Source organism: Ranitomeya imitator, chromosome 1, assembly GCF_032444005.1.
Source record: "Ranitomeya imitator isolate aRanImi1 chromosome 1, aRanImi1.pri, whole genome shotgun sequence".
Classification (NCBI taxonomy): Eukaryota; Metazoa; Chordata; class Amphibia; order Anura; family Dendrobatidae; genus Ranitomeya; species Ranitomeya imitator.
In genome coordinates this window covers 1,014,180,741-1,014,251,614 of record NC_091282.1, presented here as the reverse complement: position 1 = coordinate 1,014,251,614, position 70,874 = coordinate 1,014,180,741, and the positions used below count along the sequence as shown (strand labels likewise).

The following is a 70,874-nucleotide window of genomic DNA, read 5'->3' as shown; positions in this document are numbered from 1 at the left end:
CTGCCGTGTTTTACCCCCACATATGAGGTATCGGCGTACTCGGGAGAAATTGCCCAACAAATTTTAGGATCCATTTTATCCTATTGCCCATGTGAAAATGAAAAAATTGAGGCGAAAAGAATTTTTTTGTGAAAAAAAAGTACTTTTTCATTTTTACAGATCAATTTGTGAAGCACCTGAGGGTTTAAAGTGCTCACTAGGCATCTAGATACGTTCCTTGGGGGGTCTAGTTTCCAAAATGGGGTCACTTGTGGGGGAGCGCCAAAGTTTAGGCACACAGGGGCTCTCCAAACGCGACATGGTGTCCGCTAACGATGGAGATAATTTTTCATTCAAAAAGTCAAATGGCGCTCCTTCCCTTCCAAGCCCTGCCGTGCGCCCAAACAGTGGTTTACCCCCACATATGAGGTATCAGCGTACTCAGGACAAATTAGACAACAACTTTCGTGGTTCAGTTTCTCCTTTTACCATTGGGAAAATAAAAAAATTGTTGCTAAAAGATAATTTTTGTGACTAAAAAGTTAAATGTTCATTTTTTCCTTCCATGTTGCTTCTGCTGCTGTGAAGTACCTGAAGGGTTAATAAACTTCTTGAATGTGGTTTTGAGTACCTTGAGGGGTGCATTTTTTAGAATGGTGTCACTTTTGGGTATTTTCAGCCATATAGACCCCTCAAACTGACTTCAAATGTGAGGTGGTCCCTAAAAAAAATGGTTTTGTAAATTTCGTTGTAAAAATGAGAAATCGCTGGTCAAATTTTAACCCTTATAACTTCCTAGCAAAAAAAAAATTTGTTTCCAAAATTGTGCTGATGTAAAGTATACATGTGGGAATATCGTAGTTACTTACCGATAACGGTATTTCTCTGATCCCATGACGGCACTAACGAGAGAGGGATCCGCCCTCAGGGACAGGAAACCCACAGGTTAAAAAGGCGGGACCTCTCCTCCACCTCAGTTGGTTTACAGAGCCTTGCAGGGAATTTCTGCTGTAACTTAATTGGTTATTTTTACACAACAAATCATAACTATATAACTTATATAAGCTCCTCTATATATATATATATATATATATATATATATATATATATATATATATACATACATACATATATATATATACATATATATATATTTTTTTTTTTTATGCACACCTCGTGACTGAATTTATTAGTAGTGTGGACACCCATACGTGAAGGGAGGGAATATGCAGGTGCCGTCATGGGATCAGAGAAATACCGTTATCGGTAAGTAACTACGATATTCTCTTACCCCATGACGGCACTAACGAGAGAATTTCAAAGAATGAAAGTTTTAGGGTGGGACTACTGCCTCAAGAACTCTCCTACCAAAAGTTAAGTCTGAGGGAGAAGATAGATTAAGCTGATAGTGCTTGAAGAATGTAGAGGGGGAAGACCAAGTGGCTGCTCTACATATTTGATCTATTGATGCTCCACCACGTTCAGCCCAAGAGGTTGCCACCGACCTGGTTGAATGGGCTTTGTGTCCGGAGCTTGTTCTCCGGAAGAGGTATATGACATCTTGATGGCATCTCTTACCCACCTTGCCAACGTGGCTTTCGATGCCTTGTGACCCTTATTTGGTCCCTGAAAGCAGACAAACAGAGCCCTCCCTTTCCTACACTCCCTTGTGGCTGATAGATAGTGTGTTAGACATCTCTTTACATCTAGTGTGTGTAGAGCCTCCTCTTTTTTGTTTTTTGGATTGGGGCAAAAAGATGGTAACGCTATCTCTTGAGATCTGTGGAATTTTGACGCCACTTTGGGAAGGTAAGAAGGGTCAGTTTTAAGGATTACTCTGTCATCTAATATTTGGGTTAGAGGTGGGTAAGCTGATAAGGCCTGCAGATCACTAATCCTGCGAGCTGAGGTTAGGGCCACCAATAAACAGGTTTTCCAAGATATTATTTTCAGTGAAGCCTGAGATAAAGGTTCGAACGGTGCCTTAGTTAGTGCTGAAAGGACTAAAGGCCCCTTCACATTAAGCGACGCTGCAGCGATACCGACAACGATCCGGATCGCTGCAGCGTCGCTGTTTGGTCGCTGGAGAGCTGTCACACAGACAGCTCTCCAGCGACCTACGATGCCGGTAACCGGGGTAAACATCGGGTAACTAAGCGCAGGGCAGCGCTTAGTAACCCGATGTTTACCCTGGTTACCATCCTAAAAGTAAAAAAAAACAAACAGTACATACTTACCTACAGCCGTCTGTCCTCCAGCGCTGTGCTCTGCACTCCTCCTGTACTGTCTGTGAGCACAGCGGCCGGAAAGCAGAGCGGTGACGTCACCGCTCTGCTTTCCGGCTGACCGGCGCTCACAGCCAGTACAGGAGGAGTGCAGAGCACAGCGCTGGAGGACAGACGGCTGTAGGTAAGTATGTACTGTTTGTTTTTTTTTACTTTTAGGATGGTAACCAGGGTAAACATCGGGTTACTAAGCACGGCCCTGCGCTTAGTTACCCGATGTTTACCCTGGTTACCAGTGAAGACATCGCTGGATCGGTGTCACACACGCCGATCCAGCGATGTCAGCAGGAGTCCAGCGACGAAATAAAGTTCTGGACTTTATTCAGCGACCAACGATCTCCCAGCAGGGGCCTGATCGTTGGTCGCTGTCACACATAACGATTTCATTAACGATATCGTTGCTACGTCACAAAAAGCAACGATATCGTTAACAATATCGTTATGTGTGAAGATACCTTTAGTTCAGATCCCAGGGAGGAGCGGTGAGATGTATAACTGGTCTGGACCTAGTAGATGCTCTAATAAATCTTTTTACCCAGTGATTCCCCGCCAAATCCTGGTTGTAAAGGGCACCCAATGCTGCAATCTGAACTTTCAGAGTGTTTGTTGCTAGGCCTTTCTCTAATCCTTTTTGAAGAAATTCTAGAATTTCCTGGATTGGCATCTGATCTGATAGGGTAACTGCTGACATGGAGAGGAACTTTTTCCAGACTTTGCCGTATGCTCTGGTAGTTATAGGTTTTCTACTGGCCAGCAGGGTAGAAATTAGATTTGAAGAAAACCCCCTTTTTGTTAACAGTTCCCTTTCAAAAGCCAGGCCGTCATATGCAAACTTTTTATTTGTGGGTGATTCACTGGCCCCTGATGCAGAAGGTCTGGGATATCTGGGAGTACCCATGGATCCGCTATGGACATTAGGCGTAGCCATGGGAACCATACTCTTTTCGGCCAGAACGGAGCTATCAATATCACTTTGGCTCTGTCCTCCCTGATTTTCTTCAAGACTAAGGGAATTAGAGCTATCGGAGGAAACACATAAGCTAGATGGAATTTCCATGGAATTAACAACGCGTCTATAGCCACTGGACTCCCCCGAGGATCTATCGAGCAGAAGGCCTCCGTTTTCCGATTTTGATTGTTTGCAAATAGATCTATATCCGGGGCCCCCCAAAGATCCACTATGCATTTGAATATTTTTGTATTTAACTCCCATTCCCCTTGTTTTAATTGGGTTCTGCTTAGAAAATCTGCAGTTTGATTTTCTGACCCTTTTATGTGAAGGGCTGTCAGGGAGGACAAGTTGGCTTCTGCTTGTGACATGATGAGATTTGTTACTTTCATTAGGGATGGAGACCTCATCCCTCCCTGATGATTTAAATATGCTACTACCACCCTGTTGTCCGTTAGTACTCTCACGTGGTGGGAACAGAGGGATGTTAAAAAATGATTGATGGCGTACTGAACTGCTAAAAGCTCTTTCATGTTTGAAGTAAGGTCTTTTTCTTCCCCTGACCAAGGACCTTGGGCAATTTGCCTGTTTAGGTGGGCCCCCCACCCCCAAGGACTTGCGTCTGTGGTCAGGATTATCGAGACCGGCCACACCCATGGAACCCCCCTCCTGAGATTGGACGGGTCTGTCCACCAAGCTAAGGAAGTTTTTGTCCGAGAGGATATTTTCAATTGCTTTTCTAAATTTCCTCCTGCGTGGGATACCGCCTCTAGTATTTCCCACTGGAGATCTCTCGAATGGCTCTGAGCCCACTGGACCGCTGGGATACAGGATGTCATTGACCCCAGTATGGACATGGCTCTCCTTAGAGTGATCAGAGGAGAGACACTCAACTGCTTCACTAGATGTATCATGTTGGATACTTTTTCTTCCGGCAGACGACACTCTTGCTTTGTTGAGTCTATTACTATCCCCAAGTACAACTGTACTTGAGACGGGATAAGCCTGGATTTTTCCAGGTTCAAAAACCATCCTAGATTCGATAGGGCTACCATCACTCTGTTTAATTACTGGCTGCAATGTAGAGAGGAACTGCCCATCACTAGGAGGTCGTCCAGATAAGGCACAATCAATATGTTTTGTTCCCTTATATAGGCCATTACTTCCGCCATTAATTTTGTAAATACCCTCGGGGCAATGGCTAGACCAAACGGAAGAGCCCTGTATTGGTAATGTTTCAGTTTCCCTTGTATCATTACTGCAACCCTGAGATATTTCCGGAACTCCGGATGGATTGGCACATGATAGTATGCGTCCTTTAAGTCTATAACAGTCATGAAACAAAACGGGATAAGGGATCTGACACATGATTTTATTGTTTCCATTTTGAATTTTTCTATTACCAGGTATCTGTTTAGTTGTTTCAAATTTATAATTACTCTGAAAGTTCCGTCCGGCTTTGTTCGAAGAAAGAGTGGAGAATAAAACCCCCTCGTCTCTTCCTGTTGCGGAACTTCCTGTATGACTTTCTTTTCCAGAAGACTGAGAACTTCCCTCTGGATACTCAGCTGCTCGATCTCCGACTTTCTTTGTGGTGTGACCACAAACTGATTGTGTTGCATTGTGTGAAAAATTAGTCTTAGGCCCGTCTTTATGATGTTTAGAGTCCAGGCACTTCCAGAAATTTTTTCCCAGGTTGGAAGAAAGTGAGTCAGTCTCCCTCCTACCTGGGGCACACCCTCATTGTGGCTGTTTTTTATTATCCGGTTTGTTGAACATGAAACCTCCTCTTTTGAATTTTCTGTCTTCCCACCCCTCCTTTTGGTTTTTTGGGGGGCGTCTTTGTGTGAACCTCCTCCCTCGAAAGGGCCTCCTATAAGACTGATTTAGGAATCCTGGAAAGGCTTTCTTTTTATCCACCGCTTTTTCACAAATATTCACCTTCACACGGTATGGAACACAACTTGGCTTTGGTTTGCAGGTCCCCCGGCCAGCACTTCAGCCATAGTGCTCTCCTAGCCGCATTTGAGAAAGAAGCTGATCTTGCCGTCAGCCTAACTGAGTCTATTGAGGCATCTGCTAAATACGCAGCGGCACCTCTCATCGCTGACACGGAGTCCAGTATAGACTCTCTCGGGGTTTTATTTTTTAATTGAGTCTCTAAATGATCCAGCCAGACCATTAGCGCTCTAGCTGTACACGTAGCAGCTATACCGGGTTTTAGCCCCCCGCTGGCGGCCTCCCAGGACCCCTTTAGGAAGACATCGGCCTTTTTAGCCATAGGATCCTTGAGGGTCCCCATATCCTCAAAAGGCAGGGCGAACTTTTTAGAGGCTTTCGCGATGGCGACGTCTAATTTTGGCGCCTTTCCCCATGAGGCGCAGGCTGGGTCATCAAATGGATATTTTCTTTTGGGTGTTAACAGTACTTTTTTGCCTGGTCTTTTCCACTCCTTTTTTATTAGGGCTTGTATTTTTTCGTTTAATGGGAATACTCTGTACTTCTTTTGTTCCAGGCCACTAAACATTAGATCTTGTACGGATTTTTTGGAACAAGTGTCCGCCAGACCCATTGTCGCCCTAACCATTTTTACCAGCGCATCCGTTTCATCTATTGGGAAACAGTTGCGACCGCTTTCTGAAGATGCGGAGGAGGATGCTGAAGCTGTAGAGCTATCTGAATCCTCACTCGTGCTATCTCCCTCGCTGGAGCTGTAATCTGGAGATTTTTCTTTACGTTTTCTTTTACGGTTTTTTACGCTTTTTAGTGCGTCTGCTACTTGGATTTTAATTAAATCTTTTAATTCAGATGTGAAACTTGGCGTCTCCTCATCAATGGTGTTCTTAATACATGGCGCACAGAGTTTTTTAACCCATGAATCCGGCAAATCTGCTGAACAAAGCGGGCACTCTCTATGTTTACTTTTCCCCTGGCATTTCTTTCCCTAGGAAACAATAAACCCCTATTAGAATTTACACTTTCACGGAGGTCACTTACCCTCCTAATGTGAGGAAGATACCGGTTGTGGCCTTGAGGATGCCTCCTCCACTTGAACCACCGTCTCCCTCCTGGATCCACCAGAGCCTCTGCTGCGCTGGGATCCTGAGCTGCTGCGCTGCGTGGGTTTTCTTGAAGAATGGCGCTCCTTCGGGTTCTTTGTCACAGGGGCCTGTGAAATTTCTTCCACCGACTGCTCTATTCCACTCATGGTGGTAATCTCTGAGCAGCGGTATGCCCCTTTCCTTCCGGATATATACCGACAGAGCGGCGCCAGGCAACTTCCGGTTTACCCAGAGGTACCCTGCGCCGCCCCGGAAGTGACCCCCGCGCCTGCGCAGTAAGTCGCCGAACCTCGCGCGCGCGCTCACTGGTTACCGGCTCACAGGAGGGACGGAGCTTCCGCAGCCGCCGCTGCTCCCAGCGTTCTGCCGCTTGTCGGTGACCGGCGTCACCACCCCCTGTGCGCCTCATGGACCGGCGGAGAAACCTCCAGGTAGCCGCCGCTACCTATTACCGATCGTCCTCCTTTGAAAGGGAAGAGGCAGGCTCTCTTCTTGTCTCTTCACTGCCTCCCCTCTGCGCACATCTACGAGGCGCGCCGACACCAGATCGCGCCCTCAGGGAGGAATCCACCTGAGACCGTGGCAGGGCCCCCCACTGCCTGAACTCGGCCAGATGGTCCCTGGACTCCTGGATGGTGAGCTGTGGGATCCCCGTCGGGGACAGGAAACCGAACTGAGGTGGAGGAGAGGTCCCACCTTTTTAACCTGTGGGTTTCCTGTCCCTGAGGGCGGATCCCTCTCTCGTTAGTGCCGTCATGGGGTAAGAGAAATGTTATTTATTAACTATTTTGTGTCACATAACTCTCTGGTTTAACAGAATAAAAATTAAAAATGTGAAAATTGCGAAATTTTCAAAATTTTCACCAAATTTCTGTTTTTATCACAAATAAACGCAGAATTTATTGACCTAAATTTACCACTAACATGAAGCCCAATATGTCACAAAAAAAACAATCTCAGAACCGCTAGGATCCGTTGAAGCGTTCCTGAGTTATTACCTCATAAAGGGACACTGGTCAGAATTGCAAAAAAACGGCAAGGTCTTTAAGGTCAAAATAGGCTGGGTCATGAAGGGGTTAATATTATTATACTGCCTGGTGAATGCACTTCGCCTAATGCTGCGGGGAGAAAATGCACTTTATTCCCCCGGCAGCGTACCAGTTTCAGTCACTGGGATGGCACTGATGCTGGTGTATTCATGACCCTGACTGATAGCCGGCCCTAATGCTAGGGGTGTGGTTACACTCTTAATTTTGAGAGTGATGACTTAACCAGTGCTGGCACCGCGCCCTATCCCTGGCTCTGTGCATTGGGGCCGCCTGTCAGTCAGGGCCAGGGGCATGGTTTTAGTTATGGGGACAGCGCCGGGCACTGGTTAAGTCACTGCTCTGTATATATAGAGCAGCAGCTGTAACTGTGCCCCCGACCCTGACTGACAGCTGGCCCCAAAACAGAGTTGGTCAGGGATGTGGTTACAGCAGCCGTTCTGTATTCTCAGAGTGATGACTGTAACCTGAATTCTCCCGGGAGGAATAAAGTGCATTTTCTACCCGCAGCGCTCTCCTATATGCAGGAGCCGGCCAGCATACCAACACTATTAACCTGCAGATTAACCCCATTATCTGCAGATTTTTCTGGTGACAGGTTCCCCTTTTATTTAACCTGAAAGTCTACACTTCAATTGCATCTCAGTTATTTCATTGTAACCCCAATATACTGGCATGCAGAGCCCAAATCATGAAGATTCAGCCACTATCCAAATATTTCTGGACCCAATTATAAATATATTGAAATGAAATATTTTATTATGCCTCCAGTCATATGTCCGCTTATGTGTCATGCATTTTCCTGGTATACAATATATTGAACAAGAAATATTGTACATTTTCTATGATTTATTGTGCTTTCTGAAGTAAGGCTCACTGTCATGATTCCAATGGCAGGGAATCACAAAAGGACAAGCACCAACGAGCTCTAGGGTGATGGAACCTGAGCTGACCGCGACCCTAAACCTGAACACACAAATAACAATAGCCGGGGAACGTGCCTGCGTTGATCCTAGACGTCTCGTACCAGCCGAAGATCTAACTTCCCCTATTAGAAGAAACACAGACCTCTCTTGCCTCCAGAGAAATACCCCACAGAAATAGCAGCCCCCCACATATAATGACGGTGAAATGAGAGGAAGGCACATACAGAGTATGAAATCAGATTCAGCAAAATGAGGCCCGCTAAAACTAGATAGCAGAGGATACAAAAGTAAACTGCGCGGTCAGCAAAAAACCCTTCAAAAAACCATCCTGTAATTACTTGAACTCATGTTCCAACTCATGGAACATGAGGAGCAATTACAGCCCGCTAGAGCAACCAGCAGCAAAGAAACAATTATATGCAAGCTGGACAAGACAAAAATAAATCAAAACGTGGAACAAGAAAATCAAAAACTTAGCTTGTCCTGAAGATTACTGAAGCCAGAAGCTGAGGTAACAAAACACTCTGATAACCTTGATAGCCGGCGGGGAAATGACAAGAAAGCCCGGTTAAATAGGAAACTCCCAAATCCTAATAGAACACACAAGGTGGACACCAGAGACAGCAGAACACAAATCACCCAGTACCATCAGTAACCACCAGAGGGAGCCCAAAAACAGAACTCACAACAGCTCACATTGAGAGCTGGGTAATTCATTTGCCATTTCAATGGCACAAAATGTTGATTTTCAACACAAATGAGATTCAGAATGACAAGAGGTATTGGCGGTGTTACAAGGCCAGTCATTGGAAGATCAGTCGAGAGTTTGATCACGATGGAGTCGATAAGCTCTGTAATGTGCACCTGATGCTTGGGCAGAGATACTGATTATGGTACTTTCACACAGTGTTCAGGTACCCGCTCGGTGGCTCCGTTGGGGCTTCCATCCGAACCCCCCACAAAACAGGATTTTGCACCGTACGGGGCCATAGACTATAATGATGCCAGTAGAGCGAGCGTGCGGTCTGCCGTGCATCATTTTCGAGTATATATGACCACTGGAGATGGACACTCGGAGGCAGTGTACTATATCTGGGTGTCAAATTCCAGTGGGCGTACAAAAATGAAAATGATGCACATCAGCATCTATGGCCTGTCGGCGCATACACTTGAATCCCAGCTTGTTCGGACGTAAACCCCAACGGAGCCCCTGAACACAGTGTGAAAGCACCCTAAGCCAACCTACCCCAATCTGAAATTGTTACTACTACAGTGCAAATATAGATTAGACGCACCCTCCATGCTTCCAGAAAGATTCCTGCACCCATGCAGGCTGGAAGGCCATTATAGAGCCAAGACTAGGGTCTCTGCCGCGGCTGGTACTCTGTGCTAAACCTCAGGGCTAAAATACATAAACATATTAGTGCTTAGTTCTACAAGTAATCTGCAGCACTCCAGCTGTTGTAGCACTACAACTCCTAGCATGCATATGGTAGGAATTATATTCCCATAACTGCAGTCCACTGAGAGAAATGTGTTTTGGGGAGAGAAAGCATGATGTATAAAGCGTTGCAGCAAGTCATGCCGTATGCCAACATCCTAAGATTTGCACAGTTGGACGCTTTGGAGCTGATGAAGATGGTTTTTTTATATCCGTTTTGAAGAAAAGAACCGAATTCCTTAGGAGGCGCAAGTGGTAATGAATTTGGCAGATCTGGAGGCTCCTGATGTGCCATTATCAGAATTTCTGCTATAATTGTTGTAGGGAACGTCCCCCCCCCCCCCCCCAGTGTCCTCATCACTATTCACTTTGCTAATACAGAAGAAACGATTACATTTTATGGTGCCTGCAAGAAAACATGGCAATGAGAAAATCTGCACACACCATTTCCAATAAATAAACCTTTATAGACACCGGGTTTACACGCGTTTTGTACTGCTTTTATCCAATGTTATGCCGGTTGAGACAGATTACAGTAATAGAAATTATGAGTGTTTGTTTCTAGAAATTCACACTACAGTGAAATATTCAGGTATCCAGCGTTGAACTTCTCATAGTTTGGGTGAAAAGGCAAATCTAACATTAACAAAACTTGAAAATATTCCATTATTAGACATTTCGAGGTCTCTGCTCGTAACAAAGAAATACATTCATCATGAACCTTTTCTAGGGTTAGATATTCCTGCATTGATTTCTTGTATGGAGTCGTACAACCTACGGCTGGAGACTTTGGTTGCTCCATAAAAACAGTTATACAGATTACTGTAAGAAGAATTATATTCGGTCCTCAGACTGGTAAATCCCTTCATATTGCACTTTAGAATAATTGCACTGAACAAAACGTTTGCCAGTCGTTAGCTCTCATCTAAATAAAGAATAAATATATTTTTCCGCTGTTTGCTTCAAGTAGAAAAATAAATACTTTGGAAAAAGTGACATTCCCACAAACATTTGCCATAAATTAAATACAAGTGCATGTCGCATTACAAAAAGGCATTTGACTGATGCTACAATTCAATTTGGAGGGAAAAAAATGAACACTCATACAAAAATTAGCATACATGTCTAAAACATTAGCGGCAGAGTACCATGTGATGGTAGCCGTGGTGGTGGTGTACCAGCTCTGGTACGGAAATGGTCTCAGATAACTTAATACAGGTTAATGCAGTCCTCGTACAGATTTCCACATCACAGCCTGGCAACCTTTATAACAATCTATCAGAGTCAATGTTAAAGCTGAAGTCACAGACCAGAGAGAGGTGATCTGAAGGGTAATTCAATGACGGAAGTCTGTTAGGCCCAATTTGATCTTCAGTAAGCAAACGCAAGGCCGAGTTCACTTTCAGGGCATGCTGGGAGTACCATATATAATCCAGAGTGTGGCAGGACTCCCCGGTAGGACGGATCTTCCAGGTGGTGTAGGGAGGTTCAGTTTCCCCGTCGTCGCTAAGCACCTTATAGGCACTGTTGAGATTCAGACTAGAGGAGGCAAATCTCTTGTATACTTCTTCAGTAGGCTCTGCATTAAAGTCCCCACAAACAACCAGAGGAATCTTGGCTCCTTGTGTGACAGACTCGAGATTCCTCAGGAGATCTGAGCCCTGAGCAAGTCTGAACCTTTCCCATCCACTGCGGGCCTTCAGGTGAGTGACGGCAAAGCACAACAACCGGCCAGTTTCCTTACACTGGAGTACCTCAGCAATGGCCACTTGGTTGGTTTTTAAAGTCCGAGCAGAGAGCCTGAACTTGGCACTGCTGACAAGTTCAAAGCGGTCCTGAAGGAAAAAAAAGGCACAGCCATCTGGCCCATTGTTTTGTTCCACATCTAGGCAGGGAGACCATGGCTTTGCCAAAAAAGTGCATTGATAGCCCAACCTGCTAAGAAGTGGTTGGAAGGTATCAAAATAGTGATCTACTTCTTGCAGGCACAAGACATCAGGGCGATACATGAGGATCTCTTCCAGGATCAAATACTTCCTTTCTTCCCAATTCAGCGCCTCCATCGGACATTTAATAAAGTTGTCCTTTCCTTCCCCGAGAGCTGGAGACAAAGACAAAACCATGATACACAATGTAATTTCAATTCTAAGCCTTTAATTGTTTTAACGCGGCTAAGAGGCAACTGCCGAATCAGTCTCCATGGCCCAACAATAATATTTATATAGATAATTTTTTTCCAAGTTCTAGGGATGCCTTCACACAACACTGAAAAACAAAAACATATCGGGGGCCATTTTATAGCAAAAAAATGCATATTTTTCTGGGAGTCGACTGGTAAATATTAAACATCCACTATATTTATTGTGTGTGGTTTTGATTCATTTTAGTTGTATTTGTGATTGTGGATATTGATTTTCCAAAATCCCAGCAAACAGGTATGGTGTGTGAGTGTTTTTGTTTTAATTTTTTTCTATTTTTTTTTTGTTAAAATTTCCCACAATGTGCCCTTAACATAAGAAAAAGAGCTTTAGGGGGCATTTCACTTTTTACATACTATTCTTTTTAATTTCCGATCTTCCCTGTAATTGGGGCTGGCATATTAGACAACTACGAGGCAAATCCAGCCCGGGGGATGACCAGAAGAGAGGACTGGGGACTGGCGAGACCCAACAGCTCCCTCGAGTTAGTGCTTCCTAAACTGCATGCACAACTGGGTCAGCAATGAATGCAGAGATGGAAATAAACCATCTCTGCTTTCCCTAAGTGGCGCCGAGCAGTCTGACAGCCACACCGCACTCACAGCAGCATGATCTCGGAATCTTAAGAAAATACCATAAAAAATTGCTTGCTGCTTTACATCTGATTTAGGCAAAAAAATAAGTAAAAGAAAGTGTGTGACCTAAATTTATGTTTTTATTCCATAAGTGTTGTGCTAAGTTGTCATTTTCTGGTATTTTTTTTTTTCTATATTTTTAAATAATTTTTGCACTTTGCACATAACTTAATTTGGCCAGAGTCCAACATTTTTAAATTCCATTTTAGGAATAAACCTGAAGCAGTCTTCAGGGAATGGAAGTAGTAATGCTAAGAAGTACTGAGCATAACAAAACACAATTCAAGTGTCAGTAGTAGGAATCATTATACCCTGAGCCAAGATATTCCACTGCATCACTCGAAAGGTGTGTGGGCCCCTGAAGTCATCTGTCCGACTAACAAAGTCCCTGTGGAGCCTGGCGGGCCGTTCCCGCAGAGCCACTTGGCATTCCTCCAGAAGATCTTTGGGGTCCAATGGATCCAGCTGTTCATGCTCAGATTGGTCAAGGTAATCCTGGTGTTGAGAAATGGCAGCTGTGCTGCTGAGCGTCTTGGCAAGAGCACTGTACAGGCGGCTGGTGCTGTTTCCCATGGAACACACTATGGGGAATAAGAACACAGGGTAAACATATGTTGAGCATTGCCAAACCAAAAAAAAAAAAAAAAAAGAATAAAAGCAGTGATTCCGGAAACACCAAGTTCTACCTAAGGCAGGTACATGTGACAATAAACATGGCACTTCTGAAGAAAGGTAACGATGTAGAATCCAAAGCCGTCAGTTGTGATGCTAAAAGACTTGGCACTCATTGATGTATTGTAGAAAATTCCAGACCCCAAAAAAAAAAAAAAAACATTTCGGTCAAAGCTAGACCTTCATCAGTTATCTGGAAGTAGCAAAATCGTACAGGGCAGAGTCAGGAGAGGGTCTGTGGTATACACCGCTCAGGAGAAAAGTGCTCTTCGCCTGCAGACTCTCTCCTGACGCTGCTCTATACGATTTTGCCACTTCCAGACAACTGATGAAGGTCAAAATTTGACCGAAACGTTTGTAATTTTCTACAATATAATAATACTATTTTCGTATTAGCCAGTGCCAGGCAGCAGCTGCCAAGGCAAACAGGATCATGGGGTGCATTAAAAGAGGTCTGGATACACATGATGAGAGCATTATACTGCCTCTGTACAAATCCCTAGTTAGACCGCACATGGAGTACTGTGTCCAGTTTTGGGCACCGGTGCTCAGGAAGGATATAATGGAACTAGAGAGAGTACAAAGGAGGGCAACAAAATTAATAAAGGGGATGGGAGAACTACAATACCCAGATAGATTAGCGAAATTAGGATTATTTAGTCTAGAAAAAAGACGACTGAGGGGCGATCTAATAACCATGTATAAGTATATAAGGGGACAATACAAATATCTCGCTGAGGATCTGTTTATACCAAGGAAGGTGACGGGCACAAGGGGGCATTCTTTGCGTCTGGAGGAGAGAAGGTTTTTCCACCAACATAGAAGAGGATTCTTTACTGTTAGGGCAGTGAGAATCTGGAATAGCTTGCCTGAGGAGGTGGTGATGGCGAACTCAGTCGAGGGGTTCAAGAGAGGCCTGGATGTCTTCCTGGAGCAGAACAATATTGTATCATACAATTATTAGGTTCTGTAGAAGGACGTAGATCTGGGTATTTATTATGATGGAATATAGGCTGAACTGGATGGACAAATGTCTTTTTTCGGCCTTACTAACTATGTTACTATGTTACTATGTTGCATACATCAATATGAGTGCCAAGTCTTTTAGCATCACACCTAACACAGTGACTTTTCATTTTGGACATCCACCACTGAGACCTGCCCCTTTTGTGAGAACTGGGTCCCTTACATGTGGAGTTTAAGGCTACTTTCACACTAGTGTCGGAATCTCCCCGTCGCAATGTGTCGGGCAGAGATTCCGACGCTAGCGTTTAACGCACTGCACAATGGAGGCAGCGGATGCATTTCTCCGGCGCATCTGCTGCCCCATTGTGAGGTGCGGGGAGGTGGGGTCGGAGTTCCGGCCGCGCATGCGCGGTCGGAAAAAGCGGTCCGTCAGGAGCAAAAACGTTACATGTAGCGTTTTTTGCTCCTGACGGTCCGCCAAAGCACGACGCATCCGTCGCACGACGGATGCGACGTGTGGCAATCCATCGCAATGCGTCGTCAATACAAGTCTATGGGGAAAAAACGCATCCTGCAAGCACTTTTGCAGGATGCGTTTTTTTCTGCAAAACGATGCATTGTGACGGATTGCAGTTAACGCTAGTGTGAAAGTAGCCTAAGTTGCAGATCATTTACAGAGCTGGAACATTGGCAGAGCTGGATCCGAGGTCTATACGTCACATAAGCTCTTACAGGAACATTGAACACAGACCTTTACCACGCAGGTAAAATAGAGTAAGACATCTATGAGTACGCTGCACTACCAGCCTGGGGTACATGTGTCCTACCTTGCACAGACAGACCATGGCATCCTTGTTTGACTGGCAAAGTAAGTGAAAAGCGTAGATCCATCCTCCCTGTAATGGTCTACTCAACTGCACTAGACCAGAGCTGTGTGACTACTGCTTATATCACATAGCTTACCAAATCCCTCTATAAACCCATCAGAAGATAATGGATGTTAATCAGACCATAAGCCAAGTCACTGACATTCAAGGGCAGCCACAGCACAGACTGCAGAGAAGGCTCCAGACTTCCGCTCACTGAGGAGGGGGCACAGGCTTGGAGAAGACCTTAGCAATGGTGACTACTGACGGGACAGATCTGGCTTACTGCAGTATGTGCCATACTCATCGGCAGGGTGGGGGGCTGAAACATCACTTAGAAAAAAAGAAAGAAAAGTGCTATAATTGTATGTATAAAAGATAAAAAGGGAACAGGGATGTCCTAAATATAATGTTCTGCTTCACAAGTGTGTACACCAATTAACCCACCTCTTTATATAAATGGATGGGCACATCAACAACTCATCCACAAGTCCAGGAGACCACTTCAGTCTCAAGACAGTATTTCTAATCAGATGTAACCCAAGTGTCCTTGGGATGATCAGCCGATACAGCTGTGTCACACACTGGGCTATTACATGGCAGACATTCGGATGAATGTTCCTCCATGTAATTAAAGGCCAACTCAAATCCACCACATTAGGAGCAAGTGACACAGATAATGTCTATTCTTGTGACCCCATCTCTGGAGGTTCATGTCAGACAACCCCTTAATCATGGCCAGTGTAGGGGTTGTCCACTACTAGGATAACCCCTTATTGATCTAAACCTTATACTCCCCTCCCATGCTGTTCCAGCGGTGGTGGCACTCCCGTGTGGTTGTTGTGACACGCGAGCCCGGTGCCCAATCAGCGCTGGCGTCATTGTCTCCACCTTCTTACGGACTGAACATGAAGAGGAAGTCCGGGCTGCAGCTGATCCCTCACTTCCTCTTCATGTTCAATTCGCTCGAAGGTGGGGACAGAGACCACGTGTCATGGAAGAGCACGAGAGCCACGGGACCGCGAGTGCCGGCACTGCTGGAACAGGAGGGGTGTAGAGGCTTTATTATTTAATTGGGGCCAAACATTTCGATCAAGAAGGGGTTCTTCTAGTAAAGGACAACCCCTTTAAACTGTTAAGGAAAATATCATGTATCCAGAGGATCAGTGAGGGTCCTCCACTGGGACCCCGATAACCATTCCAGAGGAGCATGAATGGAGGAGTGGTCAGGTATACGTTTTCACTATACAGATATCCAGGTATATTCAGTAGTAGAAGGTTAGACAACAAATTATACAGAAATTGTACACTACTTCGCCCCTTGTAAGATGTAGCTGTGAGAACCTCCGGAGCATTTACCCATCCTTATACATGAAGGCTGCTGGCATCGCACATAAGGTTCCCGGTCCTCTAACATCTGACGTTCAGTTGTTGCAGTAACCCCTTCTACACAAGGTGCGATTCTGGGGAAGATCTTGATTCCAGTCAGTGGCACTGCACGTTCTGGGGCATTACACAACATACAAGGTTCAGAAGACCTTGGCATTCAGACTGATCCGAAGCCAATGTCAATGACAAACTGCAATCTCCTTCCAAGGTCAGACGACCAATTCATATCTTCCCTAGTAAACAACATTCCTTTACTTTTAACCAGTTCAGTACCAGACAATTTACCTTCCTTTATTATTTTGGAATTTTTTAGTTTTTGTGTTGCTGAAAACACATAAAGGGGTCATCACTAGTGATGAGCGAGTACTCATTGCTCGGGTTTTCCCAAGCACGCTCGGGTGGTCTCCGAGTATTTATGACTGCTCGGAGATTTCGTTTTCATCACGCAGCAGCCGAATGATTTACAGCTATTAGACAGTCTGATTACATGTGGGGATTCCCTAGCAACCCCCACATGTAATCAAGCAGGCTAGCAGCTGTAAATCATTCAGCTGCCACGATGAAAACAATCTCCGAGCAGTCATAAATACTCGGAGACCACCGATCGTGCAACGAGTATACTCGCTCATCACTAGTTGTCACATCAACAAAGGACATTTTAATCAATAGATCTTGGAATAAAAATAAGTTCAAAAATTGGATGTGTATCAATAAAATGTTCCTGTGCTGAGGTAACCTTATAAACGTGCCTCTGTGTACTGTGTAATGGCCGTGTCTGACCGTACAGGGACATGGTCTGATCATACCACAGCTCCTGGGCAGGGGGGGGGGGCAAGAGAGGATACAGACAGGACAGCAGGGGATCACAACTGATTCTTTCTGTGAGGGAAATTATTTGTTTGTTTTTTTATAGTCAGGGAAATGTTTTACCTCACAGGCAGAATCATCTGAGACGCCATGCTGTAATGGATGTATTGATTAAAGTATACTTTGTTTACGGGACAACTATCTTTTCCACAGACACGGCTATATGAGGTCACTTTGAGACTAAGGGTATGTGCACACGTAGAAAGATCCTCTGCAGATTTTTCCGCAGCGGATTTAATAAATCCGCAGTACAGAACCGCTGCAGTTTTTCCTGCGGATTTATCACGGTTTCTATTGCAGATTCCACTGCGGTTTTACACCTGCGGTTTTCTATTGGAGCAGGTGTAAAAACGCTGCGGATTCCGCACAAAGAATTGACATGCTGCGGAAAATAAAACGCTGCGTTTCTGCGCGTTTTTTTCTGCAGCATGTGCACTGCGGATTGCGTTTCCCATAGGTTTACATTGTACTGTAAACTCACGGGGAACTGCTGCGGATCCACAGCTGCGGAAACGCTACAGATCCGCAGCGTGTGCACATACCCTAAAAGGGAGCCGGAGCAGTTTTTATTTTAATACTTAACAAATACACCAACTTTCACAGGAAATAATATTTAAAAATATTTTGTATCAATCGAGCCATGACTTATTCTCAGTTCACTTAGCTACTGTACGTAATGGGTTATTTTTTTGTAGGACAAGTCAACATTCGTTTAGTAAAAATTAACTTTGTGCAGTTTTTTTTTTTACATTTTTTTCTACGTTCTATAGTGGGGAATTTTGCAAGTTTCCCACCTACAAAGAATGGAGAGGTCTGTAATTTTTATCACAGGTACACATCACCTGTGAGAGACCGAATCTAAAAATAAAACCAGAAATTCACATAGTATGATTTTTACATAATCACAGCGGCGGGTCTCACTGCTGCTCCCGCTGTCTGACTTTATATAAGGGACTAATGTCATGTGGCCAGCCAGTCCATGAGCTCAGCGGCTGTGAGCATATAGGAATGCCACACTCAGGGCCGCTGCGCTAACAGATTGGCTGCAGCGCTGCTGACGTGACATCTGCATCGCAGCCAGACACTGGGAGCAGCAGCGAGACTCGCCAGTGGACCCGGGGAAGGTGAGAGCAGCGTGGTTTCTTTATAATAGCCTGTAGCTAGGGATTCACTTTTTATGAAAAGAACAACCCCTTTAAGTTACACAGCTTGTTCTCGTCCTCTATACTGACCGAGATCTCTTCCGTCTCCCCCATATACACAAGAGCTCAATTCAGCAGAGGTTTCTTGCATTTTCAGGAAGTGGGTGCTACTAGACAGTGACATCTGCACTGAAAACAAAAGTATTGGGCATGTAAACATTCACGGCTTACTCCTTCTCCCTCTACAAGATATGACAGGAGTTACATTATGCGGTACTTATTAGATTATTGGCTCTATTGGTTCTACTATCTCACAGGGAATCTGTCAGCAGGTTTTTGCCATTTAATATGAGAGCAGCATAATACAGGCAAGTGAGCCTGATTCCAGTGATGTGTCACTTATTAGGCAGTGTGCTTTAGTTCCAATACAATAAGTGTTTTAATCAGCAGATAATCACTGCAAGACTAGAGGTACCGTCACACTCAGCGACGCTGCAGCGATATAGACAACGAGCCGACCTAAACTAGATCGCTGGAGCGTCGCTGTTTAGGTCGCTGTAGAGACGTCAAACACAGAAACTCCAGAACGATGCAGGAGCGATCCAGTGACGTAACGGCGACTCACTTCTCGTTCTCGCTGGTTGTTAGCTCCATGTCAAACAGCCGGAGTGTACCGATCCGACACACATCTAGGGGCCCTATGCTCGTTGCTGGAGTCGTTGCTTTTGCTGTCAAACATGACGATACACGCCGACCTGGCGACAAAATAAAGTTCTGGACTTCTAGCTCCGACCAGCGATGGCACAGCGGGATCCTGATCGCTGCTGCGTGTCAAACACAACGATCAAACAGATCGCTATCCAGGACGCTGCAACGTCACGGATCGTTGTCGTTCTCTTTGCAAAGTTGCTGAGTGTGACGGTACCTTAGGTCTCTCGTCCCCTACAACGATTAGCAGCTTGGGGATATACACAGCTTTGCATTATGACCACTGCTACATCTACAGCAGAGAAAATCAGGATTCTCACATAACTGCACCAGGCAGCCCAGTGACATCACTGGAATCATCATTATTATGTATACCCCTCACATGTAAAGCACCATGGAATAAATGGCGCTATAATAAAATAATAAGATTATCTGCCCTATATTATGCTATTCTCAGATTACATAGCAAAACCTGCTGACAGATTCCCAATCTAATGTACATGAGGGGCTTGAGTGAACATCATTCCCTGGGTACAAGGCGTCCTGTGTGCTAGAGCAATGCATATACACATCTGATAAATGGGGGCGCAGTATACACTTCCTGGGAGATGTGGAGCATTCCTAGGAGAAGCCTCTGTGTTGTACTCGCGTCACCAGAAGTTTTCAGCAGCGTGAACTCCTATTTTGCGCCCGTGTATTAACAGTTAAAAATGTAGCGCAAGTGAAAGTGTGAGGGAAAGTGACAGCCAAGTGTGGCGGCCTGTGCACAGCAGGGGCTCCATTACACAAGCCCCTCCTGGACTCTGCTCCTGTGACCTCACTGACCTTGGGATCAGGGTGAAGCCTGACATTTGTGCCACCAAAGGAGAACAGCAATGTACTGCTCATGAAGGCAGCAGACGCTCATCCCTGCTGCAAATAGGAAGAGGCGGCCATACGCACCTAGGAGGGGCTGCACAGATCAGGGAGCCACACACTGCCAGGGGACCTCCATGACATTACAACTAGTTCTCAGTCACATGGGTGGGAAAAAAAGCACAGTGCCATCTAGTGGATGTAACCAGCAACTACAAGTTACAAGTGAAAATTACTGCAGTGTGGTTCTGCCACATGTCAGCCGGCTGAGAAGATTCACGTTTATTAGTCACCACGTAGAAAATCCAAGCCGTGCCCATCAAATCCAGCATGTTTTGTGGAGGAAGGTGCTGGGCCGCCACAGCATCTGCTAAAACGAGCTCTAGGATCTGTACAAACAAGGAGAGGGATCCGTCCTCAGAAGCCGTCTATGGGCCTGTTGGTCATAGGAAGCTGAATGCAATGATACACTGATCTCTGTGATCCAATGTCTTATTCCAGAGGAATCCAGGTTCCCTTATTTGTAAAGAAGCTTTCCAGGCTATGGGGCGGACACGGATCTGCATGAGAATCTGCCTCCAGGGATTATAGTAAGGCTGTGTGCCCATGTTATGTTTTTTATGCGTTTCCGCCGCATTTTTTGCTGCAGCGGAAACGCTTAAAAAGGCATTCCCATGCAATCCCATAGCGGTAAAATCTGCAGCATGTTCATTATTTCTGCGAAATCGCGATGATTCTGCCGCCATAGGATTGTATTGAAACGCTCAGTTTACGCATGTGGCTATGCCCACCATGAGTAAAGTGAGCGCTTCATGTGCGGATGGTATCCAGGGTCGTGCGACCGTGACGTCACAAAGGTCCTTCGCACAAAGCATCCCTGGGAACGGAACGTGCCGGGAGCGCCGCTGAGGAGATAGGGGGGCTGTCGGAAGGTGAGAATTACCATGTTTTTTTATTTATTTATTTTTTAAATTATTTTTAACATTCTATCTTTTATTATTGATGCTGCATAGGCAGCATGAATAGTAAAAAGTTGGTCACACTTGTCAAGCACTATGTTTGACTAGCCTGTCAATCACTTTTCCAAGTGATGCTTCAAATCGCTTGTAAAAGCGCAAGCATTCTGCAAGCTAAAAACGCTTGCAAAACGCTTGTTTTGCGGGAAACCGCATGCAAATTTCACATGCGTTTTACCCGTGGCAGGGAGTTGCAGAAATTCTGCAGACATTTCTGCAGCATAGGCACAAAGCCTAAAGGTACCTTCACACAACGATTTTGTTAACGATATCGTTGCTTTTTGTGACGTAGCAACGAAATAGTTATGCGTGACAGCGACCAATGATCAGGCCCCTGCTGGGAGATCGTTGGTCGCTGGGAATGATCAGGACCTTTTTTTGGTCGCTGATCACCTGCTGTCATCGCTGAATCGGCGTGTGCGACGCCGATCCAGCGATGCGTTCACTGGTAATGGTAACCAGGGTAAACATCGGGTTACTAAGCGCAGGGCCGCGCTTAGTAACCCGATATTTACCCTGGTTACCATTGTAAAAGTTAAAAACAAACAAACAAACAAAAAAAAAAACAGTACATACTCACATTCCGATGTCTGTCACGTCCCCCGGCGTCAGCTTCCCGCACTGACTGTCAGCACCGGCCGTAAAGCAGAGCACAGCAGTGACGTCACCGCTGTGCTCTGCTTTACGGCCGGCGCTGACACAGTCAGTGCGGGAAGCTGACTTTTACAATGGTAACCAGGGTAAATATTGGGTTACTAAGCGCAGCCCTGCGCTTAGTAACCCGATATTTACACTGGTTAACTGTGAACACATCGCTGGATCGGTGTCACACACGCCGATTCAGCAATGACAGCGGGTGATCAGCGACCAAAAAAAAAAGGTCCTGATTACTCCCAGCGACCAACGATCTCCCAGCAGGGGCCTGATCGTTGGTCGCTGTCACGCATAAAGATTTCGTTAACGATATCGTTGCTACGCCACAAAAAGCAACGATATCGTTAACGAAATCGTTATATGTGAAGGTACCTTAAGAGTCACACTGATATCACTAGCCACACTGATATGGCCCCCTTTCCTATAAAAACCTCCGGAGGCAGATTTTCAGGGAGATCTACGATGTCTGGCCCATAGTGCTGAAAAGCTCATTTACATATAAGGAAGTGTGGATTTCAGGAGAATAAGATTAACGATATCAGTGCATCATTTTATTCAGCTTCCCATGACCGACATGCCCATATGGAAGGCTTAGGAGGAACGATCCTTCTGACAGATTCCCTTTAACCCCTTCATGACCCAGCCTATTTTGACCTTAATGACCTGGCCATTTTTTGCAATTCTGACCAGTGTCCCTTTATGAGGTAATAAATCAAGAACGCTTCAACAGATCCTAGCAATTCTGAGATTGTTTTTTCGCGACATATTGAACTTCATGTTAGTGGTAAATTTTCACATTTTGAATTTTTATTCTGTTAAAACAGAGAGTTAGGCGACACAAAATAGTTAATAAATAACATTTCCCACATGTCTACTTAACATCAGCATAATTTTGGAAACAACATTTTTTTTGCTAGGAAGTTATAACGGTAGGTGTCCACGTTCAGGCTTGCTTCAGGATTTGGTCAGGATTTTATGCAGGTAAAATCCTGACCAAATCTGCACCTGAGGTCACTGGCAGGTCACCTGCGGTGTTCTTGTGTATTTTGCTCATTGTAAGGACATGCTGCGTTCTGATAAGAAGGGCCGCATGTGCATTTTCACGGCTATGCTGCATGCGTTTATTCCTGCATAGTGGAGACGGGATTTCATTAAATCCCCTCCACCATGCTGTAACATCTGGACGCTGCGTTTTTTACGCTGCGGCTCAACGCAGCATCAAAAACGCAGCATTTTCCTGAACGTGGAAACATACCCTTTAGGTACATAAAGTGGACCCCGAAAGTTGTTGTACAATTTGACCTGAGTACGCCGATACCACATATGTGGGAGGGGGGGGGAGGGGGGGAATGAGGGAAAAAAAAAAATCACTGTTTGGGCACGCATCAAGGCTCAGAAGGGAAGGAGCGCCGTTTGACCTTTTGAATGAAAAATTAGCTCCAATCGTTAGCGGACACCATGTCGTGTTTGGAGAGCCCCTGTGTGCCTAAACATCGGAGCTTCCCCACAAGTGACCCCATTTTGGAAACTAGACCCCCAAAGAACTTATCTAGATGCATAGTGAGCACTTTAAACCCTCAGGTGCTTCACAAATTGATCCGCAAAAATGAAGAAGTACTCCCCCCCCCCCCCACCCCCCCACAAAAAAAATTCCATTAGCCTCAATTTTTTCATTTTCTCATGGGCTACAGGATAAAATGGATCTTAAAATGTGTTGGGCAATTTCTCCTGACTACACCGATACCTCATATGTGGGGGTAAACCACAGTTTGGGCACAAGGGATGGCTTGGAAGGGAAAGAGCGCCATTTGACTTTTTGAATGAAAAATTAGCTCCAATCGTTAGCGGTCACCATGTCGCATTTGGACATGTGGCGGACTTGTTGTGTCCCCCACAAGTGACACCATTTTGGAAACTAGACCCCCCAAGGAAATCATCTAGATGTGTAATGAGCACTTTGAACCCCCAAGTGCTTCACAGAAGTTTGTAACGCAGAGCCATGAAAATAAAAAAATCATTTTTCTTTCCTCAAAAATTATTTTTTAGCCCCATTTTTTTATTTTCACAAGGGTAACAGGAGAAATTAGACCCCCAAAATTGTTGTACAATTTTTCTTGAGTACGCTTATGCCCCATATGTTTGGGTGAACCACTGTTTGGGCGAACCACTGTTTGGGCACACATCGGGGCTCGGAAGGGAGGGAGCACCATTTGACTTTTTTTTTTAAATGCAAGATTGGCTGGAATCAATGGTGGCGCCATGTCGTGACTGGAGACCCCCTGATGTGCCTTAACAGTGGAAACCCCTCAATTCTAACTCCAACACTAACCTCAACACACCCCTAGCCCTAATCCCAACTCTAACCATAACTGTAATCACAACCCCAACCCACCCCTAACCATAACCCTAACCCCAACATACCCCTAACCCTAATCCCAACACACCCCTAATCCCAACCCTAACCCCAACACACAACCAACCCTAACCACAAGCCTAACTTAACCTCAACACACCCCTAACCCTAATTCCAACCCCGACCCTAATTCCAACCCTAACCTCACGGCGTTTTACTTGTGGATTTACCACGGATTTCCAGTGTTTTTTGTGCGGATTTCTATTGAGGAACAGGTGTAAAACGTTGCGGAATCTGCATAAAGAATTGACATGCTGCGGAAAATACAACGCAGCGTTTCCGCATGGTATTTTCCGCATCATGGGCACAGCAGATTTGGTTTTCCATAGGGTTTACATGGTACTGTAAACGTGATGGAAAACTGCCACGCAGCCAAATCCGCACCGTGTGCATTTAGCCCAATTCTAACCCTATCTGCAGCCCTAACCATAGCCCTAACCCTAGCGGATAAATATATTTTATTCATTTCATTTTTTCCCCTGCCTATGGGGGTGATAAGGGGGGGCTATTTTTTTTTATTATTTTGATCACTGTGATATAACCTATCACAGTGATCAAAATGTACCTGTAATGAATCTGCCAGTGAATTCGGCGGGCACACTACGCATGTGCCCGCCATTTTGTAAGATGGCGGCGCCCATCCAAGATGCTGGATGGACACCGGGAGGGACCCCGGGACTCCAGAGGTTCCGGGGGGGGGGGGGGGGGGTGTGGTTTCAGATAGCGGGGGGTGCCAGACAGGACGGAGGGGAGAGGAAGGCTGCGGAGGGCAACAAAGCACAGAACGGAGGGGAGGAAAGACTGACAGCGGCGGCAGATCGCTGCTGTCAGTCGGTGGAGGGGGCAGATCGCGGTTTCCACCCATGGCCGATGATATTACAGCATCGGCCATGGCTGAATTGTAATATTTCACCAATTTCATAGGTGAAATATTACAAATTGCTGATTGGCTGTCGAAAGTGATATTTTTTTTTTTATATATACAATTTTATACACACATATATATATATATATATATATATTATTATTTTTTATTATTTTTTTCTCTATTGTTGTCATTTTTGTGGTCTATTATTAATAACAAAATAAAATATTATATGATTACACTCTCTGTTGTGATTGCCCCATGGTTTCCTTCTATGTAGTGAGCATGACTCCTTCCAATTAACGTAGTGTTTCACTACACCACTGGCACACTGGGTGTTCTCAGGGTATACATCTATATAGGTCATTAACTATTTTTATATTTTTATATATGTAAATTGTTTTTACCCTGCTGACATTAGTGTGTTTTACTAATATTATACCCCTCACATGTAAAGCGCCATGGAATAATTGGAATAATAATAATAATAATAATAATAATAATAATAATACCACCACCACCCTGGGCAGACAAGTGCACATTACCAGGTTGGAGCCACCACTCACCAGCCATAGTCCTATAGAGAGTTCCCTGTGCCGGCTCCGTGCAGAATCCGGCACACAGGACACACGTCTGCCTTGTCACATCCGGACTAGCTGTGCGAGAGATGTCAAGACCAAGCCGGGTATCTGACACTCAAGAGCCACCAGCTAATAACAGCAGAACATTCCTGACAGCCCAGGCCTTGTCTGTACACGATATGCCCGGAAGCAGCGCGGAGTCCCATAGATACCCTCTGCGGACTACAGGGAAATGCACGGCTGTGTCCGAGTGAGAAATCTGCACAGAAAGTGTAACACAATCACATGCCCTGGGGGGGAACACTGGACCGACATGGAAAACTGCCCTGTGACAGAAGCCAAACTGCAGGGACCTGGATACAGCGACTACTAGAGGACAGTGAGGAACAGGGCCTTAAGAGGGGTCCAATATCACATTGTTGGGGTCTGACATTCAGCAGCCCCTGAGATCAGCTGATAACAACTCCGCTGCTGAAGGTGTAATCTGTGGATGGACCAGCACAGCACTGCCCCATACACTGATGGCCACCCCAGGTACTGCAGCCGCAGAGAGTAGCCACTACACAGTGAGCAGAGCCAACCCGCTATGTTCCTGTGCCTACTAAGCTGCAAACAGCTGATCAGTGAGGGCGCCGGTTGTTGGACCCCCAGCTTTGTGATAAATGATAACCAATGAACCAGCCATCTGTACCCGAGTTGTGCATTTATGAGCGTTTTTCCCTGATGCCCCTCACCAACAGCCCAGTACACGGGATAACAGACCCCTCACGAATACACAATGCCATCAGAAGGAAACAGGAAAGTTACATCATCACCTTGTACCTAAGTTACATGGGACATCACAGCGGGTGCCTGTAGGGGGGGGGGGGGGGGGGGCGCACAGTCCTGTAAGGGGGGCGCTGTCACGTGACTACCACCTGCACTCAGGTGCACCGGTCAGCCACATCCATCACTATGCTGGGAGGTTAGTCTCTTAGACAGGGGCCACCGCCATAACATAGTAACATACATAATATAGTAAGGCCGAAAAAAGACATTTGTCCATCCAGTTCAGCCTATATTCCAGCATAATAAATCCCCAGATCTACGTCCTTCTACAGAACCTAATAATTGTATGATACAATATTGTTCTGCTCCAGGAAGACATCCAGGCCTCTCTTGAACCCTTCGACTGAGTTCGCCATCACCACCTCCTCAGGCAAGCAATTCCAGATTCTCACTGCCCTAACAGTAAAGAATCCTTCTATGTTGGTGGAAAAACCTTCTCTCCTCCAGACGCAAAGAATGCCCCCTTGTGCCCATCACCTTCCTTGGTATAAACAGATCCTCAGCGAGATATTTGTATTGTCCCCTTATACATGGTTATTAGATCGCCCCTCAGTCGTCTTTTTTCTAGATCAAATAATCCTAATTTCGCTAATCTATCTGGGTATTGTAGTTCTCCCATCCCCTTTATTAATTTTGTTGCCCTCCTTTGTACTCTCTCTAGTTCCATTATATCCTTCCTGAGCACCGGTGCCCAAAACTGGACACAGTACTCCATGTGCGGTCTAACTAGGGATTTGTACAGAGGCAGTATAATGCTCTCATCATGTGTATCCAGACCTCTTTTAATGCACCCCATGATCCTGTTTGCCTTGGCAGCTGCTGCCTGGCACTGGCTGCTCCAGGTAAGTTTATCATTAACTAGGATCCCCAAGTCCTTCTCCCTGTCAGATTTACCCAGTGGTTTCCCGTTCAGTGTGTAATGGTGACATTGATTCCCTCTTCCCATGTGTATAACCTTACATTTATCATTGTTAAACCTCATCTGCCACCTTTCAGCCCAAGTTTCCAACTTATCCAGATCCATCTGTAGCAGAATACTATCTTCTCTTGTATTAACTGCTTTACATAGTTTCGTATCATCTGCAAATATCGATATTTTACTGTGTAAACCTTCTACCAGATCATTAATGAATATGTTGAAGAGAACAGGTCCCAATACGGACCCCTGCGGTACCCCACTGGTCACAGCGACCCAGTTAGAGACTATACCATTTATAACCACCCTCTGCTTTCTATCACTAAGCCACCACACACACAGGGGGGGGCACCGCCATCTCACCACACACACAGGGGGGGGGGCACCGCCATCTCACCACACACACACAGGGGGGGGGGCACCGCCATCTCACCACACACACACAGGGGGGGGGGGACCGCCATCTCACCACACACACACAGGGGGGGGGGCACCGCCATCTCACCACACACACACAGGGGGGGGGGACCGCCATCTCACCACACACACACAGGGGGGGGGGCACCGCCATCTCACCACACACACACAGGGGGGGGGGACCGCCATCTCACCACACACACGGGGGGGGGGACCGCCATCTCACCACACACACAGGGGGGGCACCGCCATCTCACCACACACACAGGGGGGGCACCGCCATCTCACCACACACACGGGGGGGGCACCGCCATCTCACCACACACACGGGGGGGGCACCGCCATCTCACCACACACACAGGGGGGGGGGGTTACCGCCATCTCCAGGGCAGGTGGCATGGTGCAGGATGGCGATGTTCCGGCAGGTCTCTGCAGTGTGCCCCGGCGCGGCACATGATGGGGGCCATACATGGAGACGGGGGCACATCACACACTGCAGTCCCCCGTGCAGTGTTCCCATGGTTTCCGCCCTGATGCACGCAGCGCTGGATGTGCCGCACTGCCCCGTCCCCTCCCCCACACATCGCTCACCTGATCGGGCAGAGCTCCCCGCCGCTCCGCCTGCCGGCACTGGAGGTGTGTTTGTGCCCGGGTTAGATGCTGCTTTGGTAGGTCCGTCCCCGATCCAGCCGGCCAGACTATGACAGCAACCGAAGCCAGCCAGGGAGCGGAGGACGGGCGGCGAGAGCGCTCTGCTCCTCACCGGGGAGTGGTGTGGCTGCTGCCGCAGAGAGGAGGCGCACAGTGCGGGCACGTCTCTCAGCGCCGAGCACAGCCGCCCCGCCGGACTCTGATACATCCCGGGCTCGGAGGTGACCGCGGCCTCACTGCTCTCCCCGCAGCCGCCGTGACTAATGATACCGGCTCCTCAGCATCTGTACCACTCCCTGCTCTCCTCCGCTCACTGTGACGTCACAGCAGCGGCACGTCAGGCTGTGGGACGTACCACACTGAGGTGGGGGGGGTTATCCGGAGAGTCACCCTGTAAAGAGAGTTCTTATTCGTCATAACAGAATGAGACCCTCTCCGATGTACAATAATATTACATATACTATACATCAGGGGAATAATAACCGGATATAACAAATGCGAGCAGAGCTGTGCGTTACTCTACTTGGCTCTCCCCTCCTATTAAGTGCAGTGGTATTTCCCATATAAGAGTTCCCTTGAATTGAGGGAGGATCGTACCATTACTGATGGGAAGTGGGTGAAAGGTTACACAAGCAGAAACAACTTTTGATGACGCCAAAGTCTACAGAGTGTATAAATAGCCAGAAAGCCAGGTCTCGCTGGTGTTGTACAGATTTTGTTTACATCACCAGAATTCTGCTGGTTGCCATTGCCAACAGACCACCCTACAAGGCCGGTGTCCCGCTAGCCTGTAGCATGGGATGTGGTATGCTAATGACCCCAGTGTCAGCGCTCTGTGCTCCGGCCTCTCACCTCAGACACTCCCAGCACCAGGCACTGAGGAGACGGCGTCTGTGGTAATCGCACTGCACTGGGATGGCATCTGAGTGCAGTCCGACGTCCCACACACCCATTATTATTATTATTATTTATTTATATAGCACCATTGATTCCATGGTGCTGTACATGAGAAGGGGTTACATAAAAATTACACATATCACTTACAGTAAACAAACTAACAATGACGGACTGATACAGAGGGGCGAGGACCCTGCCCTTGCGGGCTTACATTCTACAGGATTATGGGGAAGGAGACAGTAGGTTGAGGGTTGCAGGAGCTCCGGTGTTGGTGAGGCGGTAGCTCCGGTGTTGGTGAGGCGGTAGCTCCGATGTTGGTGAGGCGGTAGCTTCGATAGTGATGAGGAGGCAGCGGGGTCAGTGCAGGCTGTAGGCTTTCCTGAAGAGATGAGTTTTCAGGTTCCGTCTGAAGGATCCGACTGTGGTTGATAGTCGGACGTGTTGGGGCAGAGAGTTCCAGAGGATGGGGGATATTCGGGAGAAGTCTTGGAGGCGATTGGATGAGGAGCGAATAAGTGTGGAGAGAAGGATGTCTTGGGAGGACCGGAGGTCACGTGAGGGAAGATATCGGGAGATTAGTTCAGAGATATATGGAGGAGACAGGTTATGGATGGCTTTGTAGGTCAGTATTAGTAATTTGAACTGGATACACTGCGGGAATGGGAGTCAGTGAAGAGATTTGCGGAGGAGTAGCGAGGAGAGAGATGGATTAGTCGGGCAGCAGAGTTAAGGATGGACTGGAGAGGTGCAAGAGAGTTAGCAGGGAGGCCGCAGAAAAGGATGTTGCAGTAGTCAAGGCGGAAGATGATGAGGGCGTGCACAAGCATTTTAGTAGATTGGGGGTTGAGGAAAGGACGGATCCTGGAAATATTTTTGAGCTGGAGGCGACAGGAGGTGGAAATAGCTTGGATGTGTGGTTTGAAGGACAGGGCAGAGTCAAAGGTTACTCCGAGGCAGCGGACTTCGGGTACGGGGGAAAGCATGATGTCATTGACTGCGATAGATAGGTCAGGTAAGGAAGCTCTATGGGATGGAGGAAAGATGATGAGTTCAGATTTGTCCACATTGAGTTTGAGGAAGCGAGAGGAGAAGAAGGAGGATATGGCTGATAGGCACTCTGGGATTCTGGACAGCAGAACGGTGACGTCTGGGCCAGAGAGGTAGATCTGAGTGTCATAAGCATAGAGGTGGTACTGGAATCCATGGGACTTTATGAGTTGTCCCAAGCCAAGTGTATAGATTGAGAAGAGTAGGGGTCCTAGAACAGAACCTTGGGGGACTCCAACAGAGAGAGGGTGGGATGAGGAGGTAGTATGGGAGTGGGAGACGCTGAATGTGCGGTTGGAAAGGTATGAGGAGATCCAGGATAGGGCGAGGTCTTTGATGCCAAAGGAGGAGATGATCTGTAGTAGGAGGCAGTGGTCGACTGTGTCGAAAGCAGAGGACAGGTCTAGAAGGAGGAGTATATAGTATTGTCCAGTAGCTTTGGCGGTAAAGTAGGTCGTTAGTGATTTTGGTCAGGGCAGTCTCAGTTGAGTGATGGGGGCGAAAACCAGATCGTAGATTGTCAAAGAGCAAGTTAGATGAGAGGTGGGAGGAAAGTTCAGCGTGGACGTGCTGCTCCAGAAGTTTGGAAGCGAGTGGGAGCAGCGATATTGGGCGATAGCTGGGCCTAGCAGTTGGATTGAGGGTTGGCTTTTTAAGGATAGGCGTGATTGGATGAGTGTGATCCGACTCTCGGCGTGAGGCAATAATGGCAGATCTGCTCTGCTCCATAGAATAACACTGAGCCCAGTGCAGATTTGGTCAGATTTCTATGCCAGTGTGAGCGAGGCCGTAGCCATGGCTGGAGCGCAGAACAGCAGGACATCTTGTCAGGACACCGCTGAACAGAATCTGGGGACAATGTGCGCGCTCACTGCGCCACTGGGGACAATGTGTACGGTCACTGCGCCCCTGGGGACAATGTGCGCGGTCACTGCGCCCCTGGGGACAATGTGCACGGTCACTGCGCCCCTGGGGACAATGTGCACGGTCACTGCGCCCCTGGGGACAATGCGCACGGTCACTGCGCCCCTGGGGACAATGTGTACGGTCACTGCGCCACTGGGGACAATGTGTACGGTCACTGCGCCCCTGGGGACAATGTGCACGGTCACTGCGCCCCTGGGGACAATGCGCACGGTCACTGCGCCCCTGGGGACAATGCGCACGGTCACTGCGCCACTGGGGACAATGTGTACGGTCACTGCGCCCCTGGGGACAATGTGCGCGGTCACTGCGCCCCTGGGGACAATGTGTGCGGTCACTGCGCCCCTGGGGACAATGTGCACGGTCACTGCGCCCCTGGGGACAATGTGTGCGGTCACTGCGCCCCTGGGGACAATGCGCACGGTCACTGCGCCCCTGGGGACAATGTGCACAGTCACTGCACCCCTGGGGACAATGTGCACGGTCACTGCGCCCCTGGGGACAATGTGTATGGTCACTGCACCCCTGGGGACAATGTGCACGGTCACTGCGCCCCTGGGGACAATGCGTACGGTCACTGCGCCCCTGGGGACAATGTGCACGGTCTCTGCGCCCCTGGGGACAATGCGTACGGTCACTGCGCCCCTGGGGACAATGTGCACGGTCTCTGCGCCCCTGGGGACAATGCGTACGGTCACTGCACCCCTGGGGACAATGTGCACGGTCACTGCACCCCTGGGGACAATGTGCACGGTCACTGCACCCCTGGGGACAATGTACACGGTCACTGCGCCCCTGGGGACAATGTGCACGGTCACTGCACCCCTGGGGACAATGTGCACGGTCACTGCGCCCCTGGGGACAATGCGTACGGTTACTGCGCCCTGGGGACAATGTGCACGGTCACTGCGCCCCTGGGGACAATGAGCACCTGTCCTTTATTCATACACAGGGCGGTGGGACCCACATTCACATAATGGGCCCAGGACCATCAGACCTGACAGAATAACAAATATGTAGGTCGTCGGGCATCTAGAAAATAGCAACCTCATTATTGTACATTTTCACCTGTCTTTCACTAGGGGGACTTGTCAGGGAGTCACAAAAACACTGAACTTTAGGAAGGCAAAGTTTGACCAGCTTAGAGATGCCCTTAATCTGGTAGACTGGGACAATATCCTCAGAAATATGAATACAGATAATAAATGGAAAATGTTTAAGAACATCCTAAATAGGCAGTGTAAGCGGTTTATACCTTGTGGGAATAAAAGGACAAATAATAGGAAAAACCCAATGTGGCCAAACAAAGAAGAGGGGCAATTAAGAGTAAGAAGAAAGCATTTAAATTACTAAAGCAGGATGGCACCCTTGAAGCTCTAAAAATCTATAGGGAGAAAATTACTTTATCTAAGGCTACTTTCACACTAGCGCCGGTACAGGCTCGTCGCAGTACGTCGGGCTGACGTACGACCCATGCTGTGAAGTAAAAGCACAATGGGGGCAGCGGATGAAGTTTTTCAACGCATCCGCTGCCCCATTGTAAGGTCCGGGGAGGAGGGAGCAGAGTTCCGGCCGCGCATGCGCGGTCGGAAATGGCGGACACGACGCACAAAAAAAACGTTACATGTAGCGGTTTTTTTTGCGCCGAGGGTCCGCCAAAACACGATGCATCCGTCGTATGACGGATGCGACGTGTGGCAATGTGTCGCTAATGAAAGTCTACGGGGAAAAAACGCACCCTGCGGGCAACTTTGCAGGATGCGTTTTTTCTCCAAAACGATGCATTGCGATGGAGGCCAAACGACGCTAGTGTGAAAGTAGCCTAAAAAACTAATTAAAGCTGCCAACACGGAAACGGAGAAGCACATTGCTAAGGAGAGTAAAACTAATCCCAAACTGTTCTTCAACTATATCAATAGTACAAGAATGAAAAGTGAAAGTGTAAAAAATTGTGAGGAAAGAATGGTTGTAGATGAGGAGGAAAAAGCTAAATATATTTTAAACACATTCTTCTTCACAGTGGAAAATAAAATGCTAGGTGAAATGCCGAGAGACAAAGAAAACCCTATATTAAGGGTCACCAATCTAACCCAAAAAGAGGTGCGAAACCTGTTAAATAAGATTAAAATAGATAAATCTCCGGGTCTGGATGGCATACACCCACGAGTACTAAGAGAACTAAGTAATGTAATAGATAAACCATTATTTCTTATATTTAGGGACTCTATAGCGATGGGGTCTGTTCCACAGGACTGGCGCATAGCAAATGTGGTACCAATATTCAAAAAGGGCTCTAAAAGTGAACCTAGAAATTATCAGCCAGTAAGTCTAACCTCTATTGTTGGTAAAATATTTGAAGGGTTTCTGAGAGATGTTATTCTGGATTATCTCAATGAGCAGGTACGGACTGGGCCTGAAGTTCAGCCCTGGCATTTGAAATCACACAGGCCCATGTTGTCCCCGTCCCCATGAAACAGATGGGATATATTACTAATATTACCCTGGATGGAGGAAAGGAAGATTTTCTACAAGACCAATATTTCTAATGATTCCCGTGGCCTGCTGGGGCAAGTGATGGAGTCAGCGAATTTGTGCTCTGTCACAACTCTTAACAGTACGGGAATCTTCAGAACACCGATTCTGTTAACAACATAGCAGACAAAGCAGCCCACGACCGGACAGGCCCGTCTGGCATTTGCCAGATGGCCAGTCCGGCCGTGTCTATGAGAATAACTGTTTAACTCCATATCAGCATGGGTTTATGAGGAATCGCTCCTGTCAAACCAATCTAATCAGTTTTAATGAAGAGGTAAGCTATAGACTGGACCATGGTGAGTCATTGGACGTGGTATATCTTGATTTTTCCAAAGCATTTGATACCGTGCCACACAAGAGGTTGGTACACAAAATGAGAATGCTGGGTCTGGGGGAAAATGTGTGGAAATGGGTAAGTAACTGGCTTAGTGATAGAAAGCAGAGGGTGGTTATAAATGGTATATTCTCATTGAACTGGAAACCACTGGGTAAATCTGACATGGAGAAGGACTTGTGGATCCTAGTTAATGATAAAATTACCTGGAACAGCCAGTGCCAGGCAGCGGCTGCCAAGGCAAACAGGATCATGCTGTGCGTTAATAGAGGTCTGGATACACATGATGAGAGCATTATACTGCCTCTGTACAAATCCCGGGTGCTCAGGAAGGATATAATGGAACTAGAGTGAGTACAAAGGAGGGCAACAAAATTAATAAAGGGAATGGGGGAACTACAATACCCAGAGAGATTAGCAAAATTAGGATTATTTAGACTAGAAAAAAGACGACTCAGGGGCAATCTAATAACCATGTATAAGTATATAAGGGGACAAAACAAATATCTCTCCGAGGATCTGTTTATACCAAGGAAGGTGACTGTCACAAGGGGCATTCTCTGCGTCTGGAGGAAAGAAGGTTTTTCCACCAACATAGAAGAGGATTCTTTACTGTTAGGGCAGTGAGAATCTGGAATTGCTTGCCTGAGGAGGTGGTGATGGCGAACTCAGTCGAAGGGTTCAAGAGAGGCCTGGATGTCTTCCTGGAGCAGAACAATATTGTATCTTACAGTTATTAGGTTCTTTAGAAGGACGTAGATCTGGGGATTTATTCTGACAGAATATAGGCTGAACTGGATGGACAAATGTCTTTTTTCGGCCTTGCTAACTATGTTACTATGTCACCCCCAAGGGATCATATGTGTGCCGCCTATTCTCTGACTAAGTATAAATGATGTTTATGGGACAACGGCTCAAAAGTTCTGTTCTAGGTAGAAGTCAAACAGCTAATTCCCAGAGTGACGAGTGACAGATGGCATCCCAGCCAAAGACTTACCTGGGTTGTCCCCACTGTTTGGCATATCCATGGCTTGGGCAGCATGAATCTGCTGGTAGGTTCCTTTTTAGCTACAATATAAAACCTAATGTATTTGCATTATATTTTGTTGTGAATGTTGTCTGCAGCATTCACTATGTGTGAATATAGCAGGGCTGTGGAGTCGGTAAGCCAATCCTCCAACTCCAACTCCGACTCCTCAATTCCCATGACGCCGACTCTACGACTCCGACTCCCTCATACATGGCTCATGTTTAAGTGATAAATTTACTGTAATAAAATGGTAGCATCAGGCTTTTAATCTTTATTATGATACAATAATCAAGCCATTTAGATACAACATAAAATATATTTATTGGAATAATTTAGAAGAAAAAAAAACTTTGCATATTTACAATTTATTATACAGTCTGCAGTAAGTGGAAAAAAACATTTTTCACCAAAAATGTACTGAATAGCATTTGTGCAGTCTATGAATTTGTTCTGACAAATAGTATCGCCTCCATCAGATCCTCCTTCATAGATGACCTCAAATCTGACCTAATTATTTTAAGGCTAGAGAATAACCTCTCTATACTAACTTAGGTTGGTGGCAAAGCAGTAACCTCATGGGCAACATCTCTAACAATTTCAGGGTATAAAGGAATTGCCTCATGCACAGTCAGTTTTGATGAACAATTTAACTCTTCTACTTCTTTGAGAGCAATTGAAAAATTCAATCCATGTCGTAAAAATACATGTCAAAATCAAACTCCTCATCTGATGAAGATGAAGGAACGGCAGCAACAGCAATGGCAGGACCCGAGTCCTCTTGCTCTTGGCCATCCTGTAGCCCACTCATCCTAACTGCTACCTAAATCAAAGCTTCTTTTCCTTTAGTAAGCTGTTGATCATCCAGCAATATACAATAACTCGGGTCCACATAAACAGCTGCCAGAAGAATTTTATTTTCTAATAGCAGTGTCTCCGTTTCATTGAAGCAGCAATGCCATCTGCGATTAAACCTCCTCTTTGGGACAGGCAAAACAACAAGTTATTCCACTCCTTTATAAAAATGCCAGGAGTTAAATCCTCAGCTTGTAACTTTTTAGTCACAGTAAATGGGTGATGAAGCAATTCTTTCAATACAGCTACCTGTGTCGATTAACCTTCATGTAGTGTTACCTGAGGGTTGGCCATATCTACAAGAAAGGGTTTCAGCTCAAGCAATCGCTCAATCATTAAATAGGTGCTGCCCCACCGAGTGGCTAGATCCACTATTGCCTCTTTTCCAGCACGTCTCTTCAAGATGGAATCCGTTTTAGGGGTTCTGGCGGCAATAGCCAATTTCCTCACTTTGCTAATCAGAGTTCCAGCATGTCCCTCCTGCAGACTATCTCTTATTGCCAGCTGCAGCGTGTGCACAACACAGCGCATGTGATGAATAGGAAAGAGGTGTGAACAAGCTTCAACAAGATCATTTAATTGTAAAGAATAATTTTGCTGTTCTTCTGTAGTAATATCTGTGATGAATCACATTCCAGAACACACACACATGCACACACACACACACACACGTACACAGACACACGTCCTCATCGATCCTATTACTCTATTTCCGAATTTGAGATGTTAGAAAACAGTTTTTCTCCTTATATTCTATGTATAGTGTATATAAGTGATCAGAGCAGCTAATTTCTCCAAACATGAGCTAAGAGGAAAAACAAACTAAAACATCAAGCATACAGAGACAACATATACTGGACTATTGATTTATGCACAGTTTATTGAAGGTTTAGATATGCTTTAGGAAGTACTTACCTTCTTTAATCCTGCTTTCCTGTTCACTCCAGAAGTTCTGAGATGAATGTAGGCTTTCCTTCCCTGTGTGTTTATTTTTCCCCCTTATCTGAAGAGGAGGAGCTTCACTACTTATCATGAACATAAACTGCAGCACAGATTCATCTCAGCTAAAAGTCTAGACTAGACCTTAGAGCAGGAATAGGACAGACATTTATAGGACATTTCATAACTTTCCCAAATTCTTATGAAAAAAAATATTCCCCACAAACTGTATTGAACTACTGTACTCAATTTATTATATATTTTAGGAGTCGAAGTCTGTCCATTTTATACCGACTCCAACTCCGACTCCACCAAAATAGGCTCCGACTCAGACTCCACAGCCCTGGAATATAGACAGATATTACTGCTTCCTTATAGCTCCAGTTAAATGCAGCTGAAAACCACAGTCACAGTGTCATCATGACCACCACTATGATTGTACTGAAGATAAGAAACTGCCTTCTGGAGAGGACCGAGTGCTGTTTTGTTGAAGAAATAAAAAAATAATATGTGATGCACTATTAGAGCCCGCACTACTTTCCCTAATCTCAGTAATATCATAAAAACATGAAATAAACATAATAAATGAAAATGTAATAAACAGATACAGATGCTTCTCCCAAATTTACAATATCATGAAAATAGTTAATTTTTTTCAGTTCTTCAATTCAAAAAGTGAATCTCATATATTACATAGAGTAATTTCAACTGTTTATTTCTGTTAATGTTGATGATTATGGCTAAGGCTACTTCCACACATCAGGTTTTTTGTTTCAGGCACAATCCGGCAAGTTTTGAAAAAAACAGATCCGTTTTTCTTTACGCTGGATCCGTTTTTTCTCATAGAGTTGTATTAGCGCCGGATTGCGCCTGATGGCCAGACGTTTCATCCGTTTTTTTCCAGATCCGTCCAATTAGTCGTTTCTCGCGGACAGAGAAAACGGTGACGGAGTCGGCCAAAAACGTATGAAATGGAGATGTGAAATGAAGAATCCGGCTTCCGGATTTGCAGCGGATCCGTTTTTTGGAACATTAGCCGGATTCTGCCTGAAACAAAAAACCTGATGTGTGAAAGTAGCCTTACAGCCAATGCAAACCAAAAAGTCATTATCTCAGTAAATTAGAAAACTTTATAACACCAGCTTGAAAAATGATTTTAAAATCCGAAATGTATGTTCAGTAAATGCACTCAATACTTGGTCGGGGCTCCTTTTTCATCAATTACTGCATTAATGCAGCGTGGCATGGAGGTGATCAGTCTGTGGCACTGCTGAGGTGTTATGGAAGCCCAGGTTGCTTTGATAGCAGCCTTCAGCTCGTCTGTATTGTTGGGTCTGGTGTCTCTCATCTTCCTCTTGACAATACCCCATAGATTCTCTATGGGGTTAAGGTCAGGCAAGTTTGCTGTCCAATCAAGCACAGTGATACTGTTGTTTTTAAACCAGGTATTGGTACTTTTGTTAGTGTGGACAGGTGCCAAGTCCTGCTAGAGAATTAAATTTCTGTCTCCAAAAAGCTTGTCGGCAGAGGGAAGAATGAAGTGCTCTAAAATTTCCTGGTAGACGGCTGCGCTGACATTGGTCTTGATAAAACACAGTGGACCTACTCCAGCAGATGACATGGCTCCCCAAATCATCACTGATTGTGGAAACTTCACACTAGACCTCAAGCAGCTTGGATTGTCTGTCTCTCCACTCTTCCTCCAGATTCTGGGACCTTGATTTCCAAATGAAATGCAAAATTTACTTTCATCTGAAAACAACATCTTGGACCACTGAGCAACAGTCCAGTTCTTTTTCTCCTTGTCCCAGGTAAGATGCTTCTGGCATTGTCTATTGGTCATGAGTGACTTGGCACAAGGAATGTGACACTTGTAGCCGATGTCCTGGATATGTCTGTGTGTGGCGGCTCTTGAAGCAATGACTCCAGCAGCAGTCCACTGCTTGTGAATCTCCCCCAAATGTTTGAATGGCCTTTTCTTCACAATCCTTTCAAGGCTGCAGTTATCCCGGTTGCCTGTGCACCTTTTTCTACCACACTTTTACCTTCCACTCAACTTTCCATCAATATGCTTGGATACAGCACTGTGTGAACAGCAGGCTTCTTTAGCAATGACCTTTTATGGCTTACCCTCCTTGTGGAGTGTGTCAGTGAATGCCTTCTGGACATCTGTCAAGTCAGCAGTCTTCCCCATGATTGTGGACCCTACTGTAACAGACTAAGATACCTTTTTAAAGCTTAAGAAGCCTTTGCAGGTGTTTTTGTTAATTATTCTAATTTACTGGGATAATGACTTTTGGGTTTTCACTGGCTGTAAGCCATAATCATCAACATTAACAGAAACAAACACTTCAAATAGATCGCTCTGTAATAACTCTAATATATGAGTTTCACTTTTTTTAATGAACAACTAAAATAACTTTTTCATGATATTCTAATTTTGCACATGAAGCACATGTATATGTATAGTTTATATTAAGCGATACTAGGGTTCCATCATACCATTGATGTTTTCCCCCCATATTATATTCACCCTGGTATATTCCTCCACACTTATGCCGACTTCCATGACTTCTGCGGTTATCAGCATGCTTTACTACCTCTTGATATTTGTAGCCCATATGATCAGACACGCACGCATGCGCCCTGCCTGTGTCCCGGGTGTGGGCTGCCTCCTGCATCTCTTTGTGTCTGGTGCGCCACTTCACATGACTTGTTCCCTGACGTCACCAGTCACATGATTTGGGTGGCGGTGACTTCCGGGTTCCTCCTGGCTGTGCATGCGGCGGTTCCCTTCTCTGTGTCCTTCTGTTGGCCATCCAAGGTTTTTAAATTTCCCAGTTCACTTGGGACCTCAACCCCTGACGAAGGACTTGTTCCGAAATGTGCGTCGAGGTGTGCGCTGCACTTGGAGTGTGGACCACCAAGGTAACTTCCCCGGATTGGATACACATCGTTTACTGCTATGCACTGTATGCATTGATTATCCAATATTTACATGTGACTACCTGATTGGTATTATCTGTTTATGCAATTTTTCTTGTGCACCTTTCTAACTTTCTGACTATTCGGATAACTATGACACCTCCCTTTGGGCACTATTTTTCTGCACGGTTCACTCATGCTGATTGATATATGATGGGGCTGTAAGCGCGCCATCACATTATCACCGTTGTATACTAGCTGACTCATACTTATCTTACATCCTGTGCAGTTCTTTGGCATGAATCCTCTTTTCTTCAATTATATGTGGTAGGCCTTCAACTATTTATGCATTAGCTATAAATGTGTCACACACATTCGGTCCATCACCTGTGTCCCTCTCCCTCAATTATACTTGGTAGGTCATTAACCATTTGTGCATAACTACTCTTATTATATTGTTTACTATTTGAGTTATCTTCCTTTGTATGTGCAGTAGTGGTCCTGTAATCTGAATTTTGGATAGTAAAGGTACCGTCACACTCAGCGACGCTGCAGCGATACCGACAACGATGTCGATCGCTGCAGCATCGCTGTTTGGTCGCTGGAGAGCTGTCACACAGACAGCTCTCCAGCGACCAACGATGCCTGTAACCAGGGTAAACATCGGGTTACTAAGCGCAGGGCCGCGCTTAGTAACCCGATGTTTACCCTGGTTACCATCGTAAAAGTAAAAAAAACAAACAGTACATACTTACCTACCGCTGTCTGTCCCCGGCGCTGTGCTTTCCTGCACTGACTGTGAGCACAGCGGCCGGAAAGCAGAGCGGTGACGTCACCGCTGTGCTTTCCGGCTGGCCGGCGCTCACAGCCAGTGCAGAGAAGCACAGCGCCGGGGGACAGACAGCGGAAGGTAAGTATGTACTGTTTGTTTTTTTTTACTTTTACGATGGTAACCAGGGTAAACATCGGGTTACTAAGCGCGGCCCTGCGCTTAGTAACCCGATATTTATCCTGGTTTCCAGTGAAGACATCGCTGAATCGGCGTCACATACGCCGATTCAGCGATGTCTGCAGGAAGTCCAGCGACGAAATAAAGTGCTGGCCTTCTAGCTCCGACCAACGACATCACAGCAGGATCCTGATCGCTGCTGCTTGTCAAACTGAACGATATCGCTAGCCAGGACGCTGCAACGTCACGGATCGCTAGCGATATCGTTCAGTGTGACGGTACCTTTAGCCCCTACCGGGCAGCCATTTGACTGCTATCTATCACACCTTCCTGGGTGTGATGCACATACTGTACATTACCATCATTCCTTCACCTTCCCCTATCACAGTGGGGGTGTTCTCCCCCTTTTCTTCCCCTTCTTAGGCCGGCTTCACACTCAGCGTATGAAAATACGGTCCGTATATTACGGCCGTAATACGCTGAAATGTCCCGAAAATAGTGGTCCGTAGCTCCTCCGTAGGCAGGGTGTGTCAGCGTTTTTTGCGCATGGCATCCTCCGTATGTAATCCGTATGGCATCCGTACTGCGTGGTTTTCTCGCAGGCTTGCAAAACCAACATACCGCTATAGAAATGATCAATGTGTCCCAAAAAGAAAAAAAAATATATATATATACTGTCTATATATATATATATATATATATATATATATATATATATATATATATATGTCATTAGACACATATATGTATATATATTACTATTTTTTCCAGCGCTATACAGCTTGAAAGCCGGTAATTCAATTACCGGCTTTTTCTTTCTCCTTCCTAAACCCGACATGATTTGAGACATGGTTTACATACAGTAAACCATGTCTTCTCTCCATTTTTTTTGCAGATTCCACACTACTAATGTCAGTAGAGTGTATCTGCAAAATTTGGCCGTTCTAGCTCTTAAAATAAAGGGTTAAATGGCGGAAAAAATTGGCGTGGGCTCCCGCGCAATTTTCTCCGCCAGAGTAGTAAAGCCAGTGACTGAGGGCAGATATTAATAGCCTGGAGAGGGTCCACGGTTATTGGCCCCCCCTGGCTAAAATTATGTGCCCCCAGCCACCCCAGAAAAGGCACATCTGTAAGATGCACCTGTTCTGGCACTTGGCCACTCTCTTCCCATTCCCGTGTAGCGGTGGGATATGGGGTAATGAAGGGTTAATGCCACCTTGCTATTGTAAGGTGACATTAAGCCTAATTAATAATGGAGAGGCGTCAATTATGACACCTATCCATTATTAATCCAATTGAATGAAAGGGTTAAATAAAACACAAACACATTATTTAAAATTATTTTAATGAAATAAAAACAATGGTTGTTGGAGTATTTTATTCTACGCCCAATCCAGTCACTGAAGACCCTCGTTCTGTGAATCGTGGGAAATTTCCTAGAAAGCTCCCAGGCTCCCAGGCTTTCTAGGCAAGTTCCCACGATCTATAAACAGCCAGCAGAGGGCGCCTCACCGCAAATGAAGCTAAATATAGCTCATTGATCTATATTTAGACTCATTCCCCGGGATTTTGCAGCGAGGAGCAGCCTGCATTAGCAAAGCTCCTTGCTGCAAAATGTTTTAACCCCTTCAGAAGGATTTACATCGTTGGACGTTACAGATCTGCGGAGGGTAAGTATATTGCTGGTTTATTATGTTTTTTCTTTCACAGAACGAGGGTCTTCAGTGACTGGATTGGGCGTAGAATAAAATACTCCAACAACCATTGTTTTTATTTCATTAAAATAATTTTAAATAATGTGTTTGTGTTTTATTTAACCCTTTCATTCAATTGGATTAATAATGGATAGGTGTCATAATTGACGCCTCTCCATTATTAATTAGGCTTAATGTCACCTTACAATAGCAAGGTGGCATTAACCCTTCATTACCCCATATCCCACCGCTACACGGGAATGGGAAGAGAGTGGCCAAGTGCCAGAACAGGTGCATCTTACAGATGTGCCTTTTCTGGGGTGGCTGGGGGCACATAATTTTAGCCAGGGGGGGCCAATAACCGTGGACCCTCTCCAGGCTATTAATATCTGCCCTCAGTCACTGGCTTTACTACTCTGGCGGAGAAAATTGCGCGGGAGCCCACGCCAATTTTTTCCGCCATTTAACCCTTTATTTTAAGAGCTAGAACGGCCAAATTTTGCAGATACACTCTACTGACATTAGTAGTGTGGAATCTGCAAAAAAAATGGAGAGAAGACATGGTTTACTGTATGTAAACCATGTCTCAAATCATGTCGGATTTTAGGAAGGAGAAAGAAAAAGCCGGTAATTGAATTACCGGCTTTCAAGCTGTATAGCGCTGGAATAAATATTAATATATATACATATATATGTGTCTCACTGACATATATATATATATATATACCTATTCTATGTGTACACATTTATTCTACCTATTGGACTGTAAGCTGTCAGTGTGATTTTACTGTACACCGCAATGAATTACCGGCTTTTCTCTCTAACAGCGCTGCGTATTTCTCGCAAGTCACACTGCTTGTCCGTGTGAAATCCGTATTTTTCACGCTTCCATAGACTTTCATTGGCGTATTTCTTGCGCAGTACGGTGACAAACGCAGCATGCTGCGATTTTGTACGGCCGTAGAAAGCCGTATAATACTGATCAGTAAAATACGGCAGATAGGAGCCAGGGGCATAGAGAATAATTGTGCCGTATTTTTTGCGAGTTTTACGGACGTAGTTTCTGCGCTCTTACGTCCGTAAAACTCGCAAGTGTGAAGCCGGCCTTACACTGCGGGCCTCGCCCCCCAGCTCACGCCTTCCATCCCTTCCCCTCTTTTCCCAGTCAATGAGCAATCCTACATATCTGCTTACTGGTTATACACATTACCCACTGTGATATTATTACATTTTTAACCAGCGTACAACATACGTATGTTGCTTCATCTTATACTACTCTTGTGTGGTCCTTGATGATTGTTTTTTTATCTTGTATAATTTATTGGCTTTATGCAAGTGCGGGCACAGCTGTGTGTAGTGCCATCAATTACCACCCATTGCTTAAAGGGAACCTGTCACCCCGTTTTTTTCAGTAGGAGATAAAAATACCGTTAAATAGGGCCTGAGCTGTACTTTTCAATAGGGTATTTTTTGTCCCCTGATTCCCTACCTATGCTGCCGAAATACCTTACAAAAGTGTCCTTTTTCGCCTGTCAATCAGGCTGGTCAGGTCAGATGGGCGTGGTCACAGCGCTGTTTCTCCCCCACATCTTGCTTATGTTCCCGTTGGTGGCGTAGTGCTTCTCGCATGCCAAATGCACTGCGCAGCTGTAGAAAAAGAGCGCGCTCGCCGCTATTCAGCGGTTTCTCGGTGGGCGCGGCCATCTTCCTGAGGCCGCGCGTGCGCAGATGGAGTCTCCTGCTTCCCGGGGCTTCAGGAAAATGGCCGCGGGATGCCGCGCGTGCGCAGATGGACATCGCGGCGGCCATTTTCCTGAAGCCGAGTTCGAATCTCGGCTTCAGGAAAATGGCCACCGCGATGTCCATCTGCGCACACGCGGCATCCCGCGGCCATTTTCCTGAAGCCCCGGAAAGCAGGAGACTCCATCTGCGCACGCGCGACCTCATGAAGATGGCCGCGCCCACCGAGAAACCGCTGAATAGCAGCAAGCGCGCTCTTTTTCTACAGCTGCGCTGTGCATTCGGCACTTGCGCATGCTAGAAGCACTACGCCACCAACGGGAACATAAGCAAGATGTGGGGGAGAAACAGCGCTGTGACCACGCCCATCTGACCTGACCAGCCTGATTGACAGGCGAAAAAGGACACTTTTGTAAGGTATTTCGGCAGCATAGGTAGGGAATCAGGGGACAAAAAATACCCTATTGTAAAGCACAGCTCAGGCCCTATTTAACGGTATTTTTATCTCCTACTGAAAAAACGGGGTGACAGGTTCCCTTTAATAAAGGTATTTTATCCTTCTACCTAATGTCCTATACTCTTTTTTGACCATATGTTCGGTGTTCTCTTCTTGCGTTCTTTTAATAATCTCAGTATTGTCAGAAATACATGAAATAAATATGCAATTAATAATACACTTTTAAGAGCATAATACATAAAGAGTTTGTATGTTCTCTCCGTGTTTGTGTGGGTTTCCTCTGGGTTCTCCGGTTTCCTCCCACATTCCAAAGACATACTGATAGGGAATTTAGATTGTGAGCCCCAACGGGGACAGTGATGATAATGTGTGCAAACTGTAAAGCGCTGCGGAATATGTTAGCGCTACATAAAAATAAAGATTAATATTTATTATTATTATTGTGCAGGTCTTCTTTATAAAAGAAAAAAAAAAGGTGTTTTTTATCAATCATGGAGATGAATCTGCCCATTATTCTGTAAAAAGAGGTTCTGCAGCAGTTGTATTACAAGGAATACTGTATGCCCTGCTGTAGATTATACAATTACAGCTCACCATGGAGAGTTCCATGATCTCTTTTGCACCTTCTGCAGCCTCGTAGTTTTGTTTGGGAAAGATAATTCGATTATTACTATTACTTCTGTGCCTATTTACAGTACGGGCTACATAATCCTATATATTTTTATTAGTCATGATATTAAAAGAGTCATAATTACTTTCTAAATGTTTTCTTAGTTCTAACATTTCCTGTGTGTTTGTAAATGATTTTTCTGGAAAGATTAGGCAGCTACAATAGATTAAGGTAAGTAAATTATCCTTTTCTGATTACTCAGCAATTAATACAGACTTTCTTAATGCGCAGCACTTGCTTAGTTATAGTGTAAGGCTATGTGCTCACGTCAGGATGTCTTGCAAAAATTTCGTGAACGCGTTTTTTGTGCGTTTTTACGCGTTTTTTTGCGGATTTTTTGCGGATCTTTTCCTAGAAAGCTCCCAGGCTCGAGTTCATAAGAGGTGCCCTCTGCTGGTTGTCCTCATATGAACTCGAGCCTGGGAGCTTTCTAGGAAAGTTCCCACGATCTAGGGACAACCAGCAGAGGGCGCCTCACCGCAAATGAAGGTAAATATAGATAATTGACCTACTTTACCTTCATTCCCCGGGGTTTTGCAGCCAGGAACAAAGCTGCATTAGCAGAGCTCCTGGCTGCAAAATATTTTAACCCCTTCAGATGGATTTACATCGTTGGACGTTACAGATCTGCGGAAGGTATGGATATTGTTGGTTTATTATTTTTTTGTTTGTTACAGATCGAGGGTCTTCAGTGATTGGATTGAGCGTAGAATAAAATATTACAACAACCTTTGTTTTTATTTCATTAAAATAATTTTTAATAATGTGTTTGTGTTTTTTTTAACCCTTTACTAGTATTGGATTAATAATGGATAGGTGTCATAATTGACGCCTCTCCATTATTAATTTGGCTTAATGTCACCTTACAATAGCAAGGTGGCATTAACCCTTCATTACCCCATATCCCACCGCTACACTGGAATGGGAAGAGAGTGGCCAAGTGCCAGAATAGGCGCATCTTCCAGATGTGCCTTTTCTGGGGTGGCTGGGGGCAGGTGTTTTTAGCCAGGGGGGGGGGGGGGCAATAACCGTGGACCCTCTCCAGGCTATTAATATCTGCCCTCAGTCACTGGCTTTACTGCTCTGGCGGAGAAAATTGCGCGGGAGCCCACGCCAATTTTTTCCGCCATTTAACCCTTTAATTTAAAAGCTAGAACGGCCAAATTTTGCATTTACACACTACTAACATTAGTAGTGTGGAATATGCAAAAAAAAGGTGATATGAGATGGTTTACTGTATGTAAACCATGTCTCATATCATGTCGGGTTTAGGAAGGAGAAAGAAAAAGCCTGTAATTGAATTACCGGCTTTAAAGCTATCTAGCGCTGTATGAAGTATTAATATATATATATATATATATATATATATATATATATATATATATATATATGTGTCTACTGACATATATATATGTATATATATATATATAGACAGTATATATGTTTGTTTGTTTTTTTTACACATGGATCCCTTGTATAGCCGTATGTCGGTTTTGCAAGCCTGCGAGAAAAACACGCAGTACGGATGCCATACGGATTACATACGGAGGATGCCATGCGCAAAAAACGCTGAAACACCCTGCCTACGGAGGAGCTACGGACCACTATTTTGGGGACTTTTCAGCGTATTACGGCCGTAATATACGGACCGTATTGTCTTACGCTGAGTGTGACTCCAGCCTAATAGCCAGTTTGATCCATAGTGCCAGGCTCGCACAGTTGAGTTTGCAAGTTTTTGAGCACACTTTTCTCTTTTATGAACACTTGCTTATCTAGATATCTACAAAAAGAGTTAACGAAGCACTCCAGCTATTTTTTTTTACCTATTTAGCTCCTCAGCTCCCTCCACACTTGCGGACACCAACCTGGATGTACAGTTACGTCATTTTGTGCTAAACGGTTTAAATATCTTTATTTTTTTTAATTATCTTACAATTTTTACCTTTCCAAAAAGGATAAACCAAGAAATGCTAGGTACAAGTCCAAAAATCAACAGCAGTCACAAGGTACAAGTAGTTAGTAATCTGTGAGATGTAAGCAGAAGCAGTAATACCCCTGAAGAGCCCTTGCATGATGTGACATTAGTGTGGAAACACTGCCATCTGCTGGCCGGGCAGAACCAGGTAGAACCATTTTGTACGAGAAGAATTGCAGGGGGAGTAAGTTCTTGCGCTAGACCTGGTCAGGTGACCCGCACAACAGAGTTCCTGGATATAAAAGCCCTGCGAGCCAAACTGCAGAGGGATTTGGTGCCAAGAAAGAGAGTGGAGCAGACGCGGAATAGGGATAGCGCCGAGGCCATTATGACAAGCCTTAGCCGAAAACCTCTGCCGTACACCAGTCAAGTTCCAGGGACTAGTCGTCAAGAGTAGAGACCCAGTCCTTCCCGCACCAGGCCAGGAGACATTATCTGATGGTCAAGCACCGAAGACCCACGAGGGGACGGCGACCAGAGGAGCATGCCTGTGGTTGCAGAGGGACAGCGTGAGTGAACAGGGCCGTCACTTCCAGTTATATAGTACCGGGGCTGGCCTGTGCTAGAACATCAGGTGTGGAGGGGGTCGGTTGGTGCGTGGGAGGCTGAACACGCTGTGCTAGACTTCATCAGAAAGACTTGCAGCTTAGCGGGAAAACCCGGTGACCTCCGTGAGGGCAAAAATTACAGGAAGATGCAAGAAGAACTTACATGGTAACTCCTGTGAATAGACGTAGCCACCTTGTAAGATCTTTCATTGTTATTACAATTGCATCGTTATATGGTTCATCGTTGATTTGCATTATTTTATATCATCAATTGTCTTATCACCACTGTAAATTACACCGTTCACTGTCTTATGTCTTCTGTGCGTTGCGTTCGGTCACCTGCATTACTTAAACACCTGTCAGCATGTTTTTCTACCCAAAAGTAACGTCATCACGGTAAAGTACCTATAAGGATTATTAGTTCCAGAGGCGCAGCTAGGGGTTCAGCTCAGAGGGGTGAAACATCTGAGTGGGCCCCTAAACAGTAACCCTGATTACAACCATGGTGTCACATCCTAATCGTGGGTATAGGAGAACCTCAGAAGATAACCGCGTTGTTGCTGAAAAAATATCTACACAAAAACTAACACTGATATTGCTGCCATATGGTAACATATAGCGACATACCAGTGCTGCAGAACATATGGGAGATTACAATACAGTTATTGATGGTGACTTACAGGTGTTGTTCTTTCTGTCACGGGGAGCCTAGGTAGGCAAAGCTAATAACCCGGGCCCCTGCGATATCCCTCAGACTAGGGAAACCCTGTCTGTCCCTCTCCCAGAGATTACAGTGATGGTGTGCTTGTCTGGGCCGCCAGGCCTGAACCTAACTCCTGTTTCAGTACTAATCTGAAACTTCCACCCTCCACCCAGTGATAATTCCTCACACCAACCCCTACAGAAAGCACAGACAGGGAAAACCAAAAACGCATCACACCGCAAACACACTCAGGAAAACACTATAATGTGCACAGGGCAAAACACAAATAGGAAGGAGAAATATGACAAAGGATCATACACCACCAGATATATTTGCACTCCAAGACCACCACTCCGAACCGAGATCACCAGGTACAAGACACAAGCTATAATTGGCGACGCCCAAAGTTCAGAAGAACTATTTAAAGGCCGTGGGCGTGACCCAGCCTCCAATCCGAGTACCAGCTAGATTAACCCCGGACAACCTAGATAAAATCTAGCCGGCGCCACTGAGCGCATAGTGGACGAATGCAGAATTAATGCTGTCTGTCGGACGCCCTAATGTGAATAGCGTCCGACTTGACAGTACCCTGCCTTCTATGAGGGACCCCAGGGCCCTCACGACTTATAGGACCCAGCTTGTCTGGATGGTGACAGTGAAACATACTGACCAGCCGGTCCGCATGAATGTCCGAGGCTGGTACCCAGGACCTCTCCTCAGGCCCATAACCCCGCCAGTGCACCAAGTATTGTAAAGTGCGGCGCACTACTCGAGAGTCAACCACCTTGGAAACTTCAAACTCTAAATTGCCATCCACCAAAACTGGAGGTGGCATCGGCGCCGCGTCCACGGAACCCACCACCTTTTTTAATAAAGACCTGTGGAACACATTGTGAATCTTATATGCCGTAGGGAGCTCCTAAAGGGTAGGCTACCGGATTAATGATGGCAGTGACCCTAAACGGACCAATTAACCTTGGACCCAATTTAAGGGATGGTATTTTGAGTCTTATGTTTTTTGTGGACAACCACACCCAGTCACCCACACTCAGGTTCGGACCTGGCACACGTCTACTGTCAGCCACACGTTTGTATCTTGCCCCCACGCTCAACAGGCACTGTTTCACTCTCCTCCAGACTGATGACAGTAGTGCTCCTAACTGGTCTTCCTCCGGGACGCCAGAAGAGCCCCCCTGACTCAAAGTACAAAATAGAGGATGGTGCCTGTAAACACAAAAAATCGGAGACTCCCCAGAAGATTCCTGGCGGTGATTATTTATGGCAAACTCAGCCAAAGGAAGGAACGTCGACCACTCCTCCTGGTTGTCAGAAACAAAGCAGCGTAAGTACTGCTCCAAATTTTGGTTCATCCGCTCGGTCTGACCATTTGACTGAGGATGAAACGCCGAAGAATGTGACAACTTGATCCCCAGCCGTGAGCAAAATGCTTTCCAAAATTTTGCCACAAACTGAGAACCCCTATCAGACACGATGTCAGATGGGACCCCATGAAGTCTGACCACCTCCTGCACAAATACCTGAGCCAGAGTCTTAGCGTTAGGCAATGAAGGTAAGGACACAAAGTGCAACATCTTTGAGAACCGATCAACAATCACCAAGATGACCGTGTTCCCAGCTGAGGAGGGCAAGTCTGTGATAAAATCCATGGAGATCTCCGTCCACGGCCTACTGGGTACCTCGAGAGGAAGTAGTGTGCCAGCAGGACGGGAGCGGGGCATCTTAGCCCTAGCGCACGTGGTGCATGCTGACACGTACGAGACCACGTCCTGTCGGTTTTGGGCCACCAAAACCGACGTGACACCAACTCCAAAGTACCCCTAACCCCTGGGTGGCCAGCCAGGACAGCATCATGATGCTCCGCCAATACCTTTAGGCGAAGATGGAGCGGTACAAATGATTTGTTAATGGAAAGCTCAGGTCGTACCTCCTCCTGAGCCTCGGCAATCTCAGCCTCAACTTCGGTTGTGAGAGCCGAGACCACAACACTCTTTTAGAGGATGGCTACGCGTTCTTCCCGAGGTTCTCCCCCCGGAAAACACCTGGATAAAGCATCCGCTTTAGTGTTCTTAGACCCAGGTCGGTAAGTAACAAAAAAGTTGAACCGTGAGAAAAACAATGCCCAGTGAGCCTGCCTGGAGGACAGACGCTTGGCAGACTCCAAATAAAGCAAATTCTTATGGTCGGTAATAACAGTAACCTGGTGAACCGACCCCTCCAAAAAGTGTAGCCATTCCTCAAAGGCCATCTTGATAGCCAACAACTCCCTGTTGCCGATATCGTAGTTACGTTCGGCGGGCGACAGTTTCTTGGAGAAATAGGTGCAAGGATGCAACTCGCTCAAGGATGAGCCTTGTGACAGCACCGCCCCCACACCAACCTCAGACGCATCGACTTCCAAGGTAAATGGTTTCGATACGTCCGGCTGCACCAGAATGGGGGCCGAAGCAAAACTGTTCTTAAGAAATTCAAATGCGCGCACAGCAGCCTCAGGCCAGACGGAGAAATTGGTACCCTTTTTCGTCATGTCAGTAAGCGGTTTAGCAATGGTAGAAAAATCTTTGATAAACTTCCTATAGTAGTTAGAAAACCCAAGGAACTGCTGAAGCGCTTTTAGGTTATCAGGCCGTTCCCAACACAGCACCGCTTGCAACTTAGCGGCGTCCATTTTAAACCCAGAAGCGGACACAATATAACCCAAGAAAGGAACTCCTGAACCGAACATACACATTTCTCAAGTTTTGCATAAAGCTTATTCTCTCTGAGAAGCTGTAACACCTGCCTGACATGCTCTAAATGAGTATCACGGTCGCAAGAATATATGAGAATGTCATCAAGGTACACAATAACGAATTTCCCGAAAACATGCGAGAAAACATCATTTATGAAATGTTGAAATACTGCAGGCGCGTTTGTCAACCCAAATGGCATCACCAAATTTTCAAAATGACCCTCTGGAGTATTAAAAGCCGTCTTCCACTCATCACCTTGACGGACTCTTATGAGGTTGTACACCCCCCTGAGGTCAAGCTTGGTAAACCACTTAGCACCTGCCACCTGGATGAACAAATCAGGTATCAGTGGCATAGGGTATGGATCACGAACCGTAATCTGGTTTAACTCCCTGAAATCCAGACATGGGCGTAGTCCGCCATCTTTCTTCTTAACGAAGAAGAACCCCTGCTGCCACCGGCGAGGATGAAGGCCTGATGTGCCGTTTGCTCAAACTTTCAGCAATGTAGTCCTTTAACGCTTGCCTCTCAGGACCAGACATGTTAAACATCCTTGCTTTCGGCAATTTGGCCCCTGGTTTAAACCTGATCGTACAGTCGTAGGGTCAATGTGGTGGCAATTCAGAGCAACCCTTCTCTGAAAACACATCCGTGAAATCCAGCAGTGACTCAGGAATGCTAGGAGTCACAGCGGACACACATGTGGCCAGGCAATTCTCCTGGCAGAATTCGCTCCACTGAATTATGTCCTGAGTTTTCCAGTCAATCACCGGGTTGTGCATAGATAACCATGGAAAACCCAAAACCATTTGTGCAGGAAGATTCCTGAGTACCCTACATGTAACCTGCTCGAAATGTAGAACCCCAACATGGAGTTTCACCTCAGCCACAAACTCAGTAATCTCCCCCTGTGGGAGAGGAGCAGCATTGATGGTAACCACCCGAATAGGATGAGGCAGTTTTTCGATCCTGAAACCGGCCGTGCGCGCAAACTCCTCATCAATTAGATTAGTGGCTGAACCACTATCCACAAAAACAGTGATTGGCAGCTCTCTGCCAGCGATCATAACTTTGGCAGGGAGCATGCATTGAGAAACCACTATGGAGGATATGCATAAGCTCAGATTGGCCTCCTCCACACCCTCTGAGCTTAGTAGTTTTCCGCCGTTGCGCTTTTCTTAGATAGCAGAGGACAAGTATTTACATAATGACCAGTTTTACCACAGCAAAAACAGGCTCTCTGCATTCTGAGCAGAGGGGCTCGATGTTTAACATGTGACACCCCTGCGATTTGCATAGGCTCCGTGGGCTCACCTGCAGCAACCTCACGTGTACCTACGCCCTCTCCCATCGGCGGCGTCTCTTGCTCCCCCTGACGCAAACGGCGATCAATGCAGATAACAAGACTCATAGCGGACTCTAGAGAAGCAGGAGTCTCGTACATCAGAAGGGCTTTTTTAACCCTTCCTGAAACCCCATAAATAAACTGACTCCGCAGCGCGGGATCATTCCATTGTGTGTCAACCGCCCAGTGGCGAAATGCCGAACAGTAATCCTCCGCCATACGCTTTCCCTGGTGGATAGCGCAAATTTTAGATTCTGTTAGAGCCATTCTGTCAGGATCCTCATAAATGAGTCCAAGAGCAAAAAAGAAACTCTCCACTGAGTTAAATGCAGCTGAATCAGATGGTAACGAAAACGCCCGTGCCTGGGGGTTCCCGTTGAGTAATGACAACACCAGGCCCACACGCTGAGCCTCATTACCTGAGGAGATCGGGCGCATACGAAAATAAAGTTTGCAATCTTCACGAAAAGTAACAAATTTACTGCGTTCCCCAGCAAACCTTTCAGGTAAAGGAAACTTAGGCTCAGCAACTCTACCTGCGGATTCAGCTTGCACATTAGCTACTGCTAGACCCTGCTGTTGAACTGTCCCTTTCAACTCAGTGACCTGTAGGGACAGCGCCTCCAACTGGCAGGTTATGGAAGTCATGGGATCCATGGAATACAAAAATATGGGCCAATTATAATGTCACAGGGAGCCTAGGTAGGCAAAGCTAATAACCCAGGCCCCTGCGATATCCCTCAGACTAGGGAAACCCTGTCTGTCCCTCTCCCAGAGATTACACTGATGGTGTGCTTGACTGGGCCGCCAGGCCTGACCCTAACTCCTGATTCAGTACTAATCTGAAACCTCCACCCTCCACCCAGTGATAATTCCTCACACCAACCCCTACAAAAAGCACAGACAGGGAAAACCAAAAATGCATCACATCACGCCCCAAACACACTCAGGAAAACACTATAATGTGCACAGGGCAAAACAAAACACAAATAGGCAGGAGAAATATGACAAAGGATCATACACCACCAGATATTATATTTTCACTCCAAGACCACCACTCCGAACCGAGATCACCAGGTACAAGACACAAGCTATAATTGGCGACGCCCAAAGTTCAGAAGAACTATTTAAAGGCCGTGGGCGTGACCCAGCCTCCAATCCGAGTACCAGCTAGATTAACCCCGGACAACCTAGATAAAATCTAGCCGGCGCCACTGAGCGCATAGTGGACGAATGCAGAATTACCGCTGTCTGTCGGACGCCCTAATGTGAATAGCGTCCGACATGACACTTTCTGGTGAAGTTGTTCACTTTTCCTATCTTTTCCATCTGGCCCAGACAGACACGACAACTTTTCCAGCCAGGGCTCGTTTGCCAAGATTACAACAGAGACCCAATTTTTCACATTTCCTATACCGTCCCCATCTATTCAATACCTGCACAAAACTTCTCATGATACTGTCAACCCAATGCTGAGTCACTACTGCCATATGTGTCTCTATTATTGCACCTGGTGTGTGGTACAAAAACAGTGCTCCTCTTATTCCACATAGTAATGCCACCTCTATGCCCCTTAGTAAAATGTCTCCCTTGTGACCTCCAGATGATAATATTGCCCCCTAGAAAATATTAATGCCATCTGCAAGTGCCCTAGAAAACAGTGTCAACATTTTCCACATAGAAAGTAACAGTGGCCCATGTGCACCTTTGACGGTCACAATACCCTGAATGCACCTATAGCAATAATGGATTTTAAGTGTTGTAATGCAGCGGTGTCCACGCTGTGCAGTGATGAGGCAGTGACCCAGGAAAGTTCCAAAACAAAAGTCTCTCTTTAATGCTCATCTCACAAAAAAATACACAGCACACGATATCCTCCAGATCGCAGCTGGGAAACATATCCTCCAGATTGCAGCCAATAAACACGCTAGTCCACCTCCAAGACCAGTTGCCATGGGTGACTGCACCGCCGTGTATGCTGTGGGTGCCTGGCTCCTCTTTCCTGTGTTGCCTCACACAAGTGGAGCTCTGCAGAGCCTTCTGCTCTGCAATCTTGCAAAAACCAAACTGACACTGACACACTCAAACCCTTTACTGCAGGGTTTATAACTTGAATTTGTGGCCATGGACCACATGGAAAACCCAAGCCGGGGGAGGAAACAGACCGCCTAACTACCATCCTGTAGTCCATTTCAAAAATAAAATTCCAGCCGGTTTTCTTAAATCTGCCCTGGACAAATAGCTTGTCCTAAACCTATTCTCACTTTTATTCTACGTTGCAATCACAGCTATGCCTGTGACTGCAATGCACTCCCATTGCCTCAATATGCCTCTGTGCATCCTGGGGGGAACACAGTGATTCTCACATGTGACATCGGTCACTGCCTCACAGTGTCCTCTTAACATCATTAATAATGTCCCCTGAGTCCTCCCCCCATACACAGTATGATGGACCAACTGCTCCCCTATACACAGTATGATGCCCCTACACCTCCCCAGCACAACATGTTGGCTGGGAAAGCAGGTCACAGAGAAGAGTGACCTGTCAATCACTGGTAGGAGGCCAATACCAGGAGGAGAAAGAGGGCGAGAGACCTACACTTGCTAACTCATTTTAATAAGATTCACCAATTAATTATGAGATAATGGTGACACAGACTTATAATATTATGGTATGGAACTAATCATCATTATAGATACTTTACTGTTATGACAGTACTTTGGGATCTAAAAATCTGCTGACAGGCATTATTGTCTTTTCCTTACTAAGCTTCTTCATTGCTATAGTACACACCATCTGTACAATTCATTCAGTTCTTGCTTTCTCTATCTCTGTAGATTGGCTGCAAGCGTGGATGTCCTCTCACTATCCAGATTCACCACAAAATGGCTGCTCGTTCCCTGCTTCTGTATTTATACAGGCTATAACATTCCCTCATGATTGGATGTGCTGTTACACTATGCAGTAGCTTCCAGGCATTATGAGGTATTCCGCCTGGCCGTGCCCATAGTAAAGTGAGTTTTATCTGGCTGATGCAATCTACTGCAATGTGTAAATTGGCAGTGGGCATTTTTTTAGCGATTCCCGTGAAGCGGTTCACAAATTGTTAGATTACCCTGGGTTCAGTGAATTACTAGGAATTCAACATGATTTGGATTCACATGGAATCATTTCACTCATCCTGAGGTAAACTACTGGACAATTATGTTGTAGCTAAGTATTGTGAAAATTGAAGTGGAAGGAAGTGACAGTGTACTTTGGGCATGTAGAAATCTCCACAATGTAGCTGCATGGGAATAATAGAGCAGACGAGTAGTAACATTTAATATGGGAAAACTAATACAAAGCCATCAGTAAACTGTAGTAGTCACATAGATGATTGATCCTTGTGGCGTCATTCCCTGTGTGTCTGTCCATGATTCACTAATGAACGCTGCAATAATAAGCTCCTAGGCTCACCATAAAGGCTTCATTCCTGGCAGCTGCTCTGCCCATTGCTGATGAGTGTGTGCATTCGGCTACTCTGTTGTCTGCTTCTGACACGTTTCTGCATTGCTATCTGATTTTTCCAACTACTGTATATTCTACTAGCTGAAGAGCCCGGCGTTGCCTGGGCATAGTAAATATATGTGGTTAGTTATAGCACGTCACTTCTCTTATTTTCCCATCATGCCTCTCATTTTCCCAATCACATCTTTAATTTTCCCCCTAACATCTCTCATTTTCTCCCTCACACCTCTCATTTTCTCCCTCACTCCTCTCATTCCCATCTAACACTTGTCATTTCGACCTCACATCTGTCATTTTCCGATCACAACACTATTTTCCCTCACTCCTCTCATTTTGCACTCACACCTTTTCATTTTCACCTCACACCTCTCATTTTCACCTCAGTATATACATGTTTGTCATCTCCCTTATATATAGTATACACCTGTATGTCATCTCCTGTATATAGTATATACCTGTATGTCATCTCCCCTGTATATAGTATATACCTGCTGTGTCATCTCCCCTGTATATAGTATATACCTGTATGTCATCTCCTCCTATATATAGTATATACCTGTATGTCATCTCCTATATATAGTATATACCTGTATGTCATCTCCTCCTATATATAGTATATACCTGTATGTCATCTCCTTCTATATATAGTATATACCTGTATGTCATCTCCTCCTGTAAATAGTATATACCTGTGTGTCATCTCCCCTGTATATAGTATATATCTGTGTGTCATCTCCTCCTGTATATAGTATATACCTGTATGTCATCTTCTATATATAGCATATATCTGTATGTCATCTCCTCCTGTATATAGTATATACCTGTAGGTAATCTGCTCCTGTATATAGTATATTCCGGTGTCATCTCCTCCTGTATATAGTATATACCTGTATGTCATCTCCTCCTGTATATAGTATGTACCTGTATGTCATCTCCTCCTTTATATAGGATATACCTGTGTGTCATCTCTCCTGTATATAGTATATATCTGTGTGTCATCTCCCCTGTATATAGTATATACCTGTGTGATCTCATGTATTAGACCTCGTTAACACGTTATTTGCTCAGTATTTTTACCTCAGTATTTGTAAGATAAATTGGCAGCCTGATAAATCCCCAGCCAACAGGAAGCCCTCCCCCTGGCAGTATATATTAGCTCACACATACACATAATAGACAGGTCATGTGACTGACAGCTGCCGTATTTCCTATATGGTACATTTGTTGCTCTTGTAGTTTGTCTGCTTATTAATCAGATTTTTATTTTTGAAGGCTAATACCAGACTTGTGTGTGTTTAAGGGCGAGTTTCGTTTGTCAAGTTGTGTGTGTTGAGATGTGTGTGGCGACATGCATGTAGCGACTTTTGTGAGATGAGTTTTGTGTGGCAACATGCTTGTAGCAACTTTTTGTGTGTCGAGTTGCATGTGACAGGTTAGTGTACAAGTTGTGTGCAGCAAGTTTTGCGCGTGGCGAGTTTTGCGCGTGGTGAGTTTTATGTCTGGTGCCTTTTGAGTATGTGCAAGTTTTGTGTGAGGCAACTTTTGCATGTGTTGTAAATTTTGTGCATGTGGCAATTTTTCCGCATGTGCAAGTTTTGCGTGTGGCGAGTTTTCCATGAGGTGAGTTTTGCACTTGTGGCGAGTTTTGCGTGAGCCTATTTTTTGCATGTGGCAAGTTTTGCGCGTGGTGAGTTTTGAGCGGCGACTTTTGTGTTTCGACTTTTATGTGGCGAGGTTGGTGTATGTGTGGTGAAATGTGTGCTGAGGGTGGTATATGTGTTCAAGCACGTGGTAGTGTGTGGCGCATTTTGTGTGTGTGTTCATATCCCCGTGTGTGGTGAGTATCCCATGTCGGGGTCCCACCTTAGCAACTGTACGGTATATACTCTTTGGCGCCATCGCTCTCACTCTTTAAGTCCCCTGTTCTGTCTCCGCCATCTAATATTGTTACCCTGATTATTTGCTTGCATAATTGCAGTTTCCTCAGTATACAGTATTGATATATTCATCTGTGATGCTTTGGCTCCCTCTAGCGGTCAGAGTTATGTTGGCAGTTCAATCTTGTTTTTGTATTATCCATGTCTGATTCTCCTCCTCCTTTGCAATGCATTATGGTAGCTCAGCCTCCATTTCCCTCCATTTTTCCTTTCACTTTCTTCAGTTTGCCTTCAAGGAAAGACGCTTCACTTCATCCCCCTTGCGATTGCATTGCCGGTATGTCTTTATGCTTCCTATAGATATTCCTGCTCTATATTAGCTTAGTTTAACCAGTTGTACTCCCAGTTTAGTCACTAGCTTTCTAAATGTTATGCATAATGTATATCATGTGTATTATGTATCTGTTCTATGCCATGTACTAATTCTATGTATATCATTGTTCACAGTTTCACCGCATCAATATACCACTACGTTTAATAAAGCACAGACTCAACCACAGTCTCCTTATTGGACCCCGGTATAGCGGTTTAGCTGACTGTATAGCTACGTATGAGCCTGCCTCAGCTAGTGAGGACAGAACAGTGAAACGGCAGCCATCCAACTAGTGGGATTCAAGTCACCGGCTACTCAGAGACTAAATACAGCTACAGCAATCTCTGCACAGCCAAGCACTTTCCCAAGACACCATGTCTCACAAATCGCATAGGACAAGATCTGTTACTTCCGTCTCCTCAAAGACAACATCCATTAGCAGCGCTGTCGCCATTGCCCGCGCAAATGCTGAAGCTGCCAAAATACGAGCGAGCTTTGCTGATCAAGAGATGCAACTTAAATTAGAAAAAGCACGCATAGATGAAGAGAGAGCCGATCAAGAGAGAAGGTCGCGCTTAGAGAGAGCCGATCAAGAGAGAAGGTCGCGCTTAGAGAGAGCCGATCAAAAGAGAAGGTCGCAGTTAGAGAAGGCACGTGTGGATGCCGCCTTAGAAAGCCTAGCAGCAAAAAGGGAAGCTGCCGCAGCCCTCGCCGAAGCAGAATCGCTAGAAGCCGCGCAAAATCCCAAACTGCATAGCCAAAGCAGTACGTCGAGTCTGGAGTTTCCACTGCAAGACTCACCACAACGCACATCTCAGTATGTTAATGACCTTCCTGATCCAAACTATAACCCTGAACCAGTACCAAAACCAGAATACGACACCTCCAGCGAAGTGAGCGAGAGTCGTCACGAGGCTCAGGACAGAAACAAACTCGAAAATGTGAGGCAAAACAACTCTGCTAATGACTACCTTGCCCCTCATCAGGTAACCAACGTGGATCACCCTGCTGACGCACCGTACATCAGGCCGAAGCAATACGACACCGGCTGGCGCCACCATGAGGACACCAACAGGTACGAACGCACCTCACATCACTATCAGGGCGACCCATCACCAGTATACTCTGCTGACAACCGGTTCACGACAGAATTTGCCAAGTTCTTCACACGACGTGAACTGGTTGCCAAGGGACTCATGAAATTCACTGACCGAGCTGAAGGTTACAGAGCTTGGAAAGCTTCCTTCCAAAATGTCATTAGAGACTTGGGGCTACAACACAGGGAAGAGATAGACCTGTTAGTCAAATACCTGGGAGAAGAGTCAGTCAAACACGCAGTAAGGATCAGAGACATTAATATAAACCGCCCTGAGACTGGCCTCAAAGAGATCTGGAAAAGGCTGGATGAGTGTTACGGCTCAGCAGAAGTAATAGAAAGAGCCTTGTTCAAAAGAATCGATGACTTTCCTAAAATATCTAACAAAGGTCTCCAGAAACTTAGAGAGCTAAGCGACTTGCTAAAGGAAGTCCAAGTTGCCAAATACGAGGACGACCTACAGGGACTTGCATTTCTCGACACAGCCAGAGGTGTTAACCCTATAGTCCAGAAGTTGCCCTACAATCTACAGGAGAGGTGGCTCACACATGGTTCCAAGTACAAATACAAACACAGCGTTCCATTCCCTCCCTTCTCCGTTTTTGTTGACTTCATACACCAACAAGCAAGAATTAGAAACGATCCCAGCTTTGACTTTGCAATACCATATGCCACACCGTCACCACCTGCAAATCCACGCAGAACATCTGTGGAAGTACACAAGACTTATGTTTCTTCTCCAGGTTCTAATTACAGGTCTGCTGGCTGCTCCCAATCAGAGACAAAGGTGCAGGACCCTGACAAGCAGTGCCCACTTCATCAGAAGCCTCATCCTCTCCTGAAATGCAGAGCCTTCAGAGGAAAATCTATGCCAGATCGCAGAAGCTTCCTGAAAGAAAACGGTATCTGCTACAAGTGCTGCTCGTCCACAGCTCATCTCGCCAAGGATTGCAAGGTCAGTGTAAAATGCACAGAATGTGGCACCACAGATCATAACACCGCTCTACACCCTGGCCCAGCTCCATGGAGTACACAAAACACACCAGCTGACAGTGAGCATGGCGGGGAGGAAAGGAACACTGATACAGCTACGCCAGAGATCACTTCACAATGCACCGAGGTCTGCAAAGGGACAATAGACAGTAGGTCCTGTTCAAAAATATGCCTCGTCAAAGTATACCCGAAGGGCCATAGAGACCAAGCTGTAAGACTGTATGCTATCTTAGATGACCAAAGTAATCGATCCTTGGCTAGATCAACGTTCTTTGACCTATTCAACATCAAAGGGCCAAGCACTCCCTACTCCTTAAAGACGTGTGCAGGTACTGTGACAACAGCAGGCAGGAAAGCTACTGACTACCAGATCGAGTCTTTAGACGGACAATTCTGCCTACCACTACCTACGATCATCGAATGTAACCAGATCCCAGACAACAGATCTGAAATCCCTACGCCAGATGTAGCAATCCATCACGCTCACTTAAAACAAATAGCACACCTCATACCGGAACTCGACCATCAGGCCCAGATAATTCTGCTGTTGGGGAGAGATATGCTACAGGTTCATAAAGTGAGACGTCATATCAACGGACTCCACAATGCTCCCTATGCCCAAAGGCTAGACCTAGGATGGGTCATAATTGGCAACGTATGCTTGGGACGCATGCACGACAAATACATTGGAGAAAGGACGTCCATCTCTGTTTCAACCTTGTAACAACGAGTTCCATGTCAGGGAACTGCCACACAGCATCCAACTACCTGATCATTTAATAGACTTTACTCACGACAGCAGTATAGTGTCGGGAAGCTATGAGGATCAGTTAGGGGGCACAGTCTTCCAGAGAACTAAGCAGGACAACCAAGTGGCAATGTCAGTAGAGGACAAGTTGTTCTTAGAGGTAATGGACAAGGGACTCGTTAAAGATGAGACCAACAGCTGGGTCGCACCTCTTCCCTTCAAAACGCACAGACCACGTCTACCGAACAACAGAAATCAGGCATTACAACGTTTCTCCTCTCTCATTCGTAATCTGCAAAAGAAACCAGAGATGAAAGATCACTTTTTCTCCTTCATGTCAAAGATTTTTGAAAACCGTCACGCAGAACTAGCTCCCACTCTCAAAGACTCTGAAGAATGCTGGTTCCTACCCATGTTCGGAGTATACCACCCTAAGAAACCAGGCCAGATCAGAGTCGTGTTTGATTCCAGTGCTAAATTTAATGATGTCTCCCTGAATGACGTTCTGCTGACAGGACCAGACCTCAATAACAAACTACTGGGTGTACTTATGCGCTTCCGTAAGGATTCCATTGCCTTCATCGCTGACATCCAGCAAATGTTCCATTGTTTCCTTGTGAGAGAGAGAGACAGGAACTTCCTAAGATTCTTCTGGTACAGAGACAATGATCCTACTAAAGAAGTCACAGAGTATCGCATGAGAGTGCACATCTTTGGCAACAGTCCTTCACCTGCAGTCGCCATTTACGGACTCAAAAGGTCAGCTCAGGAAGGAGAACCAGAATACGGAGCAGATGTCAGACAATTCATAGAAAAGGACTTTTATGTCGACGACTGTCTAAAAGCCATGCCTTCAAATGAGACTGCCATCAGTCTTCTCAGGAGAGCTCAGGACATGCTTGCCTGCTCGAACCTTAGGCTTCATAAAATAGCCTCAAACAGCCAAGAACTCATGGAAGCGTTCCCTTCTCAAGACCTATGTAATGGTCTCAGAGACCTGGACCTGGGGTCAGACCCCGCACCAATGCAACGCAGCCTCGGGCTTCTCTGGAATCTACAATCAGACACTTTCACCTTTCAGGCCAGCCAGGAAGAAAGGCCTTTCACACGTAGAGGCGTCCTGTCTACCATCAACAGTCTGTACGACCCCTTGGGTTTCGCAGCTCCTGTTACTATACAAGGCAAGGCCCTACTAAGAGACTTAACTAGGGAAACATCTGACTGGGATGCACCTCTGCCACCTGATAAGAGGATAAAGTGGGAAGAGTGGAAGAACTCGTTAGCGGCACTCTCCAACTTGCATATGCCAAGACCATACACCCCTGTGCCATCTACTGAGATACAGAGCCAAAGACTGTACATATTTGCAGATGCTTCTGTCAAAGCAATTGCCGCTGTTGCCTACCTCAAAACTGTAGACTCCAAATGTCAGTGCCACATTGGTTTCGTCATGGGAAAGGCCAAACTCGCACCACAACCAGAGCACACTATACCCAGGTTAGAGCTTTGTGCCGCAGTCTTAGCCGTTGAGTTAGCGGAGTTCATCGCATCCGAAATGGATATCGACCTGACACAAGCCAAGTTCTACTCAGACAGCAAAGTAGTCCTGGGATATATCCACAACGAAACCAGGCGATTCTACGTTTATGTCAATAACAGAGTGCTACGAATCAGGAGATCAGTTCACCCACAGCAGTGGCATTACATACCCACAGACCAGAATCCCGCAGATCATGCAACTAGAGCAGTTGACGCAAGTCGACTAGGAAGCACAACGTGGCTCTCTGGACCAAAACTATTGTACATTGAGGAATGTTTTCCAGACACCTTTGAATTAGTAGGAGAGGACTCAGATGCTGAAATCCGCCCTCAGGTGTCTACACTACATACAATGACCTCTGTTATCCAGCTTGGATCTTGCAGGTTCAACAGATTCTCAAATTGGAAGTCACTTACTCCAGCCATTACCTGCCTGACTCATATAGCTCGCTCATTCAGGACCACCAGAACTCGTGACATGGAAAAATGTAAAGGAGCAGCGAGGCTTACCCACGAAAGCCTAATCACCTTCATGGCTGAAGCTGCAGCTATAATCAATGCAAGACCCCTCGTTCCAGTTCCTAACGACCCTGAGGAACCCTTGTTATTGACTCCAGCTACTTTACTTACCCAGAAAACAGGACTGTCCAGTGCCCCTCCAGGAGGATTCGACGCGAAGGACCTCTACAAGCGCCAATGGAGACAGGTACAAAGTCTTGCAAATACTTTCTGGGACAGGTGGCGCAAACAATATTTGTCTACCCTGCAGCCACGGACGAAGTGGCAATCTACTAAACCTAATCTGAACATAGGTGACCTTGTTCTTGTGAAAGACTGTCAGATTCACCGGAACCAGTGGCCACTTGGTCTAGTTACCGCAACGTTCCCGAGCAAGGACGGCAACGTCCGCAAAGTTGAGCTAAGGATGACCAAAGGGAATGAACCTAAGACATTTTCCAGACCGGTATCTGAACTGGTCCTATTGTTGCCTTCGGAAGAAAGGAGTAGTGACATCCGTTGATGCCAGACGGGGAGTGTTCTGTCTCCGCCATCTAATATTGTTACCCTGATTATTTGCTTGCATAATTGCAGTTTCCTCAGTATACAGTATTGATATATTCATGCCTTTATTCATCTGTGATACTTTGGCTCCCTCTAGCGGTCAGAGTTATGTTGGCAGTTCAATCTTGTTTTTGTATTATCCATGTCTGATTCTCCTCCTCCTTTGCAATGCATTATGGTAGCTCAGCCTCCATTTCCCTCCATTTTTCCTTTCACTTTCTTCAGTTTGCCTTCAAGGAAAGACGCTTCACTTCATCCCCCTTGCGATTGCATTGCCGGTATGTCTTTATGCTTCCTATAGATATTCCTGCTCTATATTAGCTTAGTTTAACCAGTTGTACTCCCAGTTTAGTCACTAGCTTTCTAAATGTTATGCATAATGTATATCATGTGTATTATGTATCTGTTCTATGCCATGTACTGATTCTATGTATATCATTGTTCACAGTTTCACCGCATCAATATACCACTACGTTTAATAAAGCACAGACTCAACCACAGTCTCCTTATTGGACCCCGGTATAGCGGTTTAGCTGACTGTATAGCTACGTATGAGCCTGCCTCAGCTAGTGAGGACAGAACATCCCCCTTGTTCACATCTGGCAGCTGTCAATTTGCCTCCAACACTTTTCCTTTCACTTTTCCCCATTATGTAGATAGGGGAAAAATAGTTTGGTGAATTGGAAAGCACGGAGTTAAAATTTCACCTCACAACATAGCCTATGACGCTCTCAGGGTCCAGACGTGTGACTGTGCAAAATTTTGTTTCTGTAGCTGTGACGCCTCCAACACTTTTCCTTTCACTTTTTTCCCCATTATATAGATAGGGGCAAAATTGTTTGGTGAATTGGAACGCGCGGGGTTAAAATTTTGCCTTACAATATAGCCTATGACGCTCTCGGGGTCCAGACGTGTGACTGTGCAAAATTTTGTGGCTGTAGCTGCGACGGTGCAGATGCCAATCCCGGACATACATACACACACACACACATTCAGCTTTATATAGTAGATTCCCAACAATTCTTGTATGTTGTCGAGTATGACTGCCTGCTGACACCTGATGAATGTGTCCTGTGGTCCAGTTGGCCAAACTGCCAATCAGGAGGATCGTATTCATTTTCTCAGGGCATGTGACAAAATTGTGCTTAATGTTTTTTTCCTCGGGACTTTGAAATTGATGATCTATGCTTAGGATATGTCTTTAACCCCTTCACGTCGCAAGCCATTTACGTTTTTGCGTTTCTGTTTTTCTGCTTCCCAGAGCCATAACCTTTTTATTTTTCCATCAATATGGCTACGTGAGGGCTTATTTTTTGCGGGACGAGTTATACTTTTCAACGACACCATTGGGTTTACCATATTGTCTACTGGAAAACAGGAAGAAAATTCCAAGTGTGGTGAAATTGCAAAAAAAGTGCAATTCCACAATTTTTTTTTTTTTTACCATGTTCACCAAATGGTAAAACTGACCTGACATTATGATTCTCCAGGTCATTATGAGTTCGTAGATACCAAACATGTCTAGTTTTTTTTATTTAAGTGTTGAAAAAAAAAATCCAAAGTTTGTTAAAAAAAATTGCAGCATTTTCTGAGACCTGTAGCGTATCCATTTTTCGTGATCTGGGGATGGGTGAGGTAAATGCAATGTTGCAGCGACTAACAAAATGTAATTCTGGCGTTTTGACTTTGTTTTTCGATATGCCATTTACCGATTGGATTAATTCTTTTAATAGCTTGTTAGATTGAGCGATTCTAAATGTAGCGATACCAAATATGTGTATTTTTTAATTGTTTTTTAATTGTTTTATTTTGAATGGGGCAAACTTTTCTATTTTTCAATTTTTCAAAAAACATTTTTTTTTACTTTTCACTTGCTTCAATAGTCTCCATGGCAGACTAGAAGCTGCGATAATCCTATCGCCTCTGCTACACACAGGTGATGATCAGATCGCCTGTGTGTAGCAGAAATGCTCACTTGCTTTGAGCACCGACTGCTGGGCAATCTGGTACTGACAACCACAAGGGTTCGCTGCAGACCCTGGGTTGTCATGTCAACCCATTGGCGACCCATGGTCATGTGACACAGGCGGGATTAGTGACGCACTTCCGTCACGATCACATTAAATGCCGCTGTCAGAGATTGACAGTGGCATTTAACAGGTTAACAGCTGCGGGAATATTGCATTTCCACCTGTTAGGTGCTCATGTCAGCTGTTCAAAACAGCTGACATGTGCCAGGAAAGATATGGGCTCAGCGCCTACTTCACACTGATGAGGGGCAAATACCCCGAAACAGCTGTCTGTGGATGGATACCATGTTTTGGCATAGGTGGTTTTCCTTTGTGGATGCTGCCCTTCCCGTGGTTGTTCCTTCCCGGTGAAAGACCTGGCTATTTATTGCTTGCGTTGAGAAACACGTGATGGTGTCTCCGCGGTTTTTCTACACACATCGTAAGGAGAGACATGACATGCTCTGTACATGTAAGGCGCATGTCATGAAGGGGTTAATGTCAGATTGGTGGGGTCCAACTTATTCAAGTGTCTGCTATGTATATTAGATTCTGTCCTTGAATGGTTCAGCAGATTTCTCCCTTTCACTTGAATGAGACAGAGTGGCAGGACCATTCAAGGCCGCTACTCAGTGTACAGAGCTGTGCCAGTTCTAATGCGCAGCAGTCTGTTGCTTTAGCTGATGGGGATGAGAAGGATGCCAGGAGTCTACATTCTTATATTGATGACCTACCATAATGATAGGTAATTTATATTAGAGATCTAGAAAACCCCATTAAACGCAATGAGCATATCTGTAATCTGTCAGCAGGTCTTAAGAAGGATTGAGAGTAGGATACAGATGGAAAAATCAGATAGCAAGACAAAAAAAGGTCATCAATATTAAATTCCAAGAAAACCCTCCTAAGACTACATGAATCTTGGCTTCAGGGTGTTCCAGTACTGTTTTTTCAAGATACATGTTCATCTTCTGTCTTTATTGCCGCCATCCCAGTCTGGCAACTGAGGTCAAAAGGTAAAAGAATAAGGGCTGCATCCTTTGTAATACATAAGAATTGCGCCTATCAATGCACAATTATGAGGCACCATTCCATTTAGACAACTGTAGGTCAGTTTCGACAGTGTAAAAAAAAAAGCACAGTGGGCATAAGTTTTAGAGAAATCCCATCCACTTTGCTGGAACCTTAATACGTGAAGTGAAAATATGCAGCATAAAAAAACTCACCAAATACTCATTGTAGGAACTTAACCTTATACTGTAAAAAATGTTGCATTGGCAAGCCTGATCTATAACTTGGATCAAAATTGATATTTCTAGTGATTTTTGAGGATACTCGGTATCGTAATTATACGGAAATGTGAATAACCTCTTAGATTTTAATGATTAAGTTCTATCTATGAAAAACATGGAAATAACATGTATGTGAGAAATCTGTGTCTGTAACAGGCTTTAACCCTGCTATCCTGTTCATATTAGGTATACACTTGTACTGTTCGACTTATTAGGCTATGTGCACACGTTGAGTAAATATTGTAGATGCAGAAATTTCTGCATCTCTTGGCAGGAAAAATGCAGCTGCAAAAACTCGGATTTTTCCCTGTTTTTGCCTTGCATTTTTGTTTGTGTTTTTATGCTTTTCTGCCTGTGATTTTGATACATTTCTGGTGCATTTTTATGTGTTTCTGATGTGTTATTGATTTATTTGAGTGAAGTCAGTTTTGAAAAGTGCAGGGCAAAAACGCACAGAGAATTGATTGCTTGAACAGGTACCTACCTGGGAATGCCACCACTTATTTATCCATGGTGACATTTTCACCAGTATTGTATAATTTTGGTAGAATCTATTTATTCCAAACTTCTGTAATAGCAGCTAGTTATTAGAGAATTATCTGATGTTAGCAGAGGACAATTTTCCTGCCTGGGCAGAAGGCTGCAAGTTCTAAATTACATTTATGTTTTTAGACTGAAATGCTTGCATCGGACATCTAGTATCGTGCCTCATCAGATTCAACTTCAGAATCAGAATTCTCGTAATCACTTTCCCCGCCACTACCCCACGGCTCCTGCGCAGAGGCAAGATAAAGGACGGATAAGGTACTGATAATAGCGCGAGTGCGGGGCACAGGTGCGGGATTATGGCGCCACAACTGCAAATCACAGGGTAGAGTGACGTGCCTGGGAGGGTGGTGCTATTATACTGAAGTCAGGAGGCAGAGATTTCTTCCAGGCACCGCACGCCCCGGAGCCTGGATGAAATCATTAACATATAGCATTAAAACTCTATTTCTCCACAATTATGAGGCATACAGGAAAGACTGTTTGTGTAACTAATGGAAACGGAGGCACAGATGGTGAAGTTCAGATTCTTTTTTATTGTAGTTTAAAGGGACACTGCCACCTGAATTTGGAGGGAACAATCTTCAGCCATAGAGGCGGGGTTTTCGGGTGTTTGATCCACCCTTTCCTTACCTGCTGGCTGCAATATTGGATTGAAGTTCATTCTCTGTCCTCCATAGTACACGCCTGCGCAAGGCAAAATTGCCTTGTGCAGGCATGTACTATGGATTACAGAGAATGAACTTCAATCCAATATTGCAGCCAGCATGCAGCCAGCGGGTAAGGAAAGGGTGGATCAAACACCCGAAAACCCCGCCTCTATGGCTGAAGATTGTTCCCTCCAAATTCAGGTGACAGTGTCCCTTTAACGTGGAACCTCGGGACCACGGTCCGGGGGGCTCTGAAGGGGGCGTGACTACGTGAGCCCCAGACACCCGTGGTAAGACCCCTCAAACAGGGTCATGGGATGCTTGGGGGACAAGAGTGCTACCTCCAGTTAGACCCTGGACTTGTGGTAGCTGACCCAGCAGGTCAGACGGGCAAGCAGGGTTAGCAGGTGACGTAGAGCAAACCAGTGGGTACCAGGGGTACAGGTAGAAGCTGGTTCTGGCAGTACTGACGTTGTCCAGAGGTACGGGTAACTGAATGGCGGGACGAGACAGAACTGGAGTTAGCAGATTGGATGGACGTAACGGGTAGCAGATAGTCTGTGGAGACAAACAGTGTAAGTGGAGCACTGGCAGAGAACTTCAGAAACAGAAGCACATGCAAGCAGGAACCTGAAGTTATCAACAGCGGATACTTGTTGCTCCAGCACCCTCCCTATGGTGGAGGGGCTAGAAATAGTGATAATTAACACACCATCGGTTAGAAGCACTTTTTGAAAAATGCGCGCTGTCTCTTTACGAGACCGGGAGCGAGCGCGTGCGTGACCTAAGCACACAGCCCGAGAACCTGCTGGCTGTGTGCCAGGAAGCAGAGGAGGAAGGGGAATCAGAGGCTGTGTCAGGACAGCGTGGAGCCGGCACAGAGTGGACTCCCGACGGGGACCCCACAAAGGTACAGGAACTGGACTGCGTGTAACAGTTTTAAGCATTCTATTACCTGTTTGCCCATAGTAATAGTTTGAAAGAGTCCAGGCAGTGAAAAGACCCCCGGCCTTTTTCCTGAAATCTGTCAGTGCCAGCAATAAAATGTGTAACTTGGTGCACCCTGGGTAACGCTAAAGGACTAACAATCTTGACGACCAAACAATCAAACTACATCTAGATCTCCTGGTCAATATATTTTACATCATATTGTTCATACGATTAAATAAATGTTCTAGTTTGCCCCATTTTCGATATGTTTGCCAGTCAGTATAAGAATAAAACAAGACAATGATTTTATTAAATATTTAGGTGTAATTGCATATGAACTGACAACCATTTTTCTTGTTGTACATTAAGGGCGTTGTCCCATGTCAGAAATTCTTGTTGTTTCCTTGCATGCCCCGCTTTTCAGGTTTTGAATTTCCACAAAAATGTTATATAATCAATACATTTCATTCAACTTCACAATTGTGTTCCACTTGTTATTGATTCTTCACCAAATATTTACATTTGGTATCTTTATGTTTGAAGCATGTGAAGTGACGGAGGGCAAGTTCGCCCATGTATATCCATGATCTGCCCCAGCAAAACTTCCACACTCAGATTCTATTTTAACAACCGTATCTTTACTGTTATACATTTTCCTTAACACAACGGAACACAATAATAGACAGTACAAAATATGCCTATTCACAGAGATAACGTGTAATAACAAACTGTCCCTCACTTTCCCTATCCACACGTTACCAGTTCCTTTGTTCCAAGAGGTATCTTCCCACGTCGCAGGCCTGTCTGTCACTGCAGGGGGACGCTCCAGCCGAAGAGAGAAACAACAGGGATTAAACAAAACTCCGTCCCTCAGGTCCAGACTGTAGTCCTTGGGGTTCAACAGGTAAGGGTGGAATGTTCGGCCTTTCATCAGAGGGCCCGCTTACAGTTCATGGGCTCCAGGGTCTGTGAAGATGTCACCGTTGGGTGTTCCGCAGTGTGGGAGCTGGGAACAATCTGGATGTCAGCTTCCAAGAGATAGTGGTCATCCAGGCAATCTTCTATATCGCCTCTACAGGAGGACGCCAGCACACACCGACCTCGCTCTGCACACACCAGTTTCCCGGGCTCTCTTTTTCCCTCCCCTTCCTGTTCACATGACATCACAGGGGGAAGTTCTGCCAATACAGTTTGTTTCTCTGTAATCACATTCGGCATAGGTATAACTTCTGGCCACACGGGGGCAGTGTCTGTCACAGATTCTATGTCAATGATAATAGAGCAGTCACAGCCGGCCAGCTCACTACACATGATATGTGGGGAAAAGGTGGAATAGTTCCAGGGAGCCGAATACTTTCGCAAGGCACTGTACCTATGTATATATACATATACTGAACTGCGTCCAGGGACCAAGATTTTCCGAAAGGGGACAACCCTTCTAATATATAAAGTGTAACTAATGTAGTGCAGCGGGGTTGGTGCAGAGTGACGGATAGGCAGGAACCACAGGAAAGTTCACAGCAAACGTGGTTAATTGTCCAAACTCACTCAGTGTACAGCACACGGTACCCTCCGAATCGCAGCCGGGAAACAATACAGTTCATAAA

General features: G+C 45.5%; 1 protein-coding gene across 2 annotated transcripts; it reads right to left on the bottom strand.

The window, feature by feature from the left end:
* Positions 1 to 10,134: 10,134 nt before the first annotated feature.
* Positions 10,135 to 28,650, bottom strand: NOCT (nocturnin). Of its 2 annotated transcripts, none has more exons than XM_069743956.1 (3): positions 28,268 to 28,650; positions 12,833 to 13,102; positions 10,135 to 11,789 (listed from the first exon to the last, which is right to left on the bottom strand). In XM_069743956.1, exons 1-3 carry the CDS (start codon positions 28,533 to 28,535, stop codon positions 10,954 to 10,956), a joined length of 1,374 nt encoding a protein of 457 aa, XP_069600057.1. In that variant the 5' UTR covers positions 28,536 to 28,650; the 3' UTR covers positions 10,135 to 10,953. The 2 variants fall into 2 exon arrangements, with proteins under 2 accessions (XP_069600057.1, XP_069600058.1); XM_069743957.1 differs by lacking the exon at positions 28,268 to 28,650 and adding an exon at positions 14,987 to 15,104.
* Positions 28,651 to 70,874: the final 42,224 nt, after the last annotated feature.

Bases quoted from the DNA above. Each gene is read 5' to 3' on its own strand.
- NOCT (XM_069743956.1), bottom strand. From the start codon at position 28,535: ATGTATCAGAGTCCGGCGGGGCGGCTGTGCTCGGCGCTGAGAGACGTG. The intron at 13,103-28,267 runs GTGAGCGATGTG...TATTCCCCATAG, and splicing joins GGGGAGCTCTGCCCGATCAG to TGTGTTCCATGGGAAACAGC. The intron at 11,790-12,832 runs GTATAATGATTC...CTTTGTCTCCAG, and splicing joins GTGGAATATCTTGGCTCAGG to CTCTCGGGGAAGGAAAGGAC.